At 41.7% G+C, this 72,089-nt stretch overlaps 2 protein-coding genes across 3 annotated transcripts in view; one reads left to right on the top strand and one right to left on the bottom strand.

The window, feature by feature from the left end:
* Positions 1-18,691: 18,691 nt before the first annotated feature.
* setdb2 (SET domain bifurcated histone lysine methyltransferase 2) lies at positions 18,692-42,678 on the bottom strand. 2 transcript variants are annotated; one of them, XM_084064474.1, is made up of 11 exons: positions 42,443-42,678; positions 39,771-39,884; positions 38,690-38,797; positions 36,770-36,942; positions 36,018-36,296; positions 27,319-27,647; positions 25,345-25,514; positions 24,758-24,981; positions 24,092-24,229; positions 20,488-20,576; positions 18,692-19,513 (listed from the first exon to the last, which is right to left on the bottom strand). In XM_084064474.1, the coding sequence occupies exons 1-11, from the start codon at positions 42,462-42,464 to the stop codon at positions 19,375-19,377; spliced, it is 1,785 nt and encodes a 594-aa protein (XP_083920600.1). In that variant the 5' UTR covers positions 42,465-42,678; the 3' UTR covers positions 18,692-19,374. The 2 variants fall into 2 exon arrangements, 1 of the variants encoding a protein (XP_083920600.1); XR_014601297.1 differs by having other exon boundaries at positions 19,463-19,513; positions 20,488-20,571.
* Positions 42,679-57,487: 14,809 nt separating this feature from the next.
* Positions 57,488-72,089, top strand: part of LOC311050675 (multidrug and toxin extrusion protein 1-like) — a gene marked incomplete at its 5' end in the record, with an annotated part of 16,691 nt that continues 2,089 nt past the window's right edge. Inside the window, 12 exons of the mRNA XM_084064761.1 lie at positions 57,488-57,676; positions 59,325-59,426; positions 62,489-62,557; positions 63,086-63,234; positions 65,420-65,423; positions 66,524-66,612; positions 67,160-67,257; positions 68,630-68,811; positions 69,048-69,156; positions 69,916-69,991; positions 71,327-71,396; positions 71,622-71,754. Coding sequence (XP_083920887.1) covers positions 57,488-57,676; positions 59,325-59,426; positions 62,489-62,557; positions 63,086-63,234; positions 65,420-65,423; positions 66,524-66,612; positions 67,160-67,257; positions 68,630-68,811; positions 69,048-69,156; positions 69,916-69,991; positions 71,327-71,396; positions 71,622-71,754 — 1,270 coding nt within the window. The remainder of the gene's footprint in view (positions 57,677-59,324; positions 59,427-62,488; positions 62,558-63,085; positions 63,235-65,419; positions 65,424-66,523; positions 66,613-67,159; positions 67,258-68,629; positions 68,812-69,047; positions 69,157-69,915; positions 69,992-71,326; positions 71,397-71,621; positions 71,755-72,089) is intronic.

Genomic DNA, 72,089 nt, shown 5'->3' with positions numbered 1-72,089 from the left:
CCCAATCCACAATACATGAGCCCAAAGGCCTTCTTTATGACTAAACTGACACCCACTTTCTTAAAAATATAATGGGTCTAAATAGCCTTTTCAGGCTGAGAGAAGCACTTTGCTAACATTTGGCTGTAACTTGTTCCCAGTACTTTCTGAGTGGCTGGTGACTGTGTGTTGTACCTAAAAGTGCCCAAATAGAACCCCAATGCACTATACATGGGCCCAAATGCCTTCCTTATGACAAAACTGACACTCATTTTCTTAAAAAAATCATTGGTCAAAATAGCCTTTTCAGGCTGAGAGAAGCACTTTGGTGACGTTTAACTGTAACTTGTTCCCAGTACATTCTGAGTGGCTGGTGACTGTGTGTTGTACCTAAAAGTGCCCAAACAGAATCCCAATGCAAAATACATGGGCCCTAATGCCTTCCTTATGACAAAACTGACACTCATTTTCTTTAAAAAATCATTGGTCAAAATAGCCTTTTCAGGCTGAGAGAAGCACTTTGGTGACATTTGGCTGTAACTGGTTCCCAGTACTTTCTGAGTGGCTGCTGACTGTGTGTTGTACCTAAAAGTGCCCAAATAGAATCCCAATGCACGATACATGGACCCAAATGCCTTCCTTATGACAAAACTGACACCCATTTTCTTTAAAAAATCCTTGGTCAAAATAGCCTTTTCAGGCCGAGAGAAGCACTTTGGTGACGTTTAACTGTAACTTGTTTCCAGTAAAGTCTAAGTGGCTGGTGACTGTGTGACTTGGCTAAAAGTGGCCAAATAGAAGCCCAATCCACAATACATGAGCCCAAAGGCCTTCCTTATGACTAAACTGACACCCACTTTCTTAAAAATATCCTGGGTATAAATAGCCTTTTCAGGCTGAGAGAAGCACTTTGGTGACATTTGGCTGTAACTGGATCCCAGTACATTCTGAGTGGCTGCTGGCTGTGTGACTTGGCTAAAAGTGGCCAAATAGAAGCCCAATCCACAATACATGAGCCCAAAGGCCTTCCTTATGACTAAACTGACACCCACTTTCTTAAAAATATCCTGGGTATAAATAGCCTTTTCAGGCTGAGAGAAGCACTTTGGTGACATTTGGCTGTAACTGGATCCCAGTACATTCTCAGTGGCTGCTTAGTCCTTGGGCCAAACCCCAAAATCTCACATATCGCTACCACCTGGGATGGCAAATTCTAGTTGGGATTTTTTTATTCCTATACATCCCTAGATATTATTTTTGTATGATAGACCTTCCTGAGGCCCAGTTAAATTGGGGTTATCAGCTGCTAAAGTTACCACCCCCCATTGAAAAATGGCATTTTAGACACATGTGCATATCTTGGTATTGGCTCACGTTCAGGGCATATTACAATGTTTTATATTTTATGTTTGGTATCATTTTTAAGGGGACACTTTGAGCTTTCATTCGAGCCCTTTGGTGACTATGTATGATAAGTACAGTGGTCACTGGAGCTCTTCAAACCTTTAATAACCTTTTTTTTCTCACAATTTCCGCCTAAACCATATATTTTCTTTTAGTTCTGTGGCATCAAGAAACATCAGAGACACAAAACACAACAACTGGAATACTGACATGACCCTAAGGATTCAGGAAATGTATAATTTACCCATAGTATTTCATTATGGGGTGGTCATTTTCAGCCTTATCTTAAACAAGCACTTTTTATGAGAAATAGACCGGTAAATAGGCATATAAGAAAGGGTACCACTAAACCTCCCTAAACATTGATACAAAAGGGTTTTCAATTGATTCTGGTACCTTTAGGCATGCTTGAGAACATCCCAAATATCCAGGAAAATATACTTAGCAGAAAGGCATAATTTTCAAGATGCCATCCAAGATGGTCATGCAGTTCTGGGCAAGAACCATGCAGTGTTTTGCATGCAGCACAAATATGTAATTTCTGCCTATTGTAAAAAGGAGACCACTTCTAGGAGAGGAGACTGCATCTATAGCTGTATGAGACCACTGTACTGTATCTAGAAACCACTGTACTGTATCTAGACCACCACACTGTATCTATTGCTATCTGAGACCACTTTACTGTATCTAGAGACCACTGTATTGTGTGTATATATACCACTGTACTGCATCTATTGCTATATGAGACCACTGTACTGCATCTATAGCTATATGAGACCACTGTATTGTGTGTATATATACCACTGTACTGCATCTATTGCTATATGAGACCACTGTACTGCATCTATAGCTATATGAGACCACTGTATTGCATCTAGACCACTGTGCTGCATCTATATCCCACTGTACTGAATCTATAAACCACTGCACTGCATATATAGACCATTGTACTGCATCTAAAGACCACTGTACTGCATCTATAGACTAGCTACTGTATCTATAGACTGCTGTACTGTATCGATAGACCACTGTAGTGCATCTGTAGACCATGTAGTGCATCTGTAGACCCCTGTCGTGATCTGTAGACCCCTCTAGTGTGTCTGTAGACCCCTCTAGTATGTCTGTAGACTACTGTCGTGATCTGTAGACATCTCTGGACACCGATACTGCATCTGTAGACCCCTCTACTGCATCTGTAGACCACTCTAGTGCATCTGTAGACCACTCTAGTGCATCTGTAGACCCCTCTACTGCATCTGTAGACCACTCTAGTGCATCTGTAGACCACTCTAGTGCATCTGTAGACCACTCTACTGCATCTGTAGACCACTCTAGTGCATCTGTAGACCCCTCTACTGCATCTGTAGACCACTCTAGTGCATCTGTAGACCACTCTAGTGCATCTGTAGACCACTCTAGTGCATCTGTAGACCCCTCTACTGCATCTGTAGACCACTCTACTGCATCTGTAGACCACTCTAGTGCATCTGTAGACCCCTATACTGCATCTGTAGACCCCTATACTGCATCTGTAGACCCCTATACTGCATCTGTATATCACTCTAGTGCATCTGTAGACTCCTCTACTGCATATGTAGACCACTCTACTGCATCTGTAGACCACTCTAGTGCATATGTAGACCCCTATACTGCATCTGTAGACCCCTCTACTGCATCTGTAGACCACTCTACTGCATCTGTAGATCACTCTAGTGCATCTGTAGACCCCTCTACTGCATCTGTAGACCACTCTACTGCATCTGTAGATCACTCTAGTGCATCTGTAGACCCCTATACTGCATCTGTAGACCACTCTACTGCATCTGTAGACCACTCTAGTGCATCTGTAGACCCCTCTACTGCATCTGTAGACCCCTCTACTGCATCTGTAGACCACTCTAGTGCATCTGTAGATCACTCTAGTGCATCTGTAGACCACTCTACTGCATCTGTAGACCACTCTAGTGCATCTGTAGATCACTCTAGTGCATCTGTAGACCCCTATACTGCATCTGTAGACCACTCTACTGCATCTGTAGACCACTCTAGTGCATCTGTAGACCCCTCTACTGCATCTGTAGACCCCTCTACTGCATCTGTAGACCACTCTAGTGCATCTGTAGACCACTCTAGTGCATCTGTAGACCACTCTAGTGCATCTCTAGACCACTGTAGTGCATCTGTAGACCACTCTAGTGCATCTGTAGACCCCTCTACTGCATCTCTAGACCACTCTACTGCATCTGTAGACCACTCTAGTGCATCTGTAGACCCCTATACTGCATCTGTAGACCCCTATACTGCATCTGTAGACCCCTATACTGCATCTGTAGACCCCTATACTGCATCTGTATATCACTCTAGTGCATCTGTAGACCCCTCTACTGCATATGTAGACCACTCTACTGCATCTGTAGACCACTCTAGTGCATATGTAGACCCCTATACTGCATCTGTAGACCCCTCTACTGCATCTGTAGACCACTCTACTGCATCTGTAGATCACTCTAGTGCATCTGTAGACCCCTCTACTGCATCTGTAGACCACTCTACTGCATCTGTAGATCACTCTAGTGCATCTGTAGACCCCTATACTGCATCTGTAGACCACTCTACTTCATCTGTAGACCACTCTAGTGCATCTGTAGACCCCTCTACTGCATCTGTAGACCCCTCTACTGCATCTGTAGACCCCTCTACTGCATCTGTAGACCACTCTACTGCATCTGTAGACCACTCTAGTGCATCTGTAGATCACTCTAGTGCATCTGTAGACCACTCTACTGCATCTGTAGACCACTCTAGTGCATCTGTAGATCACTCTAGTGCATCTGTAGACCCCTATACTGCATCTGTAGACCACTCTACTGCATCTGTAGACCACTCTAGTGCATCTGTAGACCCCTCTACTGCATCTGTAGACCCCTCTACTGCATCTGTAGACCACTCTACTGCATCTGTAGACCACTCTAGTGCATCTGTAGATCACTCTAGTGCATCTGTAGACCACTCTACTGCATCTGTAGACCACTCTAGTGCATCTGTAGATCACTCTAGTGCATCTGTAGACCCCTATACTGCATCTGTAGACCACTCTACTGCATCTGTAGACCACTCTAGTGCATCTGTAGACCCCTCTACTGCATCTGTAGACCCCTCTACTGCATCTGTAGATCACTCTACTGCATCTGTAGACCCCTATACTGCATCTGTATATCACTCTAGTGCATCTGTAGACCCCTCTACTGCATATGTAGACCACTCTACTGCATCTGTAGACCACTCTAGTGCATATGTAGACCCCTATACTGCATCTGTAGACCCATCTACTGCATCTGTAGACCACTCTACTGCATCTGTAGATCACTCTAGTGCATCTGTAGACCCCTCTACTGCATCTGTAGACCACTCTACTGCATCTGTAGATCACTCTAGTGCATCTGTAGACCCCTATACTGCATCTGTAGACCACTCTACTTCATCTGTAGACCACTCTAGTGCATCTGTAGACCCCTCTACTGCATCTGTAGACCCCTCTACTGCATCTGTAGACCACTCTACTGCATCTGTAGACCACTCTAGTGCATCTGTAGATCACTCTAGTGCATCTGTAGACCACTCTACTGCATCTGTAGACCACTCTAGTGCATCTGTAGATCACTCTAGTGCATCTGTAGACCCCTATACTGCATCTGTAGACCACTCTACTGCATCTGTAGACCACTCTAGTGCATCTGTAGACCCCTCTACTGCATCTGTAGACCCCTCTACTGCATCTGTAGACCACTCTACTGCATCTGTAGACCACTCTAGTGCATCTGTAGATCACTCTAGTGCATCTGTAGACCACTCTACTGCATCTGTAGACCACTCTAGTGCATCTGTAGATCACTCTAGTGCATCTGTAGACCCCTATACTGCATCTGTAGACCACTCTACTGCATCTGTAGACCACTCTAGTGCATCTGTAGACCCCTCTACTGCATCTGTAGACCCCTCTACTGCATCTGTAGATCACTCTAGTGCATCTGTAGACCACTCTAGTGCATCTGTAGACCACTCTAGTGCATCTGTAGACCACTCTAGTGCATCTGTAGATCACTGTACTGCATCTACCGAGCCTTTGTGGCGACATAGTCATGTTAAATGTGCTTTATATATACATGTTTAAAGCTGTGTTGAGTTGAGATGCAGTATAGTGGTCTATAGATACAGTACAGTGGTCAATGTATGTGGTCTATAGATGCAGTACAATGGTCTATACATGCAGTACAGTAGTTTATAGATTCAGTACAGTGGGATTGGATGCAGCACAGTGGTTTATAGATTCAGTACAGTGGGATATAGATGCAGCACAGTGGTCTAGATGCAATACAGTGGTCTCATATATGCAGTACAGTGGTCTATAGATTCAGTACAGTGGGATATAGATGCAGCACAGTGGTCTAGATGCAATACAGTGGTCTCATATATGCAGTACAGTGGTCTCATGTAGCAATAGATGCAGTACAGTGGTATATATACAATACAGTGGTCTCTAGATACAGTAAAGTGGTCTCATATAGCAATAGATACAGTGTGGTGGTCTAGATACAGTACAGTGGTTTCTAGATACAGTACAGTGGTCTCATACAGCTATAGATGCAGTCTCCTCTCCTAGAAGTGGTCTCCTTTTTACAATAGGCAGAAATTACATATTTGTACTGCATGCAAAACACTGCATGGTTCTTGCCCAGAACTGCATGAGATAGGCATACATTTGGCATGTCTGTACAGGAGAGGCTTGTAGGTATCCATGTAACCCATTTTCATTCACATATATTGAGGTGACAGCTCAAGGGACCATTTGGAAAATGGTGATGGTCGTTTTTCCCTCGCCAAAATGTTGTCTTAACTTTGAATCATTAGGTATTTAGCCCCCTTCCCGACAAGGTAGCATGACAAGGTTGGTCCCATTGGAAACCTGAGGTTGTCTGGAATCAAATGGTATCTCTATCTTTGGGCTACGTCTAAATTTGAGTGTTCCACAGTCTCCGAAAGACAGTCTCGCCGGCGTTCCAGCCAGCCATCCCGCAGGTCTCATAGGGTTAATAAAACATTGAAAAAAACACACTTGGGACCACTTTTTTTCTTGGGATCATCAAAATCCCAATATTAGAGGTCCTATGGATGCCAAAAATCAAAACTAGAAAAAAAAATAAGCAGTCGCGCGTGGACCCCTCCTAGGGCCTCTACTACTTCAGCTTTGATTCCTGAAAAAACTGCTCCACCACCAAATAGGCCACACCCACTTCATCAACTACTTTAATTGGACACAGGTTTGTTTAATTTATAAAAAAAGGAGCAGTGTGATGTCCAAAAAGTGTGTTATATAACTTTTAATATGTTGTTGGCTATGAATGAAAATCCGCCTATAGAGAAAAATAACAACATGTCAAAAAATATAAAAAGCTGCTCCTATGGAAAGTCTATCATATTTTTATTTACTTATATTGGCCCAAAAAACAATTTAGTATAGGTAAGGTTTTGCCAACTTAGTGGTAGCGATATCTCGTCTGGCCCAAGGACTAGGATATGTGACCAGTGGTGGAAAGTTACTAAGCACATTTACTTAAGTCTAATTTTGAGGTATTTGAGTATTTCCAATTTCCAATATTTTCACTTCTACTCCACTACATCTCGGATCCAAATATTGTACTTTTATCGATCTACAATCTCACAATGCGTCACATTGTGAGCTTGTAGATCGGCTATTTTCAAAATATTTGCATACATTTGAAAACTTGTGAAATGGCATAATGAGTACTTTCTACTTTTGGTACTTTAAGTACATTTTAATACCAATACTTTTATACTTTTACTAAAGTACATTTTTAATTCCGGACTTTTACTTCTAACAGAGTATTTCTACATTTTTGATACTTTAACAAAATGTGAGTACTTTTTCCACCACTAGATATGACACATTCTGAATAGTTTTGTACTAATAATACAACATTATATAATACTTCATAATTATATACGATAATACTTAACATTATCGATGGTGGTTCCAGGCTCATAGAAACTACAACCGCTATCTTCAGGAAACGTAGCACGCTGAAAGACAAAATCAGAGGCAATTTTTTTATATATATATATTGTTTGAAATATGAATTCCAATGATGTCATCTGAACCTTTCTTATTTAGGGCCTGTAAAGGCAAAATAAAAATGACAAAATGGCTAAAATAGATTGGAGAACGGCTATTGTAGACCTTGTACATTGTATTAAATGTGTCAGAAGCTCAGCACAGTAGGTACACGTTACAATCAATGAATAACATCACATGACAGGCCAGCAGTTGGTTTCTGTCCATTTCTAGTTCTGTCCTGCCCACCCCAGATACTTTAAGTGAGCCACAATACATAAGTGCTCTTTTTCCCCCTCTACACCATATATCATCGCTGAAAATGGCCCTTCTACAAGCTTGTAGATCTGCTATTTTCAACAAATGTTTGCCCCAGAATAGGGACGCTAGGGTTCAAGTGGTTAAATGCTCATTTTGATGAACTAAGCTGTGCGTATACACTTTCAGAATGAGTACAGATGTCAGCACTATGTGCACGCGAAGTCGGACACAGCAAACAGCAGAAAGTCATCAAAAAACACTGGCTGTCCAGCTAGACTCAACCTGACCTTGAAGAGAGCCTTTGGAGGAGAAGAGTCACGGTCAGTTTATTCAAAGTAATGTTTATCAATGAAACTATTGAAATTAGTGCAGTAAGTAGGCTATTTATTTATTTATTCAATTTAGTTAAATTCTGACAGTAATCATCGCTGTAGAGTGTTTGTTCAGTAACAGGGGTCTCCCTGTCTCTCCAACTCTTGAGTAAAAAACAAAAGGCATTTTCAGGTTGGGATACCAGTTTTATTCATTAATTAGGAGAGAGAACTCACACAGGATACAGGATAAACGAGTGTCATTGGATGTGATGACACAAAGAAACGAGCAGACACATTTGGAAACTGGAACGCCATAATATTAAAGCTGATAAATGGTTCTCTCTCCCGATTGGATGAAATTGGTATCCTGACCTGAAAATGTAATGTGTGTTTACTAAAGAGATGGAGAGACCGAGAGACCCCTGTTACTGAACAAGCAATTACTATCAGAATATAGATCTTCAACTTCTTTAACCGAAACAGGCTAACATATTGCTGTGCTCCTTGTCTCAGGAGCAAGGACTCACATCTGCCACAGTATCCAACAGTGATCATTCTAAAGAACACCCACAACCACAACGTATATGAGGCTGATGCTCTGAAGCATCGAGACGTCGGACCCAAGGCCATCCAGACTCTAACCAGACTCTTTGAAACTGGACTCTCTCCAAAGTCTGCCTTGGCAGCACTCCAGAAAGATCTGAAAGCAGAGTACGGTGACAAGTATATCTATGCTTCTGCTGACCGAGCCATCTGCCCTGACCTTTGGTTCTGCTACAGGTACGTTCTAAGTTTTGACATGACAATTATGCTTAAGAGCAAGATATGTTGTTTTGGTTAAAACCAAGTTAAAGCTCGATATTCTGATCGAAAATCATTGGGTCTCTGCATTTCTTCAGCTATTTAATAAACAGAAAATACAGTGCATTTTCAGGTGGGTTGCCAATTTTTTAGAGTACCCAATAGTAGCATTCATCGGCTTCAAGTTTATAGTGTTCCAGTGTGAATTTTGTCTTCTGACTTCTTTGTGTCATCACTTCCAATTTCACTTGTTTATCCTGTATCCTGTATAAGTTCTCACTACTGATTGGATAAAATTGGTATCCCTACCTCAAAAATTCCTTCTGTTTACTGAAGAGCTGGAGAGACAGGAGAAACAGGGAGAACCATGTGACTAAGCAGACACTCTATATTAATGATTACTATCAGAATATAGAGCTATTTAACACTTTTTCTCTTTTTGTCTCAACTGTGTATAGCTGATAGCTGAGTTGTATTATTGTTATTATGAGTTTTTAACATGTAGCACTTTGAGATAGATATAAAGTGTGTAACAAATAAAATGTATTATTAATGTATTAAAACAAAAATAGAATCACTTACTGCACCTTTAACCACTTACTGTGGTATAATCTGTGTGTGTGTGTGTGTGTGTGTGTGTGTGTGTGTGTGTGTGTGTGTGTGTGTGTGCGTGCGTGCGTGCGTGCGTGCGTGTGTGCGTGCGTGCGTGCGCGCGCGCGTTTAAGCACATTCTAAAAGGCAATCTTTTGCACAGACTCAGAGACAAGGTCTTAGGGAATACAAGAACTATACACCGCCGCCGACCGGCGTCCAGTCTGCCGGAAAGTCAGAAGAAGAAGACAAAGAAGAAGGTGTGTCCAGACGTCCTACAGTGTGTGACAGCAGATGAGGATCAGACTGACAGTAAGTGATTATAAATCACACACTGACTTCCTCACTTCATACAGTAACAAAGAGAGTCAGGGTGCTGATATTGTGCATGTTGGCTCACTGGAAACACTCAGGGTTCCTTGAGGGGGGTTCCAAATGGCCCCTTAGGGGTGTGTAACTCTAGGGTGCCGTTTACACGACAACGGTCTCTACAGAAAACGGCAAAATAAAGTATCAGATGTGCCGTCCGTTTAGACGGCAACGGTGTTGTCAGGGTGAAACCTCCTTCCAGAGTGGAATTCTTTGAAAACGCTGCACCTAGCGTCTCCATGTCAACGGGCAAGACGGTGTTGGAGACAGTGATAACCAGTGTTGCCAGATTCTGCGAGAGAAATAAGCAACCAAGTCTATGAAAACTCAAAAGAAGCGACTAGGCTACGGCTATTTTAAAATAGCAGATCTACAAGCTCACAATGCCTCGCGATGTGACACACTGGGAGCTTGTAGATCTGCTATTTTCAAAAAAGAAAGAAGAACAAATAATCTTGTGAAAATAAAAAGAGGTCATTCTGGAACATTTTTGAAACATTTTAACAATTTTAACAACACAAATCTTGTAATGGGGGTCCCTGACCCTGACAACGCAACAGCACTTTGTCATTTTCTGTTCTGATCGTTGCCGTGTAATCGTGGCGTAAGAGTGTACAAATGGAACCAAATGAACCCATAAGTGTCCATTTGGTTCCATTTGTACACTCTCAGAGTTATGAGGATCCTTGAAATTATATTGATTGAGAACCACTTTGCCACACTAAATGGAACAGAGCCTTAATTAGTATCATCGGCAGCTGGGGCAAACGCTCTTGCCAAAACATGATTTACTATTCTGTCCCTATCGGTACATAACTCGAACGGTGCTGAGTAGGCTCAAGCGAACTTCGCAACTCAAGTTCGCTTGAGACTGCACGCCTCCGTCGCGGTCCAAAACTTTATCGGCCAAAAAAATACCCCGCATTTGTTTTAGGCAGAGGCACTTCCACGTTGGCCACAGAAGCGGGCGTGCTTATAGCACAAGTGGTATAGGCTTTAGTATGTCACGTGAAGGACGTGAGGAAGAGGGCTAATGTCTTTCCAATATGGCTGCTGTGCACAGAGCCTGTTGTCATCCCATACAAATGACAATGTGAAACTTTGAAGTCCAAAGCAGTCCACTCATTTCAGCATGGTGGGCAAATCAACTTAGAGACTTTCTTGAGAGATTTGTTTCCCACCAATGTTTCACTGCTTGTACCTGTAGGAGTGAGTGACAAATAAACCCCTCTTTATTTATTTGTTGTCAAAGGTAACTTATTGCTGTTGTCTCCATACTCTTCAGACTTAATGCAAGGTCAAAGTTCACACCAGAACCCAAGCCAAGGAGACCCCAGGACCAATCCAGAGGAATGGGAAGCTGCTTACTGTATTTCTGTGCCAAGCGACCATGATTACAGTCAGAATAACCTTTTTTGCATCTACAAATACTTATCACATACATTAACCACTTCAAGTCTTAAACCCTATGTACTTAGTTGACCAGCATCACCCAGGGGTCTAGACACCTATCCACTGAATATAGACGATCTACAAGGTTGCAGAGATCGCACATTTTCACCAAGCCCTGAATCAGGATGCTTGGATTCATGTGGTGACCGTATTTAATAGTGGCCATGTTATTATAGTTCTACACAAATAAACAACATGCACAAATGCACCCTAGCATCCTTATTCTAGGATGCTAGGGTTCTGTCATAACAAACATTTGGCAACAATGTGTCGCAATGTACCGTGTTGTGAGCTTCCAGATCTGCACTTTTTTCTGTTTTTTTTGCCCCAGGATAGATCGATAGAATAATCTCTAAGAAGAACATTGCTAGTTGCAGCCCTAATTCACACTTAAACACAGTTCAGTAGAACCAAGATGGGTGTTGTTGACATTTTAAATAACGACTGCTTTTGTCTCCTTCATCTTCAGACTTGATCCAAGGTCAAAGTTCACAGCAGAACCCAAGCCAAGGAGACCTCAGAACCAATCAAGAGGAATGGGAAGATGAAAGTGCTGCTGACTTTCTGTGTCTTTCTGTGCCAAGCGACCATGAAGAGGGTGAGAATAATGACTTTGTAACGTCTACAAACACTTAACCACATTAACCACTTAAGTCCTATATACTTAACACATCCGCTGCAGGGACGCAGATCTGCGTCCTAATAGATAAAACCGTGGGCTGCCAGAGTAATCTAGGACGCAAATCTGCGTCCTAATGTTTAATTTAATTGAGAGACGATCACGCTGTTTTATTTACATTCCGAGATCATTTTTGCTTCCGAGTCACTTCCGCTATACCCGGAAGCAATTTCAGCGATTTCCGTTTCCGGTTTCCGGTTTTAGCTTGAAAAATGCGCTAATGCGGCTAAAATACGTTTTTTCACACGGTATAAAATACAAAAGGATAGCTCCACTTCTATTTTCTTTGGTCCGGGTGACGATCAGTCACCGTCGTCGTGTATCACATCGTCTTTAGGCCGATCAGAGATTGTCGAAGACGTCACATCCGGTTTATGTTGTTTTGACTGTTTGAGCCTGTATACTTCCATACGATTAATTGTACAAAATGCTGTTTTTGCTATTTGACCTTACTAGTATAAATAAGCACACAAACAATTGTGGAAATCCTAATATTGTGCTAGTGTGCTTAACTTTACAACACAGTTATAGTGCAATGTGTTTGAACAGACACAGAGGACCTGGTGGAGAGCATGATCAGAGACATTAGCAGCCTGAGAAAGAACCCCATCTACAGTCAGGCCATTGCTGCCATGGCCAAGCAGTTTCATCACATCAAATCCAACCCATCAAGACTGTTGTCTGCCATGCACTGCTTCGGTAAGGGTCAGACCTCTTCCAGAAGAACAGCAGCGGTCCGACCAGCAACGACACGACCAGGCCCTCTGATCCCATGTCAGCCAACAGTAACCCCTCGTCCTGTTACTAAACTGGGCTCCAAGAGGCGTCTGTCGTCTGGTCGCCCGCAGACACACAGCAGACCCATCAACAGACAGCAAATGATTGAGCATCACCAATCAGCTTTTACTGTAGAAAAGAATGAATCAATCAAAAGAATGAAAATGATTGAGCACCACAAATCTGCTTTTTCTCTGGAAAGAAATTCACAGTCGCAGAATAATAAATGATGTTATCTACTCTCTTATGCCAGTTGAAAAAAGGTGAGGTTTATTCGTCGAAAAGTGAAGAAGAGGCTACACATTCATAGCCACAATGCAGAATTTATTTATACCAACGTTTCAACCAGGTTTCTTTGTCCACGATTTACTCAGGGAGGTTTTAAAAGCCACTATTGTTTCACATATAGTCTTTTTTAAACAAACCAAACTCAGTCCTTTTAAAAGTGGATCAAAAACTGGACCAACAGAAAACGGGTTGAGTTCTTTTTGTGTTCACATTGGTCTGTGAGGGTGCAGGGCTTGAGAGCTTAGGGCGGATCAGTCCTCTCTTTGCTCACACTAGAGTTCATTTTTAGGCTTGGCAAAAGGCGGGTGATCCGTCTACTCTACGGCAAGCCTATAAGGCTAAAGTACAGTGGCAAAGGGGGAAGTGAACCTGGAGTGCTTTGTGTTCACACACAGGTTTAGACACAGGTCTGAGTACGTTTCACTTATTGAATTCTTAAGGAGTGTTCACCTATGATCATAAAATAGCTGAGTCATGATGATCTGAGTTCACTTCAGGGCTTGAAGTGTGAGATGACTAGAGTTCCAGTATGGTTGTAGTGTAGATTTACACTAATTATCATGTTGACAAAGACATTTCACTTTTCGCCTGTTCACTTTTCACTTTTTGGCAAACTATTCCTGTCTTCATGTATACTGTGTATATATAATGTACGGTATTTGTATATATGGACATATTTTGAAAAGCTGTTAAGTGGATGCAGTGAAAACATGTTTACATAGCTTCTATAATGTGTTAGTTCTCGAAAATAAAATAATGCCAGAGCAAACACTGACAACAGTAATTAGCCTAAGCTTGCTAAAAGTTTGTTGTTTGTCAATTAAAGAAACATTTCTCTCTTAATAAAGTTGATTTAATTCCACCATTGCTCAGCTCTTCCATGGGGCAGGGAATCAACGCCATGAAGAAGAAAGTTAATTCCAGGAAACATTCCTGTGTATGAGAATTCACTTTTAATTCAGAACTTTATCTTAAAAGGTTACAACTAGTGGTGCAACATTTAATCAAACTAATCAATTCAATCGATTATTTATTTATTATTTTATTTTATTCTAATTTTTTATCCCATGATTTTTTAACCCATTTTTTTTCACGCAGTGCCAATGCCTATGTAATCTTGGGCGCTACTCTCCCTCTGCCAGCCTGGGGAGAGCCCAGAGCTGAGCTCATGCCTCCATCAATGCATGAGGAGCTAGCAAGCCGCTTCTTATCACCTGACGGGGGAGTTTCCCCGGTAGGACGTAGCATGTGGAAGGAACACGTTATTCCAACCAGTTCCTTTCCCCTCCATCAGGCACCCCGGCTGACCAGGGGGAGGCAGTATAGAGACCAGGATTACTGCATGTTTTTGTGAGGGTACCTACCCTAGGGGACACAGGGAGAACATGCTAACTCCACAGAGAAAGGCCCTTTCACCAACCCCACCTAGGGTATGGGCTGAATTGATGATTTTAAGACACATTGTGACCTTGTGTACATTTAACGTTACATTTGTGGACCATAGTCCTCTTACTCCTTTGGTCCACTTCGTTTGGAGTTGTGTGCAATACCATTTTGACTGGGCCTGTCCGATGCTGTGCGAGCCAAATGCGCACGCAAAGCCTTCAACTTACTCAAAATATTAAGTCAGGTGTCTTTGAGATTGACAGCTATAGTCGCAAGGCATGTCACCTCTGTAATTTAATTCATGAATCCAGGACCATTATCCATTCTCTTTTGGACTGCTTCAGGACATCTGACAGTAGACTATGCCTCCTACAGTCTACAGTACTTAACAGGTCACACAATGGACCATCGATTTGCACGAGTCGGCAGCTTTTATACAGTACAGACATTCCAGAGCGGGCACGCGTGCAACTCTCCCAGAAAAGATAACCAGAGGGGCGGTAATGGAAAGAAATAGTTAAAAAAAAAAAAGAAGAAAAGAAAGCAATGCATAATTGTACGACTGCTGTAATTTCGAGGCTATAACAAAAGGATGATAATATAATGGTATTTTTTTTGGTTTTTGGTTTTCGTTCACAAATACTTAACTTTTTGTCTGAAAGAGACAGTTTCATCTGTGATAGGTATACGTTGGTCATTTTCTTTTTGGATGGTGAGGTTCGTCCTTTTTGACAACAGAGAAGCCTTCCTATTAGGGCCCTTTCTTAGAGATAGGATTTACCCTCGACCCACCAACGTAATAATGCGTAACGATGTTACGCATTAACGTACGGCTCTGTTTAAAGGCACAGTACGTAACTTAGCGCTGTATTTACATAACAAAACAACAAATATATATATATGTGTTTTTAACCATCATTTCCCTCTACACCAGCAGTGCCAAGGACCCCCAAAATGATATGTTTTGGCCGCGGACCAACCCCCCCCCCCCCATCTCAAAATATGTTGTTCCAGGGACCCCCCAGAAGCAAAGCATGGTTGAGGAGGCAGGAGTTCCTCCTTCCAACATGGAAGCCAGCTTTTCATTTCAGTGTGTTTTTGTCCCTTTGTAACACCCTTTGTGTGTTTTGTTTGGGGGTTTAACACTATTTTGATATACAGTTGTTGGGACTTGATGTGGTCACGTAATGTGAAAATAGCTTCTTTAAATGTCAATGGCTTGAGTAATCCAGAAAAGGCAAAAATGAAAAAGGATATTAAGACACAAGTTTTTTTTTTTACTGGAAACACATATGTCAAAACAAGTTTAAAAAGTTTGGGTTTTCAAATTCTTTTTTCAGTTCATGCAAAAACAGTAGACAGAGAGGGGTTGCTACAATGTTATCCAACTCTTTACATTTTTAATTGATTAAAGCAAGGAGGGATAATGATGGTAGATATATAATAATCAAGGGCAGGATAGATAACGTTCTAGTCACATTTGTCATGTGTATGCCCCTCCAGAGAGCGATAGACATTTTTTCAAATTACTATTTGATATAATTATTACTGAAAGTGAGGGAATACTTGTCTTCGGTGGTGATTTTAACACCATTTTGAATTATTATCAGGACACAACAAGTGCAACAAAAAAAAATCTCGAAAGTCAAAAGACCTCAATATTCTGATTAAGGATGGATAATGGATAATTCCTTTTAACAGGTCGTTCATGAAAGTCCTTGCGGTCTTGTTTCCAATGAGAACCTGTGAGCAATTAGGGGTTAAGAGTCTTGCTCAGGGACAAATTTCATTTCATCGACACATATGCTGTCCTGGCCGGGAATCGTACCTGCGGCAACCAGGGCCTCTGGCTCCCTAGGCGGGATCACTAACCACTCAGCTATGGCCGCCCCCAGGCCATCCATCAGGCTTGTTTGATGTATGGAGGAATTTCCATGCACAAGATAAGGAGTTTACTCATTATTCGGCTACACATCAAGTACACTCCCGATTGGATTTATTTCTAATGAATACCATAGATAGACATAGAGTTAACTAATGCTCAATAGGAACAGCAGATATTTCGGATCACAGTGTGGTTTATTTAAATATTCATTTAAATAACAGGCCAAAAACACACTGTGGAGGCTGAATACTGGAATCTTGAACAATAAAACAATTGTTGAAGAGATTAAGAAAGAAATTGGGGAATGTATAACAGATAATAATAATGGCCAGGTTGCCCCAACCATTCTATGGGATACGGTTAAATGTATAATATGAGGAAAGTTAATCTCTAGAACAGCACATTTACAGAAAATGAGAGTAATATGATCAATTAGAGAAAAAACTGGAAAAAATTGAGAAACAACAACCACAAGATGACAATAAAGGATTAATGATGAATCAAATCAAAGAAGTGCGAAAACAAATAGAAAATATCATGAATGAAGAAATTGAGACTCACAAAACAAACTTTCTACGAATCTGGTCCAAACAAGAATATTAGCAAGGCGTCTGAGAACGCAACAAATTACAAATTAAATAAATAAGATTATGGATCCCTTAACAAACACATTGAAACATTAACCAGAAGAAATCCATAGAACCTTCAAGGATTACTATGAGACATACTCACAGCCTGAGGAAGTAAATGAAGAAAAAATACAACAATTTCTGTTGTCATTGGACCTCCCCTCATTAGGCAGGGTGCAAAATACCTTTCTAACAGCCAGTATCACAGAGGATGAATTAGATTCAGCCATAAGTCGCTTGAAAACGAATAAGAGTCCTGGTAGTGATGGGTTTTCGAATGAATTCTATAAAAAATGTAAGGGAGAGTTGACCTCTGTTTTATTGGAATCATTTAACTGGACACTTAAAAAAGCTATAGCCCCACCGTCTTGGAAGGAGGCTGTGATATCAGTTATCCCAAAGGAAGGTAAAAATAGAGAACAATGTGAGTCATATCGCCCCATTTCAGTCCTGAATGTGGACTACAAACTATTTACATCCATAATCACAAATAGACTGGAACAGTTTTTGCCGGACCTGATACACGAAGACCAGACAGGATTTATTAAAGGATGCCAAACACAGGATAGCATTAGGTGCACCCTCTAGAACACACAAATAAACCCCATATAAATACTGCTTTATTCAGCTTTGATGCAAAGCAGGCGTATGATAGAGTTTCCTGGACCTTTCTGTACAAAGTACTACAGAGAATGGGGTTTAATGAACAATTCATTGATTGCATAAAGACACTGTATACAGACCCAACTGCTAGAATAAAGATAAACAGTCATTTGACGGAGAGTTTCAAGCTGTTCAAACGTACTCGTCAAGGCTGTTGCGCAAGTCCAGGACTCTTCGCGATTTTCATAGAGCCTCTCGCTTTAGACAAAATGAGGAGCTGACAGGGATCTCTATTGCAGGAGAAGAGTACAAACTAGGCCTTTTTGCAGATGATTTAATCACCTACCTCCAGAATCCAAATGTAACACTCCCCAAATTAATGAAGACTATGGAAGAATATGGAGGGATGTCAGGCTATAAATTAAATATATCAAAAACACAGGTTCTTTCACTCAAGTACGTACCAAACAAAGAAATTGGGAATATGTATAATTTAAATTGGAAAGCTACATCAATAAAATATTTGGGAGTACTAATCACTAAGGAAGCTGACAAATTGTATGAAACAAACTATAATATAATAAATTATAAAATAAAGAGGGATGTGGTCAACAATAATATTGGATTTCAGTTCAAGAATTGAAGTGGTTAACACCAGAGGACATAATAGACATAATAGACAGAGGACATAATAGGACATGAGGACCTATTATCCCCTGTTCAAAATATTGACACTGGCGGCTAAAAAAAACATCACAAGAAAATGGCTGAACACAGATCCTGGGGTGGCAGCTGCCAACGTATCTGTAATTCAAGGTTTTTCAACCTCTCTAGCAGTGCTTAAATATGTAAATATTCAATGATTGGTTTTAGGCCCTGCAGTGGGAAAGCAATGGTGATGTGAGAGTGAATTGGAAAATAAGTCGCAATGTAAATAAGCCGCTAACTTTCTTGCGTTTTATCCTTCTGATAATCGTGTGATTATATTTTACATAATGTTTATTATCAATAAAGAGGTCAAAGTCAACATGTGAATAGAAATCATGAGGTCTGGACAAACGGTCTCACCCGAAAACAAACTAAATACAAAAGCGATTCAAAATGACTGCAGACACACAGACGTTTTTGTTTTTAATACATTTTTATTACAAAGTACAACGATGAAAAGTTTCAATAGTAAAAAATATGTAATAATTCAGCATGTCAATGCTAACATAAGGTCAAACAGCTTCTGTTGGGTAACACATTAGATTATGAGATTATCGGCATTAGAATATTTCTAGATTACCTTTAGTGAATAATTGCTTGAATTGCAAAACCAATACATTACATTACTCTGAGTGGTTACAAAAAGCTATCCGAATATTCTAAGTGCTGCCCTTAACTACAGTGGTTCAGAATATGGAATAACGTTTTGTTTAACAAAAAAACATTTTGTTTTAACAAAAAAACTAAAATCACTTATGGCACCTTTATTACAGCAGTGTGAAGTTTCAACACTAACCATAACGTTAACATAACAATGTTAATGTTTCGTTAACTCATTAACCGCTAGAGTAAAACATTGTCTATAGCCGACCTTGCCAGCGGTTCCGAGCGTTTTCACTCAGTAATGTTAACATACAAATGTTACCGTTCTGTTAACGTAACAATGTTAATGTTTCGTTAACGTAATAGCGATAATATTACAATGTTATCGTTATCATTACAACATTCTGTAGTAACTAAACGTAAAGTCAACGTAAAGTCAACGGTGCTAAACATAAAGTCAATGTAACATTGTCAACGTTTAGTTAACGTGTAAAGTTACATTGCTAACCCTAACACTACACAGCTTCTTGTTTTGAAAACAGCTGCCCCCGGCAAATGTCACTCCCGCACTGACATGCCACTTCCTGGTCTGAAGGTGTACTTCCTGTGTCAGAGGAATAGTTCCAGGTCAGCTCTGTCCCTGCCTCCAACGCCCTGCGGAGACAACACACCACATTAAGTGTGTGTGTGCGTGCGTGCGTTTGTATTACTATGCTTGAGTGTCCTCACAGTATAATAGAATTGGACAAAGGTTCAGGTTAGGTATTAGTTAGGTTGGGGATGGAGTTATGCCTTTTTTACGTTGTTGCACGTAAAGTGTTGTGCACCAAAAATAGTTTATCTACAAGCTCACAATGCGTCGACTTCGGCGTTAGGGTTAACTTATGTTGCTCCTCTATTGTACACTTTACTGTACTACCCATCCCACACTGGGGTTATACGCATGAGCAGTGAGCGCTGTGGTTCAGTTCAAAATATGGAGGGAGCGGGTGTTATTGTACCACTGTCTGTTCACTGTGAATAAAAGGAAAAAAAGTTGTGTTTATTAGGTCGAAGTCAACAAGGGTGAGAATGGCATTCCAAAAATGCGTGTCCACAAATGTTCATGTCCTCAAGTATAGCAATGCGTGCGTGTGCATGACTGGGCAACATGGGCAAAGGCTCTGCTGGCTTCGATCACCCGCCCGGCCAGGGATTAAAGCAAAAACGAATCTCACAACAGGTGTGTGTGTGTGTGTGTGTGTGTGTGTGTGTGTGTGTGTGTGTGTGTGTGTGTGTGTGATTTGTGAAACAGTGTCAAAGGAGTCCTCCACACCAACGCTGTTCCCTAAACAATTTGCACAATGTGTAGAATTGTTTATCTATTATAATTCTAAACCTATGTTCTTGCTCTTGCTGTTCTTTGCTTTTATGAAACATCAGAGACATTAGGGTTTTATGGAAGAATATTCTGACGTACATTTTTTATAAAAGTCTGAAAAGGAAACAATATTACACTTGCAAAGCTTTAAAACAAATAACCCTAAACAACACTTGAATAAACAGCTTGTTGAGGTAACTTTTCAAGCATCATCTCACTTCTGCGTGCCCAAAACCTGTCAAACCTGCTGTGCGTGTGTGTCTTTTACCTGCTGGTAAAGAAGCAGATCACAGGGAACCCTGGGTCGTGTGTGTCTGTGAAAACGTTCTGGACGAACAGGTTTGGATCACAGCTGCGCTGCAGAGACACACACACACACACACACACACACACACACACACACACACACACACACACACACACACACACACACACACACACACAGATCGGTCGTGTATAGGTCGAATGTCAACAACTGACAAGTTTCAGCAGATTCAAAGTTAGAGGTTCTAGTTTCTTCAACCCTATAACCCTTCCCACTCACTTAGGGACTGGTCGTTATTTACCCGAAGTTGGTATGGCCCAGAAGAGGGGGAGGGTCATCAAACATTTTTTGAGCCCTAGGGGAAGCCATCATTTTGCCTTTAGGGGGGGTCATACAACTTTTATTTGTTGAATTTTGTATTTTAAAAATGTTATTCTTTTTGGTTTTTCATAGTGTTTTACTCCACTTTCTATATCAAGTTTACGCTGTATGGTGACTCGACTTGGTATCTCCCACTTCTGTTTACTTCCCATCAAACTCTTTAATTGGACGTAGTAGGTACGTTTACATATACCCAACAAGTGGGCGGAAGTTCCATCCACTCCCATTATATGGATTTTCCCCATATAGTGGATGGAGCTTCCGGCCACTTGTGGTGTATGTCGACGTACCTATAGAACCACGGGACAAACAACAGGAGGGGGGAATGAGGGAGAAAAAATAAAAGCCTGTCACGTTATTCATATACATAAAAAATGTGACTGGGTTGGGGAATAAAATAAAATAGGCCTATTTAAAAAATAAAATAGGCCTTTTAAAGGCTTTTTAAAATGCTTTATTGCCATCACGAATCAGCGTCTGCCGACCTGTCCGCTGTTTACTTTACACGCGGGGCGCACAAGCTCTGAACAGTCAGACAGGTTGTTTAGTAGTTTACAGCATGGCTCAGAAATGAATATCAGTGACATTCTGTTATTATGGTGGGCCTGTTTATACCGAAATGACAGCCGTGAGTCACGGCTGTCATTTTGGTACAAACACAACACTGTGTTCTATTTGAATAAGCTGCTGGCTGGGAAGGAGGTAAGGAGAGAGACAATGGGAGTGCGAGAGAGAAAAAAGAATCGGTTAATGGTTAAAATGATGATTTAGTCATGCAAAATAGATCATAGTTGCTCAATCTCTCTTTCGTTTGGGGTGTTTTCGGAACCCCAAGAGGGCACAAGAAAAAAGAAAATCACATCAGGACCACCACCCCCTGGTAACTAAATAACGACCAGTCCTGTACTGTACCAGGTCCAGTACTTCACTAAAACGTCCACACGTCCGAGACTCTTTATAGAGACGTACCTCAGTTCCATTGGGGGGGGGGGTGGTATCCCCCCCACTTCTGGGATGAAGAAAAAAGAAAAAAAACTGCAGAAAAACAGCAACACTGCCATTACTTCCGCACCGGCAATGTGTACCAAAAATAACTAATCTACAAGCTCACATCGCGTTGCAGTGCTATGGGTTGTGAGCTTGCAGATGTACTATCTTTGCTGCGTAGTGGGAGGGGTCCTAAAACAGCTGTCTGAGTTGGAAAGTAAGTGGGCTGCCTGAGTTGTGCCGGTCTTAAATTCAAGTAATAAAATAATTATGAAATACTAAATAACTCATACAACAATTTTAGTTTCTTAAAACACAGATTTAGACACGCATGTCTAAATCTGCCACTTGAATCGTGAGGCCGTTTGTCCTGACTCCTGTCTATGTGTGAGCCTGCCTGGACTGCTTTTAAGATTACCAGCTGCCAGTGGTGTAAAGTAACTAAGTACATTTACTCAAGTACTGTAGCTGCTGCTAGGGGCCTTAATTACAGAATGCATGCAGGTGCGTGTAATTAAGCTGTGGCCTGTTTGTGGGGTTTATCCACACAGATATAGAAACCTAGATACCTCATTGGCCTCTGCAGTTCATTGGAGCGACATGCTTGGTATGGTGGCCACCATATTTCCGGGGGGAACGGGCACTGGCCAATCACAGCTTTTCCAGGACTTGTCAGAATCTAGTTGTCCCGCCCCCACCTGCGTCTGATTGGCCTACTGAACGCCCCCTTCTGTGACGCACACGGAAATTTCCAGCTGCCCCCCAGAAGCGGAAGTGCGTCCGCCATACATACACTTCAGAGCCAAACGAGGCGTCTACCTTTATAGAGCGTCGCAGTTCCCGCCCACTTCCTGGTGCCGGGAGTAAATACTCAATGCATTTTTCCCATTGACTTTTACAAAAATATTTATATAAATTAATTTAAGCCTAGAATCAAGCTATCCAGGATAGCGGTGAATCATGACCATAAAACGTTTGATTCTGTGAAAAAACTTTTTTGAAAACGGCAAAACAAAGGGTATTTATTAAATATAGTATATCATATCATTAAATATAAAATAAAAATAAAATCACAGAAAAAAAGGTTTTATGGTCATGATTCACCGCTATCCTGGATAGCTTGATTCTAGGCTTAAATTGATTGGTATAAACATTTTTGGAAAAGTCAATGGGAAAAATGCATCGAGTATTTATGCTCTATATGTCTATGTTTATCCACCTGTTTCCTAGGCTTTTCACTGTGTTCCACTTCCTGTCTTTTGATCCAATGAAATCCAATGAAACCGGTCAGATGACTAATGATATCCAATGAAATCCGACAGGAAGTGGAAAACACACAGCCAAGAAACAGGTGAATATAAGCCTTCTTTCTTCACGGTGTGGTTGTGTCTGTGGATTTGAAGGCAATACTTGATACTCCCATAACACAAATTTGGACCTAATAAACCGGTTTCTCTCAAGTTAAAAATAATCACCCTATGTCACCTTGCTCTTTACACGTGTGCGGGCTGGGGGAAGGGGTGGAGCCCTTAACTCTATGGTGGAGCCCTGGAGTCTGTCAAAGATAAACAACCCGGTCCCTTGAACTTTTTGTTTATGGCAAATTAAGCGTGGGCTTTTAATCTCTGCAGATAAGGATGTTGTGCTTATTAACGCTTACCAGAAGATTCCCCATCTGTAGTCATGGAGTACTTTGTTGGTACTTTGTTTGCTCGTGGTCTGATAGATGTAATTTGGAAATAACTTAATGAGCTTGCTACAAGAGTGGAGGAGACAACATCAAGACGTAGGTTAATCAATGCTGAATGCTCATTTATTATTCTGATAAAGTTGCCTGTCGAATATAGACATAGTCACAGATCTACAACAAATTAACCGAAATAACCTAATTTAAGTAACAAAAAGCGAAAATAATTAAGTTAAAAAAACGCTTTGCGTGCATGTGTCCCCCTTAGTTGATAAATGCTCTCTGCGTCCTTGGCAGTGCCTCACTCTATTTGACTAGTTGCCTTGTTTAATGACTAGAGTCCATGCTTACTGTATTACTGTCACTGGCTTACCTGTGATCCTAGTTTACTGAGGCACTAGGCTGTCTCTCTACATTTGATGTATGTGTTTACCTTGCTTACTGTAAGTCGATCTGGATGAAGATTGTCTGCTAAATGCTTCAATTGTAAATCGTAAAGTTTCCTCATGACCCAGCCCACTTTCATTTAAGTTTAATCAAAAGTATCCTCACGTTAATGAACCTCCCCACGTTTCCTTCCTTGCTGGCGTCCAGGAAGTACATGTCCTCTGCTCTGATTGGCTTCACCGGTGCCTTAGCAACGGCCGTCTCCTCCCCTGATTGGTCAGCCGATGTGCAGTGCGTTTGAGACTGAAGAGAAAACGTCATGCGTTACACACAGGCTTATTATAATTAATTAACTAAAATTAATCAAACAACTAAAACTAGAAAAACATTTCAGTTAACTAAAATACAATTAAAGAAATCAGGCTTTAAAGGAGTAGCTCACACAAAAAAATGCCTTCTTTTCTATCAATTACAGTACACACCATGAATTCATGTTTTTTTTTCTTTTTTTCGCATTCCTGAGCAAATAATTTGATGAACGGGTCATCGGTCAATAAGGACACTAAGTAGGAGACTCTTTGAGTCTCCTACTTAGTGTCTCTAAAAGAGTTTGAATATTTTTTTTATAATTTTGATTATTTTAACATAAATCTTCTCTTCTGGGGTCCCTGGCACAAAACATTTTCAGATGGGGGGGGGGGGGGGGGTCCACGGCCAAATACATATCATTTTGGGGGTCCTTGGTAGGAAAAAGTTTGAGAACTACTGATTTAGAAGGCATTTGTAGAATCAGCCTCGGGTCTTAATGGGTTAAATCTTATCTTATCAGACCTGTGTCTCTGAGGGTCTCTGGATGACAGGGACGTGGAGCGAGGCCAGGGGGGACGAGGTGGGCGGGGCCTCCTGCACGTCGCTCCGCCTCCTGGCCTCTGTGGCCGCCGCGGGCGCCAGCCACTCGGTGACCACCTCCACCTCGTCGTCCGACGGGAGCTCCGCCCTCGCCTGCTTGAGGGGCGGGGCTTTGTCTGGATCCCGCCCCCTCATTAACGCTAGACCTAGAGGGGGGGGGGAGAGAAAGAGAGAGAAAAAGGGGTGGAGATGGTTTTATGAGGATAGACAGACAGACAGAAAGACAGATATAGACAAATATAGACAGACAGACACAGACAGACAGACAGACAGACAGACAGACAGACAGACAGACAGACAGACATAGACAGACAGTCTGATAGATATAGACAGACAGACAGACAGGCAGATACAGACATACAGACAGACAGGCAGATACAGACATACATACATACATACAGACAGACAGACAGACAGACAGACAGACAGACAGACAGACAGACAGACAGATATAGACAGACAGACAGACAGACATATACAGAAAAACAGTCAGACAGACAGTCAGGTACCTGCATACGTGCAGATGAAGGTACCGCGGTCCAGGTCATCGCGGCAGCGCACCCCCCAGCCCCGGCTGGCGGTCTGGAATACCTGGAGCCGGACCGTCAGTCCTCTCTGGACTAACCGGTTCTGACACCTGGACCTGATGCAGCCACACCACGCCCCACACTCATACACACTGTTATATATACACACATGCGCGCGCGCGCGCACACGCACACACACACACACACACACACACACACACACACCAAATATTACATGATGGTGTTGCATAACTGTATACAGTTATAATAATAACTCATACATACTCATATAACAATAATCAGAACACATAATAATTAATCGTATAATGACTCATAAGGTCAAGTATTATAATACTTTATAATTGCTGTTAACTCACAGTAACATAGTTGTAATACATTGTAATAATGTTAAAATGTAACATAATCACTGTTATAAATGCATTACAGTGTAATTATAAGTCACAAGTAATAGGCTCTATGCACAGCAGCCATATTGGAAAGAAATTGGGCCTCTTCCTTACCTCCTTCACAGGTCTAATGATACTAATGAAGGCTCTGTTCCATTTAGTGTAGCACAGTGGTTCTCAAACGTTTTAATTTCAAGGACCCCCATGAGCGTACAAACGGAACAAAATGGACCATTTGGTTCCATTTGGGGCCATTTGAGGGGGCCATTTGGAACCCCCTCAAGGACCCATGAGGGTCCCTGGACCCCACTTTGAGACCCACTGGTGTAGCAGAGTGTTTCCAGTGAGCCAACATGCACAATATCAGCACCCAGACGCTGTTTGACCAGAATGGAACAGAGCCTTCATTAGTTTCATTGGTAACACCTGTGAAGGAAATGAGGCCCAATTTCTTTCCAATATGGCTGCTGTGCATAGAGGCTATTATATCCATGGATGTGTAGGTAGAAACACCTTGTTCTTGAATGGATTATTGTATTCTTATACTTTACTAATGGGGTTAAAAACACACAATGACAATGTACGTATAGTGACTATAATCCCACTATAATGCATTATTGTTGTTGTTAATATTATTTTGTGTCACAACTATGAGAATTACAACGCACTATGATCCTTCCCAAAAGTGAGTGATCTGTGAGTGATCAGTAATTATACTGTATTATGATGATACTTATACGTCTCCGGATGTAAAAACAGATGATATGTCATTATAAAATGAGTACTTGTGAGTGCTTACAACTGTAATTATACAGGGTATAAGCAGGCTATAAGTCATTATAAAATGCTTCATAATGTGTTTATTGATTATTGTTATTTGAGTCATTATAACTATACTTTAGAGTTAAAGGTAGGGTAAGTGATTTGCTTTGGTTAAAATAAGTGTTAAATAGCTCTATATTCTGACAGTATTCATTGCTATAGAGTGTTTGTTCAGAAAAAGGAGTCTCCTTGTCTCTCCACCTCTTTATTAAACAGAAAATGCATTTTCATTTCCAATTTTATCCAATCAGGATAGAGAACTCAATCAGGATACAGATTAAACAAGTGAAATTGGAAGTGATGACACTAAGAAATGAGGAGGCAAAATTGGAACTGGAACACTATACAAATTAAGCTTAAAAATGGGTACTTTCTCCTGATTGGCTGAGATTTTGACACCTACCGAAAAATGTATTTTCTGTTTATTAAAGAGCTGGAGAGACAGGGAGACATCTGTTACTGAAAAAACACTCTACAGCAATGATCAGAATATAGTATTTTAACCTTTTAACAAAATACTTTTTGTTTTAACCAAAAAATATCACTTACCCTACCTTTAAAGTGTTATAAGCAGATTATAATGCATTATAATGATGTTGTATAAATGTGTTTTTGAACATGTCTATATTGCATTATGAACGTAATTACAATATACAGCTTCATAAATAACAGACAGACAGACTCACATGGATGACAGACAGACAGAAAGACAGACAGACAGACCTACCCTTCAGGAACAGGCTCGGTCAGTCTGTTATAGGAGTAGTGACGCCCTCCTGTGGTCAGAGCCATGCACGAGCAGGTCTTGGGGTCGCTGCATCCGTCGGTGCAGTCGCAGCAGGTGTCGTAAAGCTGTGGCCCGCGGCCCAGGAAGCAGCCGTGCGGCCAGCGGTCCTTGCGGTAGCGGAACTCTTTGGGCCGCGAGCCGTTAGGCGCCGGACACAGCTCCACCGCCGTGGGCTCCAGGCCCTGGCTCAGGTCCTTCTCTGGGGGACGCGCCACGGCCAGGCGAGGGGGGTCCAGTCGAACGGCGAGGTTGAAGCTGAAGAAATCCACCTGGTTAACAGGGATGATGCTGGTAAGAGTACAATTTACAATGTAGGCATTAATATGTACATTGTTGAAACTATAGAAACTATAGGATGCCAGAGTACTACTAAACAGTAATGATACTAGTACAAAACTGAAAAGAAATTGCAGCTGGTAATAGGAATGATACAGGTAGGAGTGCTTCTAGTGCACCAAAGCATAATGTATTGACTCCATCATGCAGGGCTGTCGTTTGCCAATAAGAAAACAATGTAGCCAGGATGAACAAGTGACTACATTGTACAATGTAGATCTACAAGCTTACACCGTGTCATGAAGGTAAGCTTGTAGATCTGCTCTTGGTGTAAGACACTGTCGTTGTGCAGTACTAGAAGTTACGTCTGGAGTTCAACACCTACGTGCCACCGCCGATGTGACTGATATAACCATATATGGAGAACTGTGTGTCTGTCAGTCCTTGTCCCTTTTATGGCCATATATGATATATGGAGATCTCTGTATTTGTCAGTCCATGTCCCTTTTATTCCCATATATGGAGATCCCTGATTTCATCAGTATATGTCATCAGTATATACCATATATAACCAATATATGGGCATGCTGATATAACTATTCATAGGGGTGTGCACAAGCCCCCAGAACCCAGTGGTTTCATTGAAGCCAAATGGACATGCTGGACATTCATGGTACTGCAGCTTAAAACGGCCTGGGGCTTCCACATGAACGAGCGAAAACGGTTTCGACCAATGGGCTTGACTTACGAGCGTGCGCACGAGCTTGCGCACGGGGCTGCGCACTTCTGTGACGCAAAGCGCGTCTCTGGCCTATTTAGGGCAGAGGCCCCACATAGGCCTCGCCCACCACATTTCACAACCCGGAAGAAAGGGTGATTTCGGCCCATGAGCTGTGTGAGCAACTCAATGCAAGTGGATGGGAGGGGATATCGGGTGCCCTCTCTATTATTTTTAACTCTATGGGTGGGCAATATGAAAAAAATATCACATAAAAATGTTTTTTGAGGCAGAATCACGATCTACGATCGTATCACAATTTATTTTTCATGTTGGTTATTACGGGGCCAGAGCTCAGCTCTGGACCTGTTTTGTTATTGGCAGTATTCTGTCACTTCTTCTTTTTCTTCTGCCACTTTTCGCAGTTCTGGCTGAACTGTGCTGTCGCTTTTTACGAAACTCGGCCATATGGTAGATGGTCATGAAAAACGATCAAGAAATAATTCTCACAATCTTTCGTCCAAAGGTGGCGCTATAGCACTCAATTGAAAATGCCAACTTTGAACAGGTACAACTCATGCCCTGTTTGACCTACAGCCATGAAACTTGGATACACATATGCGTCTCCTCATGCTGAACAACTTTCACCCTCTGACTTTTGACCTCTGACCTTTAAATCTCCCACCATTTTGAATTATATGAAAAACAGTCATTGGCTCCTAACTTCTGCATTTTTTCACTTATGGAAAATCCGTTGAAAATTTTTGTAGGCAGTGGACCAAAGTTCAAGTGTTAAACGTTTCGTGCAGATTGCTCAAAAATCCCAGGAGGAGATAGATTTTAACTATTACAGTTTTATGAAAATTATTCATCTGTGCCTAAAACATACATGCAGACTCACATTTCTTTGAAACTTTGCAGAAATGTACAGGGTCATTCCAAATATCACTGAAACCAATCTTACTCCAATTGGCCAAAAGGGGGCGCTATAGCAATTTTTTGAAAAGGCAGACTTTAAACAGGCATAAGTCATGCCTCGTTTGGCCGAAAGTCGTGAAACTTGCTTACACATGTGCCTTGACTCATGAGGAACACACGTATCGATTTGACCATTAAGCTCCGCCCTTAGATTTTCCGCAATTTTGAGCAGTTTGAAAAATACTTGTTTTTGCCAGTTCTGGCTTAAAGGAGACATCCGGTCATTTTAAGTGTTATGTTTGATGTGTGTCAAATCACTTACCAACGTAGAAATGAAAATCGCGTTACTCCACAGATCCCCCTATCGACCCCCACCGTTGGCATAATAGGAGTCGCCCGCATAGCAGCAATTCGCCTATTTTAACAAATGCAAAGTCTGTTTTTTTGCTTCTAGTACTCATTGTTTTTTTGCTTCTAGTACTCATTGTGGAGTCCCATGATAACGTAACAGGCGCTAAAACTCCCGACAAGCTAACGGCTAATAACAGAACGAGCTAATGCTGGTTGCTGGTTTCTCTCCCGACCTGGCAACCTGGGGCTGCCATGCAGAGAGATAAGCAGCCCCAGCGTTAGCTCGTTCTGTTATTAGCCGTTAGCTTGTCGGGAGTTTTAGCGCCTGTTACATTATCATGGGACTCCACAATGAGTACTAGGAGAAAAAAACAGACTTTACATTTGTTAAAATAGGCGAATTGCTGCTATGCTGGCGACTCCTATTATGCCAACGGTGGGGGTCGATAGGGGGATCTGTGGAGTAATGCGATTTTCATTTCTACGTTGGTAAGTGATTTGACACACATCAAACATAACACTTAAAATGACCGGATGTCTCCTTTAACCGTGCATACGCTTTTTACGAAACTCGGCCATATGGTAGATGCTCATGAAAAACTACCAAGAAATAATTCTCACACTCATTCGTCAAAGGGTGGCGCTATAGCACTCAATTGAAAGTGCCAACTTTGAAGAGGTACAACTCATGCCCTGTTTGACCTACAACCATGAAACTTCGATACACACATGCGTCTCTTCATGCCTGACAACTTTCGTGGTCTGACTTTTGACCTCTGACCTTTAGATCGCCCACCATTTTGAATTATATGAAAAACAGTCATTGGCTCCTAACTTCTGCATTTTTTCACTTATGGAAAATCCGTTGGAATTTTTTGTAGGCAGTGGTCCAAAGTTCAAGTGTTAAACGTTTCGTGCAGATTGCTCAAAAATCCCAGGAGGAGATAGATTTTAACTATTACAGTTTTATGAAAATTATTCATCTGTGCCTAAAACATACATGCAGACTCACATTTCTTTGAAACGTTGCAGTAATGTAGAGAGTCATTCCAAATATCACTGAAACCAATCTCACTCCAATTGGCCAAAGGGGGGCGCTATAGCAATTTTTTGAAAATGCAAACTTTAAACAGGCAAAAGTCATGCCTCGTTTGGCCGCAAGTCGTGAAACTTGCTTACACTTGTGCCTTGACTCATGAGGAACACATCTATCGCTTTGACCAGTAAGCTCCACCCTTAGATTGTCCGCAATTTTGAGCAGTTTGAAAAACACTTAAACCCAGGATTTTTCAGCTATTTGCGTGAAACTGTATCATCTGTGTGATCTCCTTTTTCACAGTTACTTGTCTGTTGGGCCAATGGCGTCTCCCTTAAATGAATGCCTCACAATCTCAAGGTCGCCAGTTCAAGCCTCACTTGATGCAGACTTAATTTAAGTTGAATTGCAAACAACATGACTGTATCAATGAATACATGTGCAAATGGTAAAGATAACCTGAAATGCTTATTTGAGAGTACGTTTTTTCAACGTATGACATACTTCATTCTGAAAATAGCTGATTTACAATCTCACAACTTTTCATGGTTTGTGAGCTTGTAGATCGGCTACTTTCACTAGTTTTGGTTCTGAGGAGATGTACAATTTCTTCATTGGTAAATGGTTTGTGAACGAGTGATCTTAGTGTTAGTGAAACAGGGGCTTGGTTCATGAAAGAAGGCAAGAGTTTATGATCTTCAACAGACAATATCAGCCTGGACAAAGCTATAGCACTATAGGTAGTGTTGCAGCCTATTAGTCTGAAGGTTGAGAGTTCGAATCCTGTTAATGGCAGTAGGTTGAGATGTCCAATCAAACCATTATGTTTCCATCTCTCTCTCTCATCAATCTATTGTTTCCATGTCACTCTCTCTCTCTTCAATCTATTCCGTTTCCATGTCTGTCTCTCTCTCTCTCTATTCACTGGCCCCGTATTATCGCTGCTTGCAGCTATATTTAGGATTATTATTATTGTATTATGATTATTAATAAAATATATGATGATTCATTATATGTATATGATTATTAATATTATTATTATAAGATTATATATAGTTAGTCTGCTCATGTGACCTAGTCACTTTGTTTGGGCTTGTTTTCATAGACCTGGTTGCTTATTTCTCACTTACAATCTGCCAACACTGCCGGCTGCACCCGGACGTTTTAGACCCGACGCATGGACTGACAGAAGTTTTTTAGTTCTTACCCAGCTTCTAAATTTTTGATTTTCCTTTTGGTCACGCGGAACCAAGTATATGGAATACGGACATTACCGCGAGTGACTGCAAAGACATAGTAAGTGCCAAATGTCTAATTAGCCATTTTGGCTAACTCTCGCTAACGGCGCTCCCTTCCGGTGTGGTTCGCTACTGAGCCTACAGAGCCTAAATATTGCTGAAAGAAATATAGTGAACAATTAACTCTCACTGCCAGAGTTTTTCAGAAAAGTGTCAAGCCACTGCCAGCGACTTTGAGCGTTTTCAAGTTAACAGAAAAGGTTTCAAATCACTGAGAAACTTCAAATGTATGAATTTCACATGACTAATACATTTTAGGAAGGAAGCCGCGGGCCATATAATATCTGCTACCACGATTAGCCCCCTGGCCGGGCTTTGGTCTGGTATGAACTAATCTGAGTTCCCAGAAGTTTTCGCCAGCTCTCGCATACAAACGGGAGGGGCGAGGAACTTCTGGGCCAAAACCCCTGTATTTGTGGGCGGGATGTAACTTACGCTCAGAATCTGAGCGGACACGCCTCTTACCGGTCTGAGAGCTGTGCAACTCTTCTAAACAGTCCGACGAGAGGCAAACAGCAGTACAAAACAATGGCGGCCGCAATTTCTCAAGGAGAAATTGCTTCCCGTCGCTCCTATTTACATGCAACACCCACTGCATGTGGATCCCGCCCCCTTGTCTTCATTGGCTATTGATTTGAATCAGAACGCAGTGGCTGCGCCCCTGCTGTCCAGGCTCTGAGCCGAAGTCTCCCAGACTAGGTATGAACCAACGAGGCAGAGCATATTTGGGATTTTGCATGTCGTTCAACATCGATGATATATATATACTGTACATCGGTGAATATATTGTCAATCGGTGATTGGATGAGTCCAATCATCGATTGTTTTTATTGGCCGACAATATATATATATACGTATACCAAATTAAATATAAAGCGCAATACAAAGCGTACGCGAAATGTTGATCAATTTGGGCTATTCTAATAATGATTATAAGGCATGCTTATTTCTGACGAGTCTAGGCTACAAAACTCATTTGAAATGTGAGTTCACTCACAAACCGAAACGTGTTGCGAGTTTCTTTAGTTACAGGGGAGGGCAGGTGATTTATCCTAACCTGTTTCGCAACCTACTTCCATCTGGGATCTCGGTAGCCGAACTGCTGCCAGCTGTTTTTCAAGCTGCTTGGCAGGTGATTGGATGGGACCATCTGTCTATCACCTCCTGGGCGTGCTAACTCCAACCAATCATATTGATGTGTCTACATGATGGTAGCTGCACCAGTAGTAGTTCTTTTGTACACTATTCATCCACTATGAATCGTGAAAGAACTACAATGCAATAGGCACTTCTTGATGGCGTCACATCCGGTCTCGCCAAGATCCCGGCCTTAGCTGCCACTGATTGGTTCGACGAGGAGCGTTTCGGTGTGAGCTCTAATCTCTGAGCGATCCCAGATGGAGGCTGTATTGTGAACCTGTGAACTCAATACTGCCCCATCTGGCGGAGTCAGGTTAGATTTATCCCGCAGTGGCACAATTTATTATTTGTCCAAATTTAAAAAAGAGGTTGGCTGTTCTGCTTCAACTTCACTTCATCTCCTACCCTGTGATCTTAGCTTAGTCCTAAAAGAATATCCTATGAAGTGATATGTTTTACAATTCTTCGTCGTCTAAACAAGTTTGGGTCAGTGAGAGAGTGAGATTGGTGCAGGGCAGCAGAAATACAGTCTTGCTGCCTCATCTCGGTTTGTTCATTGACAGCGTGCAGTCACGTTACTATAGTAACCAGACACTGCACGTGTTGCCTATGGTCACAGCCGAATGTATACTTCGTCGTGCGACAAGGTTGTGCGCCGAAAATGGCAGATCTACAAGCTCACAATGCGCCGTGTCCGGGACTTGTTGTGAGCTTGTAGAACTGCTGTTTTTGACACGTGACCCGCTGTGCGGCGAAGTATAACTCGAGCTTAAAGGACTGCGGAGCTGTTCACATATTATTGCTTTTTTAGCGCAAATATATTGTCAAGATTTTTGGCCGCGCCCGCCTCCTTCCATGAAGACAAGTTATTTTTAACACATTTATCACTGGCAGGTATTAACACATTGACTGCCTAGAACGACTTAACTCGTTTTTAGCTTTTCATCACTTGCCTGCCAAGATCTGCTTTTTTTTTTTTTACTTTTTTTTTTTTAAATTTGACCCAAAGACCAAGGAGATATGAATTTTCGAAGATCTTTACTCTCATCCACTTCCTTGTTAACTTAAAACTTTAAAAGTTTGTATCTCGGCTCCTGAGTACTTTTTTTTTTCCAATGAAAAATCTCTGGCAGAAAACTGCAAAAAATCTGAAATAATTCTGGCAGTCAATGTGTTAATGAATTAATCCGCCACTGCCAGCGGTTTTACCTTACTTTGAGTCTTTTTGACGATTCAGCAATTTTTTTTTTCAACCCGGATATAAACAAACGATGTCTCTGTATTAAGACGAGTCTCTCTTCTATCCACCAGAACAAAAACATTGTAAGCGCGATCGTCCGTTCTGTTGTTATCAGCAGTTGAAAATGGCTCGTTTTGGGGCACGGTGGCGCAGTTGGTAGCGCTGCCGCCTCACAGCAAGAAGGTCCTGGGTTCGATTCCCGCCGGGGACGCTGTGGGCGCTGTGGGCGTGTCTTCTCCTCCGCGTCATCAGCGCCCATACCCTAGGTGGGGTTGGCGAAAGGGCCTACTCTGTGTGGAGTTTGCATGTTCTCCCCGTGTCTCCCAGGGTAGTTAATACCCTCACAAAAACATGTAGTAATCCTGGTCACTATACCGCCTCCCCCATGACAGCCGGGGCGCCTGATGGAGGGGAAGGGAACTGGTTGGAATAACGTGTTCCTTCCACGCGCTACGTCCTACCGGGGAAACTCCCCCTGTCAGGTGACAAGAAGATCAGTTGGCTCTCATGCACTGAAGGAAGCTTGAGCTCGGCCCTGGCATCCCCAGGCTGTGGGGGACTGGTGTAGTGCTGGTGTAGGGCTGGTGTAGCGCCCAGGATCACTTAGGAAATTGGCATCGGGTGAAAAAAAGATGGATTACAAAAATCGCGGGATAAAAAAAAATAATAATAAAATGGCTCGTTTTCACCCAAAAGACACAGTCTGGGAGAATAAATCTGAGCTAGATGTGTTTTTATCTCTGTTAACTCATTCTCTGCCAGACTTATTTCTGGCTGTGTTTGGCCACTGCCAGCGATTTAGTGTTTTTTATAACTTTAAAATGTTCGAAAAAAAATGTCTTCCCATTATGATCGCAAGTCCAATCGTTTATAAACACACCGGCGATATGTGCACGTCGCTCAGACAACAGACATTCCGATCGGGGCGGAGTCTCTGTCCACCAGCCCAGCGTAAAAATACCATGTTTCGCCATGTGAACGGAAAGCGCACTTACTTTTTCACCTCGCCACAGGTTTTTTTTTAGCTAAAAAAAAAGTTAGTCGTCATATCTGCCCTGTGAAATTTTTGATTACGAAGCCTAAAAGGCTAATTTTATTCATAACAAGTTCTACTGTCCAATCCCCAAAACACAATTAAATCGTTAATCGCAATTATTTCAATGACAATTAAATCATCAACTTAAATTTTGTAATCGTGGCGGCACCAACCTGCAGTGTTAATTTTGTCGACTAAAAACTATGACGAAAAATGTTCGTCGACTACCTGTTTTCACTGACGAAAACTAAATAAAAACTAAGCTACGATATGATGACTAAAACTAAGAATATATCGACAAATATTGGTCAACAAATAAAAACTGGACTGAAATGTTAAGGAGGTACTATTGGAGAAGAGATCCAGTAGAACTAAGACAAGTCATTTTCTGTTTGGTTGCGCTCGGGTGTTGCGCTCTGAAAATAGAAGATCTACAAGCTCACAACGGGTCGCGCTGCGACGCCTTGTGAGCTTGTAGATCGTCTATTTTCAGCATCCAACCAAGTGTAAAATCAGGCATTGAAACTAAAAGTACAACATTTCAGATGACTAAAATATGATGAAAATTCAAAAGACTATGATATAAAACTAAATCAAAATCTGCTGTCAAAATGAACACTGCCAACCTGCAGTGCGCGGAAACTGTCCGTCACGAGCAGGAAGTGCATCACGTCCTCGTGGTTGCGCAGGCCCGCGCCGCAGGGGGCTTTGTAGACGACGTCTGGCACCACCGCGCCGGCCTCCGGCTCGTCGCCGTCCTCCCCGTCCTCTGGCTCCTCCCCTTCCTGCTCCGAGGCCCCGCCCACAGGCCGCAAGCCGCTCAGCCTCTTGAAGCCGCAGGATTCCGGAAGCCGCAGAGGATTCTCCCCCCACAGAGATACACTGTTACATCTGGACATACAGGCCTGATAGAGGAGAGGAGTAAAAGGCCTGTGTTTAAAATGTTACTTGAGTAAAAGTACAAAAGTATTGGCATCAAAATATAATTGAAAGTACCAAAAGTAAAAGTACTAAAATGTTTGAAAATAGCCGATCTACAAGCTCACAAAGCGTCGCATCACGACACGTTGTAGCCTATGTATAAAATAGGGCTGAAGTGGTTAATGTATGTTTTATAATACAATCATTTATATCTGCAAAGTAACTAGTAACAGAAGTTTTCAAATGATTGTAGTGGACTAAAAGTAAAAGTATTGAAATTTGGAGATACTCCAGTAAAGTAAAAGTACCTCAACATTTTACTTACCGGTAGTTACTTTACAACACTGATTGTCGCTCAAACAATTGCGATTAACAATTTAGCTCAACTTTAAATTCACTGACGGCTAGCCTACATAAACAATGCAGACAGACAGACAGACAGACAGACAGACAGTACCGGGGTGCAGTCATGGGGTTCGTATTGAGGCAGCAGCAGAGTCAGTGGCGGCATGGGTTCTTCTTTGTGGTCAACAGGAGGCGACGGAGGCTCCACCAGGCCATTAGTCAGCAGGACAGGAGAGAGGGGAGAAGAGAAAGAAGACGGTCCTCCTTCTACCCGAGACGCTCCGACTGCAAGGTAACATGTTCCCACTGCTTACTATGGTTACTGTGGTACCAAGAACCACTGCAAGGTAACATGTTCACACTGCTTACTATGATTACTGTGGTACCAAGAACCACTGCAAGGTAACATGTTCACACTGCTTACTATGGTTACTGTGGTACCAAGAACCACTGCAAGGTAACATGTTCACACTGCTTAATATGGTTACTGTGGTACCAAGAACCACTGCAAGGTAACATGTTCACACTGCTTACTATGGTTACTGTGGTACCAAGAACCACTGCAAGGTAACATGTTCCCAATGTTTACTATGGTTACTGTAGTACTGAGAACCAGTGGTGGAAAAAGTACTGAAATGTTTTACTTGAGTAAAAGTATCATTACATTACAGTCATTTAGCAGACGCTTTTATCCAAAGCGACTTATCAATACTGCAATGTAGAAATACTAAAAGTGTTGGTATCAAAATGTACTTAAAGAACCAAAAGTAGAAAGTACTCATTATACACAACGTCCCATTTCAAGTTTTCACATGTATAACAATCTTTTGAAAATTCCGGTGCAGTGCACATTAATGCAACATCAATCAATAAACATTTCATGTAAATATGCCAGATTTAGCTATAAGCTCATTTCCATCCGTAGTCCCACATAGAGAATACACCAAAACAACGACAATGACAAAAACAGAAAGGACATGCCTAACTGCCTAAAAACTCATTTTAAGAATACCATACCTAGTTTAAACCCAACTAAAAACCCACATACCTCCCAAAGTCTAATACCTAAACAATAGAATATCTAAAGCCTCATTTGAAATATCTAAGATTTACAAGGTATCAATGGTCACATGTCATATTTTTAACCATTGTACCCTTGTATTTTAAAAGTACACAAGGTGTGGCTTTCTCCATCCATCCATCTATCCATCTACCGACCTGGGGTGTAAAGATGAACCAATATGAATCAGTAATCGGTTTTAACATTAACCAGCTATAGTCTTTTGAATGCATTTTTGTTTAGTTTTAGTCATATTTTAGTCATCTGAAAAGCTTTAGTTTTAGTCTAGTTTTAGTCAACTGAATGTTATAAGATTTTAGTCGACTAAGTTGATTTTGTCGACACAAATATATTTTGGCAGGCCTTGATGGCGTCGTAATGGCTGAGTTTTACACTTGGTTGCATGCTGAAAATAGCAGATCTACAAGCTCACAACGCGTTGCAGTTGTGAGCTTGTAGATCTGCTATTTTCAGAGTGCAACACCCGAGCGCAACCAAACATGACATTTTCGTTCTACTGGATCTCTTCTCCACTAAGTCCCTCCCTATAACATTTTTGTCTAGTTTTTATTTGTTGACAAAATTGTCAATATATTTAGTATTAGTTTTAGTCATCATAGCTTAGTTTTGATATAGTTTTCGTCAGTGAAAAAAGTTAGTCGACACACATTCCCTTGTCGTTCTCAATTTCACCAGCAGGTGGCTCTAAATAACTGGTTTATAAAGGGCTGCCAATTCAAACTATACATTTGAAGCTGACAATACCAATGTTGGTAAACATGTACACTATACACTGGTTCTCAATGTGTGGTCCGGGGACCCCCTGGGGTCCTTGAGGGCGTTCCAGGGGGTCCCCTAAATGATAGTTAAACCTCACCATTATTACATACAGTAAATACAACTAGAGAATGGCTTTCTCTGTACCTACAGTACACAGACAGACAGACATATCTTAGACAGACAGACAGGTACCTGTACTGATGACAACAGGGTAGATGCTAGCGTTGTTCTGGTCGGGTTCCGTTCGGCTGCTCCCTTCGATCTCCAGTGATGTGATGACATCCAGAGCACGAAGGTATTCTGTTAACACAGTAATCTCATTACATCCTGTTCATCCAACAGTAGTGCATTCGGTCCATAAGTAATGTGATTGCATCATGTAAACCCCCTGGACATGAGGTTAGTAGGTCCCTTTTTTTGACCAATGTTCAATGTTCATATAATTAGACTTAAATGTTCTTTTCATATATTGCAGTTTATTACTTAAAGGGATATTTCACTTTCAAAAAGTAATTGGGTCATTTTATCGTCTAGACAGGCTTTTGGGAGCACCCCGGACTGTTTTGAAGTGGCTTGATTCAGTATTTAGATATTTGATATTCACTTTATCAGACACGCCCCCTTCCTATACAAACTGTATGTTGTAACTTCAAACTGCATTTTAACCATGTTAGATTAATCGGAAACACCCGTTCTTGGTTCTGGTGACTGATATTGTCCTTCTAATACGTGAGGAGACCGTGTTTTTTCAATACATTTTTTCATTTATTTTGAATATTGTTTTGGGAAAATGAAAAAAATTCAATACAATACAAAAATGTAATAAATGAAAAAAGTAATCGAAAAAACACAGCCCCCTCACGTAGTAGGAGAGCAGGATGAGTCACCTGAACCAAGGACGTGTTTTTGATGAATCTAACATGTTAAAAATGGAGTTTGAGGTTATGATGGGTTTGTAAAGGAAGGGGGCGTGTCTGATGAAATGAATATCAAATATGTAAATACTGAATCAAGCAACTTAAAAACTGTCTGGGGGACTCACAAAAGCCTGAGTAAACGATAAAATGACCCAGATTTGTTTTGAAAGTGAAATATCCCTTAATTTTAAGTTGTATATTTTTCATTTATTTGATTGCGTATAAGTTGAATGTTCTCAAATCTAAGATTTTCAAATCCATGTCATCCGTGTGTGTGTGTGTGTGTGTGTGTGTGTGTGTGTGTGTGTGTGTGTGTGTGTGTGTGTGTGTGTGTGTGTGTGTGTGTGTGTGTTTACCCGTGTCAGTAGCGGTGTGGTGGGTGATGCTGTATCTCAGGTGACACAGACATTCGTCCAGCTCGTCAAACACCTGTTCCACGTCCACGCCCGACCAGAAGGCCCTGGCCCTCTCTACACATACACAATGCACACAAAATACACAACGTTACTGCACACTCCACATAAACGCACGCACGCACGCACGCACGCACGCACGCACACACACACACACACACACACACACACACACACACACACACACACACACACACACACACACACACACACACACACACACACACACACACACACACACACACACACACACACACACACACAATTACAGTCTAGCAGACACTTTTATCTAAAGCGACTTACAATAAGTGCATTCAACATAGGTAGGGAACGAAAGTACTAATCACCAGAAGTCTTAAGTGCATTCTCTTCTAAAACAAGAGAATGCACATATATTGCACTTTTACAAGGTAAAAGTGCAATATATGTGCTACCTACTTTATCAAACAGATGAGACAAATAGGAAAATCAAATGAGCAAGAGCTAAAACAAATAAGTATCGAATAAACAAGATCCAATAAAACAAGAGTTTGTACAATTAGTTAACAACAAGTAGGCAAGGCGAAGAGGAAGGGTAGCGTTTCCTGAAGAGGTGGGTTTTCAGCCTGCGGCGAAAGATGGGCAGTGACTCTGCTGTCCTGACATCAGTGGGGAGTTAATTCCACCACTGTGGGGCCAGAACAGAAAAAAGCTGTGACCGTGTAGATCGACCAGAAGGACCACTGAGCGACGAGGCAACCAGTCGCCCCGTGGCGGCAGACCGAAGTGGTCGGGCAGGGGTGTAAGCATCGACCATAGCCCGGAGGTAAGAAGGAGCACACACACATAAAATACTCACCATTACTATTGGGTTGGGATCCGGAACCGGAGTATCCGGATCCAACACTGAGGAACCGGAATCGGTTCCATCACATTTGGAACCGTTTCCGGAACCGGGTTTTATCACGCTGCCGGAGCTGGTATGTGGACTTCACGTCTGCTTCTGCTATACTATTACAATACTCAAGTACTGTACTTAAGTACAATGTATGTTGAGGTAGTTTTACTTTACTGGAGTATTTCCAAATTACAATTACTTTTACTTCTGCTCCTACTCCACTACATCTCAGAGGCAAATATTGTACTTTTACTTCACCACAATTATTTGAAAACTTTAGTTACTAGACTTTGTAGATTTTGATTATTATTACAAAACATACATTAACCACTTCAGCCCTATTTACATTTTGACCATTTGAAAACAGCAGATCTACAAGCTCACAATGTGTCGCATCGCAACGCATTGTGAGCTTGTAGATCGGCTGGGGTCCCCAGATGACAGTAAAGTGACAATTTAAGGACTTTTAAGAACTTAAAAAAAAAAAAAAACATTACTGCATCAAACGTACAGTAATAAACAAACTATACTAGAAATACTGGTCAAACATTGGCCAAATTGTCAAATAGTAATATAAGAAAGAGGCAAAAATTGTGAAAATAGCCGATCTACAATCTCACAATGCCGTGAGCTTGTAGATCTGCTATTTTCACAATATTGATCTGTGGAACAGAGTCAAACTAAATGTAATGCCTCAACTCCTACAATTCCAGGGTGGGGGGTCCTCAGTTCAAATATGATCATTTTGGGGAGTACCAGTGGTGGAAAGTAACTAAGTACATGTACTCAAGTACTGTACTTAAGTACATCTAGGGTATTTGTACTTTACTTGAGTATTTACCAATACTTTTACTTCTACTCCACTACAATTATTTGAAAACTTTAGTTACTAGTTACTTTATAGATTTAGATTATTATTACAAAACTATCTGCTATTTTCAAAAGATGTTCATACATTTCAAAACGTGAAATGGTACATTCTGCATAATGAATAAGTACATTTTGATTTGATGCCAATACTTTTGTACTTTTACTCAAGTACATTTTGAATTCCGGACTTTTAATTGGAACAGAGTATTTCTATATTGCAGTATTGATACTTTTACTTACATTTAAAACATGTAGTGCTTTTTCCACCACTGTACCTAGCCCTGAAACATGACTGTCATACCATGACAGTCATGGCGCTACTTGTTCCTGTTTTTTTAAAGGTTACATTTACAACCATTACATCTACTACATAAACTTTCAGATTTCAAATATAAAGTGCTGACCCCATGGCCATGGATGTAACAAGTTAAAACGCCTGGGTCTAAGTACCCGTATCTTCCGTATTGTTGAATAAAAAGCGTTTTAATCCGATCACCAGGCATTTTCTCCGAATTCTCTCCATATGCTTTCAACTGCGCACCCCTATCGGTTGGGAGGTGTATTGCACCCAGATACATTATAAGAAACAATTAAAGAAAATAGAAAATGGCTGGCGGTCGGATTAAATAGCTTTTTATTGAACAATACGGAAGATACGGGTACTTAGACCCAGGCGTTTTAACTTGTGACATCCATGGCCGTGGGGTCAGCACTTTATATTTGAAATCTGAACCTTTATGTAGATGTACTGGTTGTAAATGTAAAACGTTCAAAAAGCAGGTGCAAGTAGCGCCATGACGCTGGTGACAGACGAGCGTCATGTGAACCATGGCTACACTGGGTAACCCTATTGATGTATTAGTCTTACCAACTTCCAATGGATCCTCCATGTGTGCTACGATGCTAGCAGGCTAGCAGCCACTGTACCATTTACTCTGTAACGCTCAGGAAGTACCCAGCGATACAGCGACGCTTGAGTTGACGTGACAAAACGTTACATGTAACGGATACTGGAGTAGTAACAGTAATACAGTAACGCAGTACTAGTGTTGACGTAAATAAAGCGCGGCACCGTTTTAGTTTTTTTTCCAAACCATTTGTTTATCTTCCTTAAGGAAATGACGTCACGGCTACATCCTGTCTGTCTGTGTTGTGGCCACGTGTAAAGTCGTCCGGGTGAAAATGTTAACTGTAAAAAAAAAATTGCCGATCTACAAGCTTACAGCGTGCCGCGATGCGAGCTTGTAGATCGGCTCCTTTTTTCTTTTTCTTTTTTGCATACGGCTGATTAAGTAGTTTAAATAAAATAGAGTTCAGTTCAGGTGTATTTAAAAACATTGATATAATTATCTATTTTAAAAAGTGATTTGTGTTTTTTTTTTTTTTATGTTTGCTCAAAAGTTAAAGTTTCACATAGATTGCTTTTGACACCGTTAATCACCCGATTATGATCAATAAGATCAAAGCAATAGGTTTTGATGACACGTCAGTGAACTGGATGAGATCCTACCTGGAAGGGAGGGAGCAAGTGGTGGAAGTAAACGGCACCCAGTCCCCCCCCCCTCCCAGTGACTTGTGGTGTTCCCCAAGGAAGTATACTAGGACCCTTACTGTTCCTGATATATGTGAATGACATGTCGTCAGCCTGCGACTGCAACCTGTTCCTGTTCGCAGATGACTCGGCCCTGCTAGTCTCGGACAGGGACAGGCTGCAGGTTGAGAAAACTCTCAGCTCTGAACTCAACAAGATCTGCATCTGGCTCTCCGACAACAAGCTCTCATTACACCTGGGCAAAACGGAATGCATCCTCTTTGGGTCCACTCCTAACCTCAGAAAGGCAGAGAGCTTCACGATCAAAGCGGGTGATGATATCATCAAAAGAAAAAACGAAATTACCTACCTGGGCTCTATCTTGGAGGCTGACCTCTCTGGTGACAAAAATGCTGAAAAAACGATCAAAACGGTCCACAAAAAAACACGCTATTTGCGGAGTATTGATCGTAAAGTCAGTAAGAAGACTCTGAAGACTCTTGCAGTGGCCCTCATACAAGGTCATTACGATTATGCATGTACTTCATGGTATCACAACACCTCCAAGGCCTTAAAAACAAGGCTCCAAACATCCCAAAACAAACTTGTAAGGCTACTTCTTGGCCTCAACTACAAAACCCATCTAACCCCTGATCATTTTGATAGGATTGGATGGCTTAGGGTTGCGGACAGAGTACAGCAACTTGCTATGGGCCTGGTCTTCAAGATATATCACAACATTGGGATCCCCCTGTATTCGTCAAAATACTTCCAAAATGTTAATGATGTCCATGATCACAATACCAGAGGCAGCTCCACAAACCTTGTCCAACCCTTTTTTGGCTCAACAAAGGGAAGTAACTCGTTCTCATGCTATTCATCAAAAATGTGGAACGCCCTACCAAAAGGAGTAAAGGAGTGTAAAACCCTACTCTCTTTCAAAACAGCCCTAAAGATACACCTTCAGGAGGCTGCAATTGGAAAATGGCCCCTGTCTAAGTCCTAACCTAACCTACCCCCCTACCCCCCCCCCCCTCTCTCCTTCTCCTTTTGTACATATTTCTCACTCTTCATACCAGTAACCTGTAAACTGATTGTATGACATTCTATAGTAGTTGTGTATATCTGTCTGTCTCTTATATGTCATCATGATTTGTGTGCATGGGGAACTCATTTGAAACAAGCTCAGTGCTTTTATGAGTCTTCCAGTTTAGTAGACCTTGTATTGTGAATTTGTACTTCCATGTACTGTTGTTCTCATGTCTTACTAAATAAAGTACATCAATCAATCAATCAATCCCCCCACATAAACATGATTTCAATTTGTAGGCCAGGTACAGCCTTGTAATTGGTTTTGATGTTTTACAGTGTGTCGTTTGTGTGTGTGTGTGTGTGTGTGTGTGTGTGTGTGTGTGTGTGTGTGTGTGTGCGCGCGCGCGCTTTGGGGGGGGGGGGGGGGGGGGGGCATGATTGAGCATGATTTGGTCCGCCCGCCGGCCGGCCGGTCCTCCCATTAGCCAATTTGAATATAGGATAAAGTTCCGTTCAGGTGTATTTTATCGTTTTTAATTATCTATCAACAATTATTTGTGTTTTTGATTGAAATTGATTGATTGAAATTTTTATTAGGCAAAAGAATGTAAAACAACACAGTTACATTTATAATGCTTTTGTCTAAAAGGTCCGGCCAAAAAAGTCCTTGCGGGCTTGTTTCCATTGGGGTCCTTGAATTAATTTCATAGACATATATAGTAGCAACCAAACAGTTCAAAAATCAACATAAGAATACAGAGGAAAAAAAAAAAATATATATATATATATATATATATATATATATATATATATATATATATATATATATATATATATATATATATATATATATATACCATTATGTACAAAAAAGGTCATGGGAAAATAATGAAATATATACAAAACAAAACATGATCAAAATAAAATAAAAAGTATGTACAAAAAAGGGGGAGGGGGGGGTCGTCTGTCTACAGGGAAACTGGTACTAGCTCCTCTTTAGGCCTCCAGAAAGATGAGTTTTTAGGGCTGTTTTGAATGAGCCCAGCGAACTGCATTTTTTGAGGGATGGGGTTAGACTATTCCATTCCTTGGTGGCAGTGCTATAGAAGGAGAATTTGCCCATGTTTGTTTTATGGGTGGGTGTTACCAGATTGTTGTTTACGCTCCCTCTAGTTTTGTGACTGTGGGTGTCACTAACTTTTTCGAGGTACTTATACAGATATGCAGGTATAGGGGGCATTTCGGGCAAATCTGCATTTACAATTTTGAAGACCAGTCCCATTTTTAATTGTATAACCCTGTCTTCCACCCTGAGCCAGCCTAGGCTGGCAAAGTTAGTGGGAGAGAGGTGGGTCATGGGCCCCAGTCCGAGAAGTAGTCGAATCAGTTTGTTTTGGGAGGTTTGAAGCTTAGTCTTCAGTGACACTGAGGTGTTGGAGTACCAAGAGGAGCTAGCATAGTCAAAAAGGGGCTGAATCAGGGCCCCAGAGAGGGTCCTGAGTGCCTGAGGGTTGACAAAAGAGGAAACTCTGCCCATAAATCTGGTTCTCTGGTTTACTCCTTTGAACACCTTTGTTGCCATGCTTTCACCTGTCAGGTGTTTGTCAAGAATACATCCCAAATAGGTAATATCTTCTTTGCTAGTGATGATTGTGTCATCGACTTTGACCTTGAAGTCATTTACCTTCATTTTACTGAGGGAATGTTTGGTCCCAAATAGGATGGATTCGGTTTTCCCAAGGTGTAGTGACAGTTTGTTATCGGTAAGCCAGGTACGGATTTTTGAGAGTTCAGAGCTGAGAGCTTCCTCGACTTGCAACTTGTCCTCACCCGAAATCAGGAGTGCCGAGTCATCAGCGAACAGGAACAGTTTGCAGTTACAGGCAGCATTCATGTCGTTAATGTATAGAAGAAACAGTAACGGCCCTAGAATGCTGCCTTGAGGAACCCCGCAGCTCACCGGGAGGGATGAGGACATGGTTCCGTTGATGTCAACCACTTGTTCTCTACCCTCCAAGTAAGATCTCATCCAATTTAGTGATGTGCAATCAAAACCAATCGCCCTCAGCTTATCAAGTAGAATTTCGTGGTTTACAGTGTCAAATGCCTTTTGGAGGTCCAGCATGACCATGCCGCAGTATTTGCCCGAGTCTACCTCACGTTTGATGTGATCGGTCAAGTACAGTAGGCATGTGTCAGTGGAGTGGGATGTTCTGAAGCCCGATTGGAATTCAAACAACAGCTTACGCTCGCTGAGGTAGCTGTTGATTTGTTCTTGGATTGATCGCTCTATAACCTTTGAGATTGAACAAAGGATGGAAACAGGCCTATAGTTGCCAGGATCTAGTTTGCTTCCTTTTTTAAATAGAGGGATTACTCTTGCCAACTTGAATTCTTGTGGGACATGACACTGACTTATGGATAAGTTTGTAATATGGGCTACTAAGGGAGCAATGGAGACCGCTGCGTCTCTGAGGAATCTGGTGGGGATGTTGTCAAGGCCGGTGGCCTTGTTTGGCTGTAGGGTGAGGAGTTTTTTTTGCACATCAACAGTCAAAACAGGTTTGAAAGAGAAAGAATCCTTTTTAGCCCCTAGTTTCTCATAGTGAGCTTGAATGTGGTCGGGGCCATACAGACCTGAATGCTGAGGGAGTTTGCTTACCAACTGGGTTGCAACTGTGGTGAAGAAACTGTTAAAACAGTCCGCTACCAATTGCTTGTCGGTAGTGAGCGAGCCACTTGAAATAATGCAAATGTTTGTAGATTTTGTCTGAATTTTTCCGTTGCAGCCTAATTGTTTTAGTGCCTCCCACAGTTTTTGTGGGTGGCTTTTGTTAGCCTCTATGTTCTCATTTAAGAAATTCTTTTTGGCATTTCTGATCAAATTAGTAACTACGTTTCGTAGTTTTCTGCACTTTTCAAGTAGCTCTTCACTTTTGTTTTTTCTGAACTCGGAGAAGCTTTTGTTCCTGAGTTTGATGGTATTCAAAATATCACCCTTCATCCAAGGTTCTGTGCTAGCTTTGACCCTCACCACCTTTGTGGGTGCGATGTTATCAAGTACACACAAAAAAGCTTTTTTGAAACAGGACCAGGACTCCGCCACAGAGGTGCAATTTAGGACATGGGACCAGTCCATTTTTTCAAGAGCTGTTGTTAGAAGATCACTAGAGTAGTGTTTCATAGACCTGCAGCTGATTGTCCTGTGACAATGAGCTCTAGGTCTGTGAATCTTCCGAGTGCAGAAAATGATATTGTGATCACTTAAACTGCACTCAATAACACCGCTCTTGGAAATTCTGGACTGGTCCGTCGTCAACACTAGGTCTATGATTGATTGAGAAGCAATGCCCACCCTTGTAAAATGCTTTATCAGCTGGGTAAAGCTGTGCAGGTCACAGAACTTTCTGAGGGACTTAAAGGTAGCTGAGTCTTCCTTCAGAACACAAGTGTTAAAGTCACCAATTAGTACCGTCTCAGTGTTTCCTAAACCCACAACATGTTCCTCAATCAAGTCATAAAATGCACAAATGTTTATTTTTTATGTTTGCTTGTAAAGTTAAAGTTTCCCATAGAATTTCTGCAAGCAGAAATATTTCTACAAGCAGAAATTCTATATTCTTTTTTTTATTTGTTTGTTCTTTTATTTAAAATTACTTATTTTCCATCAATTACACACCCCATGAAGCATGATGATTTTTTTGCTTTTGTTGCATTCCATAATTTGATGATCGGCAGAGTCTCCGATAGAAAACTCAATGGAGACTCCGCTGGTCATCAAATTATTGTCTCCGCCAGGCCGAAAGGCATGGCGAGAGAGTATGTTTTACCCTCCGTCCGTCCGTGTGTGTGTGTGTGTGTGTGTGGGTCCTGTCTGTGTGTTACCAGCTAATCTCCGGCACCGTTGGCCCGGTCGCTGCGAAACTGTGCACACCCACTCCCTGGATGCCAATTCAGAACCTCTGCCCCACATTTTTCACATGGGCCTGTTATAGCGCCACCAGGAGGCCGATTTGTGCAAAACCCATTTTTTTCCCATTACACCTACAGCTTTTAACCAAACGTCATGCAAATCGGTACACAGTATCTCTATAGTCATGTGATCAACCCGGATCTGTCCGATTTCCCATATTGCATCCTCATTGGCTAAGGTTGGCTTCCAAAGTTTGCAGGATTGGTCCGTTTTGAACAAACTGCCTCCAATCATGAACGCAGCTTGCCATTTCCATAAAATTGCACACGCACATTCCCACTAGGCCGAGGAAGAAATGCCACTTGAACATTTTCAAATCAGCCTCATGGTGGCGCTATAACTGGCCGATTTGCATTTTTAACTATAACTGCACCGATCTGCGTGAAACTTTGCACGCACACTCCCTAGAGGCCAAGGAAAAACATTGGACTGCATTTTTCACATCTGCTTTTTACAGCGCCACCAGGAGGCCGACTTATGTAAAATACATTTTTGGAGATTATTCCTTCAGATTTTGTCCAAAAAACACGCAAATTGGTACACTGCATCTCCATAGTCATGTGATTCTGATGGATCTGTCCGATATTTCATATTCCATCCTATTTGGCTTACAGTGGCTTCCAAAGTTTGCAGGATTGGTCAGTTTTAAACAAAATACCTCAAAACATGAATGCAGTGTGCAATTTCCGTGAAAGTTTGCATGCAGATTCCCACTAGGCCGAGGAAGAAATGCCCCCCTTTTCACATTCACATTGGCCTTTATAGCGCCACCAGCAGGTCTAATTTAGCAAAACACATTTTTGGAACAAAATGCCTCAAATCATGAATGCAGTGTCCCATTGAAAGGCCTAAGAAGAAATGCCACCCTTTTCACATTGGCCTATTATAGCGCGGCCAGGAGGCCAAAATAACCTACCTGACCTGGCGGAGACCTGTGCTCCGAGGAGCACTTTTTCTAGTTGGCTTTGAAATCTCCACGAATTGAAGGCTTCATGGCAGGGGCGCCGATCGCGTGGGGGCGCCGGGTCCACAGCCCCCACGCTCAACTGATGAAACCCTCAGATAGGGGCCCAATCTAATTTCCATGACTATGGCAAAGCAGCTCTCTGAAGGTGCCCGCATGGCCGCGAGAGAGACGCATTCAACGAGCCGGCCGTTAACACCTATAGAACAATAGGCAGGAATGTAACAACCGCACCCAGCCATCAGCCCTTGTAAATCTGCTCTAGTCTGTAGTCACAATGTGACAATAAACCTTACCTGATTCTTCTTGTTTCTTCTCTAATTCTTTTAGAAATAAACTGTAATGTTTATTTTACCTTCCTTATAAATTACAATGGCCCTTTATAACTAAAATGAAACGAAAAGAGCAGTTTCAAATCTATAAAATAATTACACTGTTTAAGGTGTTTTTTTTTAAGTTTGAGTGCAATCTGTAATGTTTATTTTACTTTCCTTATAAATTACAATGGCCCTTTATAACTAAAATGAAACGAAAATAGCACCTTTCATGACATGAATGCAGCTCAAATCTATAAAATAACTACACTGTTTAAGGTGGTTTTTTAAAGTTTGAGTGCAATTACTGGAATGTTTATTTTACTTTCCTTATAAATTACAATGGCCCTTTATAACTAAAATGAAACGAAAATAGCACCTTTCATGACATGAATGCAGCTCAAATCTATAAAATAATTACACTGTTTAAGGTGTTTTTTTTTAAGTTTGAGTGCAATTACTGGAATGTTTATTTTACTTTCCTTATAAATTACAATGGCCCTTTATAACTAAAATGAAACGAAAATAGCACCTTTCATGACATGAATGCAGCTCAAATCTATAAAATAATTACACTGTTTAAGGTGTTTTTTTAAAGTTTGAGTGCAATTACTGGAATGTTTATTTTACTTTCCTTATAAATTACAATGGCCCTTTATAACTAAAATGAAACGAAAATAGCACCTTTCATGACATGAATGCAGCTCAAATCTATAAAAATAATTACACTGTTTAAGGTGTTTTTTTAAAGTTTGAGTGCAATTACTGGAATGTTTGTTTTACTTTCGTATAGTATAGTAAGTAGGCCTACAGCAATTTAGGGGTCTCTTTGGCTTGAAAAAGGTTGAAAACCACTGGCATATATAACTTGGCTGGCTGATAGATCCCATTTTACTGCCATTATTTCTTAAATGATTTTAAAAATTATTATGCATTATTATGCAAAATTACATTATGCATAATGTCGGTGCAATGCCATTAATTAAATAGGACTATAGGCTACTTTGTTGATAGGTGTTGAAATGTTGAAACATGCTGAAAAGTGAGTAGGGTGTCATAAAAGCCCCTGTAAAATCGTACCACTGTACCATTGCCAAACTGTAAATAAAGTACTCAATGAAAAAAAAAGACTTTTTTTCCCGGTCGCGGCGGGGGGGTGGGGGGGGGGGCGGGGCTGGTCTAGGTTCAGCCCCCAGGCTCGCGCACAAACAACGGCACCCCTGCTTCATGGGGTGTGTAATTGATACAAAATAAGTAATTTCTTTGAGTGAAATATTCCTTTAAGGAAGATGTCACCAAGGTCGGTGTCACTCCAGTATTGCTCCAAGTTGGTCCTATGTTGAACAGCGTAGTACTGTGTTATGAAAATACGTCCTATCCAGGTCCATACAAACTCACGGCTGATTGGATAGAACCGTGGTTCTCAAACTATGTCATGTCAAGGACCCCCCAATTAATATCAATTTGGCCGCGGACTCCAATCTGAAAACATTGTCTGCCAGGGACCCCCATACAAAGTTTGTGTTGTTAAAATGTTTTTAAAAGATTAAAAATAATTGACACCTTCTCAAGATTATCTTTTGAGGATAGCAGATCTACAAGCCCACGCATTGTGAGCTTGTGGATCGGCTTTTTTCAAATAGCCGATAATACATTGTTACATTTTGAAGTTGCTGGGGCTACAGTAACTGGATCCCCCTCAAGGACCCCTGGGGGTCCCCGAACCCCACTGTGAGAACCACTGGACTTCAGTTCCCAATGATTGATTAATGATTGTCTTGTGTCAACCATTGACCAATCATTTCCCTTGTCAAATCCACAGTGCATTTGTTGCATTTCAGAGTTCTGATGTGCTGTTAAATGGAGATCAACCTGCATTTGATAATACACATCTATCCCCTTGTAATATGACTGATGACTTTGAAGTTAGTGACGGCTGAAGGTAAGTTATGTTTGTTTTTGACAACAATCATATTATTTATGTAGGAATAGGTCAAACTGGCACCTATATACAAATGAGTTTTGTCTTTTTCTTGTTTTTAAGCAGTGTCTATTATGACTGTGGTGCTGTGGTGCTGTGGAGGAAGAAGTACTACTCATATTTGTTACTTCTACAACATTTGAAAAAAAAGCACAACATTTACAGTCACTCATTTAATTAGCATCAAACTACACTTAAAAGTACTATTTTCTTCAAAATGTTAGTACTTTTAATTGCATCGTGATTTGTGACATGCCGCGAGCTTGTAGATCATCTATTTTTTAATAGATAAAGTATAAAATAGAGCTTAATTGGTTAATGTGTTTATGTTGGTTGATTTTACTCAAGTAAAAGCACAAAAGTCAAGTAAAATTTCAGAGCTGCCAACTCTTTTGAGAGTGAGAGTCACGCAATTTAACCTTTTCTCACACCTCACGCCACACTTGCCATTTCTCACGCTTTTTTCCCCCTCTCAGAGAGAGAAAAAAAAAAAGAACGGCAACCGGGTGGAAAACGGAACGCTCGTCCTTAAACACACTGCCCCATTTTTTTTCGTGGACCATGGCCGCCGTATTAGACCGCAGTGAGGGTGTTTCAGAACGACAGTTGAACCGTCGTCCTTAAACATCCTCGCATTGACGACACGCAGCCCCAAGACACACTCACCCCCAATTTTTTCGCCGACCGAGCCCGCCGGATATACGCGGGGCGAGAGTGTTTTGGGACGAGGGTTTTTGTATTCCCTCACCGCCACTGGCATGTGATTTAATTCACTGGATTGTTTACAAGTCGAATTTGGGGAAATAAAATAATCAGGAGCTCATAAACATAATGAGAGGATACAAAAGCTATCTGTGCAAAAGCTCTGCAAAGTGTGCAGATTTAAGCAAGTATTTTAAAACAGTGAAAGCTACCGAGGAAAAAGAAACAAAGTGTTTAGATGACTCAAACTATAGCGCGATCACGGGAGTTATCATCAAATCCAAAGATTCGTTGTGAATAATTATAAACAAACAACCTCCTTGCTTCCAAGTTGGGGCGGGGGGGGGTTTGACCAAAACCGAAGGCATTGAAGAGGAGGACACAGAGAATGTTTCGGCCATCAGAGATCAAAGGATTTAGTAGCTCCATAAAGAACCTCTCACTCCGCCATACAGCTCCGAGGTGAGGTTCTATGTCGTTCTCATCCAGGATCGGGCGAACGTCCGCCAAGGCTCCGCTGTTTACCCTTTTGTATACATCGTATCCCAAAACTAATGGTAGATTCCAAACCACACGGATGTTTAAGGTTTGGTCCGGAGCATAATATTTTAGGTCGGGAGCGAAACTACCCGTTTAAATCGCTTATTTAGTCAGCCTGTGGCCATGTTTCCCATTCAACCCGGAAAACCCCCCTACGTCCACTGCCAGTACTGCTCCCGGTTTGGCTACAATGGGAAACATGGCCACAGTTTTGGGATAGAACCTCATCTCGGAGCTAATAGCGGAGTGAGAGGTTCTTTATGGAGCTAAGGATTTAGTTGCCATTCTGATAATGTCAGGAGCAACCAGACAACACTATGATCAGGTAGGGCAGTGGTTCTCAAACTTTTTCATGTCAAGGACCCCCAAATTGACACTTATTAGCCCGCGGACCCCCATTTGAAAAGATATACCAGGGACCCCCCCATAAGAGACGATTTTTACGGCTCTAGCAGTGATTCTCAACCATTTTAATTTCAACGACCCCCAGTTTGACATGCATTAGGCTACGGACCCCCATTTAACGGCATTTATATCTCTGGGACCCCAATTCATATTGTAAAATCATGGTTAATTTAACTCTGAGAGTGGACACTCTCAGAGTTACAGACCCATAAGGGTCCATTTGGTTCCTATTGATCATTTAGCTGGGGACCCCCTGGAACCCCCTCAAGTACCCCTGGGGGTCCCCGGACCCCACTTTGAGAACCAATGAGGTAGGGGGTCCGTCCAAGTGTTTCTGCAGGCTGCAGTCTGCACAGAACCCTATCCATCAGATCCAAAGTAGACTCGTTTTGTTTGCAGTGGTGTGTTCTAGATTTTTTGGGAGGTAGGTTATACTATAACTATTCCCCCCCTAGTTCCTCCCACACACACGTATAATTAATGAATGTTAAAAAAAAAAGCGTGCACTCCGCGCGCGTTTCTGCCCCGCACAAACTCGGCCAGGCAGGCCCACTCAGGCCCAGTTTCACAGCAATACTGCGTACACTTACAATATGCTTTGTATTGATTTTCTACTGTTTCTAATGTTAATCACCCTGTAACTCAACCACTTCGGAGCTGCTTTTTTTATTATTACAATAGAAGTGCAAGTACTGTTATAAACAAATGCTGGTTAGGCTTATCAGATATAGCAGTGTTAACAGCGAGCATTCATGTATCTATTACAGAATAGTAGTAACTTGGCATTGAATATTTGTATATTTGTTAATAGTGTTTATGTCCTCTGAAACAAATGTAAGGGATTTATAGTGAGAACTTGCTTAAGCTGCTTTATAAATAAAGCACTTTGAAACTGAAGATGATGGCCAATGTTAATAATTGATAACCAAATATATATGTATTTCAAAATTGACTTGAGTAAGTACAATGGTATTGGTCTCAAAATTTACTTAAAGGGCTAGTTCACCCCCAAAATGTTTTTTTTTCTATCCATTAGTCACCCCATTGAAGACTTGAATTATTAGGTTTCGAGAGCCTATCAGGCTTCGAACCCTATTACATCTGTAAGAGTTCATGATCTTCCGCCGGTTTTGCCAGTTCTGGCCTAACCGCGTGGTCACTTCTTATGAAATTCGGCAATATGGTAGAGGGCTATGCCAAACGGCGAAAACCCGAAACTCACAACCATTGGCCAAAGGGTGGCGCTGTAGCACTCAATTGAAAATGCCAACTTTGAACAGGTACAGCTCATGCCCTGTTCGACCTACAGCCATGAAACTTCAATACACACATGCGTCTCCTCATGCCTAACAACTTTCACTGTTTGACTTTTGACCTCTGACCTTTAGATCTCCCACCATTTCGAATTCTATGAAAAGCAGTAAAAAGCAGTAAAAAGCCTACTCCTCCTGGGATTTATGAGCAATCTGTACGAAACTGTATACACATGAACTTTGGACCAATGCCGACAGACGTAACCAAGCGGATTTTCCATAAGTGAAAACGTTAAGCTTTTATAAGCCAATGAAAATTGCAGCTTTTTTTAAATTATTCATCTGCCCCTAACACATACATGCAGACTCACATTTGTTTGACACTTTGCAATATTGTAGAGGGTCCTTCCAAGTATCACTGAAACCAATCTTACTCCAATTGGTCAAAGGGGGGCGCTATAGCAATTTTTTGAAAATGCAAACTTTAAACAGGCAAAAGTCATGCCTCGTTTGGCCGACAGCCGTTAAACCTGCTTACACATGTGCCTTGACTCATGAGGAACACATGTATCACTTTGACCAGTAAGCTCTGCCCTTAGATTGTCTGCAATTTTGAGCAGTTTGAAAAACATTTAAATCCAGGATTTCTGAGCAATTTGCATGAAACTGTGTCAAATACATGTTTGAGGCCCTTTTTCACAGGTTCAGGTGTGTTGGTTCAATAGCTTGATCGCTTAATCATCTGCCTTGAAACCATAGGGTAGCCGGTTCGAATCCCACCTCAGGTAGACTTAATTATAATTGCATTGCACACAACATGACTATATCAATGAATACATGTGCAATTGTTAAAGATGACGAGAAATGCATACTTGAAAGTAGTTATTTTCAATGTATGACGTACTTCATTCGCGCTTTTGTTTTGTTTTGTTGGATTCTCCCTTTTCACTGTCTAAGGCTGTGTATTGGATAGCTCCACCAGTAGAGTGTGAGTCTCATGTGCCGAAGGTCCCTGGTTCGAATCCCACTTATTACAGTTCACATTTAAATTGCATTGTACAAAACATGACCCTGTTAATTCAGACAAGTGCAATGTTTAGACAATAACACGAAATGCTTTTGAGAGTAGTTTTTTTTTATGTATGACATACTTTCTTGTGAAAATAGCCGATCTACAATCTCACACCTTTTTAGATAGCAACGCGTTGTGAGCTTGTAGATCGACTATTTTCCACTAGTTTCCATTCCGAAATATATTGAGCAGTTTGAAAAACATTTAAACCAAGCAATTTGCGTGAAAGTGTGTCATGTGTGTGAACTCCCTTTTCACTAGTACAGGTCTGTTGGCCCAATGGCTTAATCATCTGCCTTGAAACCACAGGGTTCCTGGTTCGAATCCCACGTCATGTAGAATTCATTATAATTGCATTGCACACAACATGACTGTATCAATGAATGCATGTGCAATTGTTAACCAGTAAACTCCGCCCTTAGATTGTCTGCAATTTTGAGCAGTTTGAAAAACATTTAAATCCAGTATTTCTGAGCAATTTGCGTGAAAGTGTGTCATGTGTGTGAACTCCCTTTTCATCAGTTCGGGTCTGTTGGCCCAATGGCTTAATCATCTGCCTTGATACCAGAGCGTCGCCGGTTCAAATCTCACCTCATGCAGACCTCAACTCAATTGCATTACACACAACATGACTGTATCAATGAATAAACATGCAATTGTTAAATGAAACGCTTATTGAGAGTAGTTGTTTTCAATGTATGATGTACTTCATTCCCTCTTTTGTTTTGTTTTGTTTTGTTGGATTCTCCCTTCTCACTGACCAAGGCTGTGGATTGAATAGCTTGATCAATACAGTGTTAGTCTCATGTGCCAAAGGTCCACGGCTCAAACCCCACTTGTCACAGTTTACATTTAAATTGCATTATGCAAAACATGACCCTGTTAATTCAGACATGTGCACTTTGCTCTCTCTCTCTCTCTCTCTCTCTCTCTCTCTCTCTCTCTCTCTCTCTCTCTCTCTCTCTCTCTCTCTCTCTCTCTCACTCTGTCACAGTCTGTCTGTCTGCCTGTCTGCCACTCTGTCACTGTCTGTCTGTCTGCCAGTCTGCCACTCTGTCACTGTCTGTCTGTCTGTCTGTCTGTCTGCCAGTCTGCCACTCTGTCACTCTGTCACTCTGTCACTCTGTCACTCTGTCACAGTCTGTCTGTCTGCCTGTCTGCCACTCTGTCACTGTCTGTCTGTCTGCCAGTCTGCCACTCTGTCACTGTCTGTCTGTCTGTCTGTCTGCCAGTCTGCCACTCTGTCACAGTCTGTCTGTCTGTCTGCCAGTCTGCCACTCTGTCACTGTCTGTCTGTCTGCCAGTCTGCCAGTCTGCCACAGTCTGTCTGTCTGCCAGTCTGCCACTCTGTCACTGTCTGTCTGTCTGCCAGTCTGCCACTCTGCCACTCTGTCACAGTCTGTCTGTTTGTCTGTCTGCCACTCTGTCACAGTCTGCCAGTCTGCCAGTCTGTCACAGTCTGCCAGTCTGCCACTCTGTCACTGTCTGTCTGTCTGTCTGCCAGTCTGCCAGTCTGCCACAGTCTGTCTGTCTGCCAGTCTGCCAGTCTGCCACAGTCTGTCACAGTCTGCCAGTCTGCCAGTCTGCCACTCTGTCACAGTCTGCCAGTCTGCCACTCTGTCAAAGTCTGCCAGTCTGCCAGTCTGCCAGTCTGCCAGTCTGCCACTCTGTCAAAGTCTGCCAGTCTGCCACTCTTGTCACAGTCTGCCAGTCTGCCATTATTCTCGAAACCGCTAATTGCTGCTTGCAGCTATATATTTTTTTGTTTTTGTCACATTCAAATCAAATTCAAATGATTGGCTTAGGAATGCGACGAAAACTCAAAAATAGCCATGAATTCAAGTCTCCATGGGCACTGGCGTATGGTGAATTCTAACGTTGACCGGGCCAGAATCTTAACCCCCCCCCCCCTATACCTTGGCTATTTTCAAATAAAAAGGCCCACCTATGTACAGTATCTTTCAAGCCGGCGAGATTCAGCCAATGGAGACGGTCGGGGCGCGGTTTGGATTCCCGGGGGTGGGGTTTGCCAACCAGTCCCGTACCTTCCCATCAGGCCTCACTGACAACCTCTGAAGGGGCTCATTCATTGATAGTGAATTGAGCTATTCTGTCAACTAGTGCAAGATACCATTCCCATTCCACTATGGACGACTCCACAACCAAAACTGCCAATGGAGTAAATGGACAGACCAAAATTGAACAAACAGATGTTATTACTCATAAGAATGATTCCCATGTATGCTGTGGTCCATGCCTTAAATGCACCAATGCCTGGATACCCGTGGACTACAAGAATGAGATGATTCAACTTTTAAAGCTAGCTGGACCAGCGGTAAGAATTACTTTGAATGCATCATGTACTGTAAGATAATATAGTATGCTCGCTAGAGTAATTAGGGTTGAAACACTAATTAAGATTGTATTTTATTATTAGTAATACACTTATAATCCGACTCAATATTATCTATCGCCGTAGCGAAACCCAAATTGACCTGCTCACCTAGCTGCTCTGTTATGTATGTAGTCTCGCGTAGCCAGACAACTATTCCACAATCTCTGAATGCTATATAGAGTCTGGAACTACAACTCCCAAAATCCGAGAGAGGAAACTGGCACTTCCGTTCATGAAAACATATTTTAAAATATCTTTGCACTTTACTTTTTAATTTCCATTTATGATAAGCAGCAAGCTATGTATACTTAGATGATTTGTATTTATATTAGGATAAATTTGCGCGACTGTAAAGACGAAACGGAAATGGAAAGGAGGCTCCACATCCGGTTTATATCATGATCAGAGCTTCCGAGTCCCAGACTGTATGCCGGAAACATTTGAAAATTGTGGGAGGCAACCGTCTGGTAACGCGAGACTACTATGTATGTAGCTATATCAAATGTGTCATACTGTATAAGCACATTGAAAGCAATTAATACTCTCAACTTACTCTGTAGCCTATTAATGTACCCTCCGCCTTTGTCAGGTAGGTTGACAGCCAATTAAGATCCTAATAAACAACAAACAATAGTGCCACTTCAGTACAACCATGTCCTGAATTTGTGGGGAATCATGTACTGTACATACAACAGTATCTCAGCAATGTGGATTTGTTAGATAAAGCAGACCATCAATTGCCAAGATGTATTTGCGGGGTCTGTCTGGCTGGCTGATAACTCGGACAGTTTTCATTCGATTTGTATCAAACTTGGCAGATGACTGTAACACAAAGCATGTGACTTACTGGTGGGTGTAATATCTCTGGGTGATTTTCTAGTTGCGTATATGAGGCCTGTATTAAACATTTTAAAGAGTCCTAAGCCATGGAGAATCCATTGAGGAAAAACGTCCTATTGCCTAGTGTTTCTCAATGTTGTTATTATCTCAAACATGGTATAGTGTGCATTATTAACGTACAGTAGGCCTGTCTGTGTCCCTTAAACAACATTCACAAGCCTCTCCCTGCCAACAGCAGAAACTATGTGGTATAATGTACTATGTTACATTGATGTTACAAGATCTTTTGCCAAGTTTTAAACCTCAGACTATATCCGCAGCAACATGGACTGAATAGACAAGAGAACATGGTCAAAAATAACCACAAAGGTCATTTTAGCTAATCATCTACAGTATATTCTGTCATAACTGTGGCATAAACTTTGTACTGGGTGGAAGAGGACATGTGGTGTCTGACTGAGATATTCATGTTTAAAGCCAGCTATTAAAAGCCTTGTTATCATAGTTGTTTTTTCGGTTTTAACAGCAGAGCCCTACACCAGCCATAAACCTTCTCTGTGGTGCACAGAACTGCATTGATTGATGATGCAATATCTACAGCATTTGGACGATATAAGCTTTTTAAGAAATTATATTTTCTGTGTATAATCAACCATGCTACCATGCATTGAAGAAAAATTTAAATGAGATGATAAGATAAGGAAGGATAACACAGTTTAGAAATATTGAGTTTCCTTTTGTATTTCAGGTCGTCTCACAGGTGATGATGTTTCTGGTGGGTTTTGTCAGCATGGTATTTTGTGGACACCTGGGCAAGACCGAACTTGCAGGAGTGGCAATGGCAATCGCTGTAAGAAAACTCAGTATACAGTCTAATAACATCTGTTCCCGTAGAGACCTCTCATTGTGGAATGTTTGGAGGGTGGTGACCACTGTTTACAAGATACACCGATCAGCACCATATTTCTGAGTTATCTGTAGGGGGAAAATACACAAATTGATTTATTGTCTCCGCCAGGCCGAAAGGCATGGCGAGAGAGTATGTTTTGCACCCTGTCCGTCCGTCCGGCCGTCTGAACGGCTAATCTCCTGCACCGTTGGCTTGATCGCAGCGAAACTGTGCACACACACTCCCTGGATGCCAATTTTTTTTTCTGCCCCACATTTTTCACATGGGCCTGTTATAGCGCCACCAGGATGCTGCTTTTTGTAAAACAAATGTTTTGACAGAACACCTACAGATGTTGTCCAAACTTCACGCAAATTGGTACACAGTTTCTCTATAGTAATTAAATGAAGCGGGTCTTTAAGATTTTTCATATTCCATCCTGATTGGCTAAGAATGGCTTCCAAAGTTTTCAGGAGTGCTCGGTTTTGAACAAAATGCCTCAAATCATGAACACAGCATGCAATTTCTGTGAAATTGTGCATGCACATTTTCACTCGGCCGAGGAAGAAATGCCACTTGACATTTTTCAAATCAGCCTCATGGTGGCGCTATAACAGGCCGATTTGTGTTTTTACCTATAACTGCGCCGATCTGTGTAAAACTTTGTATGCACACTCCCTAGAGGCCAAGGAAAAACCTTTGCCCTGCATTTTTCACATCTGCCTTTTATAGCACCACCAGGAGGCCGACTTATGTAAAACACATTTTTGGATTATTACTCCTTCAGATTTTATTCAAAGTTCACACAAATTGGTACACATGATCTCTATAGTCATGTGATCAAGACGGATCTGTTTGATTTTTCATGTTCCATCTTGATTGGCTAAGATTGACATCTTTGCAAGCAGGAGTGGCCCGTTTTGAACTAAATGCCGCAAATCATGAACGCAGTGCCTGATTGCGGTGAAACTTTGCACGAACATTCATAGTACATCAAGGACCAAATCCCACCCTTTCAACATTTCCCTATTATAGTGCCACCAGGAGGCCAATTTTAGCTAAACAATGTTTTTTTTATATTTATCCTACAAATGTTGTCCAAACATCACGCAAATCGGTACATATTATCTCTTTAGTCAGGTGATCAAGACTGATCCGTTCGATCCGTCTGATTTTTCACAATCCAGCCTGATTGGCGAATTCCGAACATTGTTGGCCCAAACTAACCTGCCTGACCTGGCGGAGACCTATGCTCCGAGGAGCACTTTTCTAGTTAATAGATGTTTTTATTGACAAAAAGGCATGTCCTTTGAGTGTGTGTTTCGGGGTGGAAACTTACCATATTTTGAACCTACTGTATAGGTGATAAAGCTAATCTTTCCTTTTGTTGTCAGCCCTCCTACATGGTAATAATAATAATAATAATAATACATCAGACTTATATAGCGCTTTTCTGGTACCCAAAGTCGCTTTACAAAACAGCTTAAAAACAATTTTATTAGGAGCAAAAGAAAACAAAAGAAAAGAAAACATTAAAAGGCTAAAACAAAAGGCTAAGGCTTGTCATAGAGGACGAAAGTGAGGTTTGGTTAGGTCTGGGCAGGGAAGGCGAGTCTAAAGAGGTGGGTTTTGAGGGAGGCTTTGAAAACGGCAAGAGTGGGGGCAGCTTTGATGTGGGATGGGAGTGGATTCCAAAGGGTGGGGGCCGCAACTGAAAATGCCCTGTCACCCCAGGTGCGTTTTTTTATTTTTTTGGGGAAGTCCAGGAGGTTTGCGTCGCCAGACCTGAGGGAGCGGGAGGGTGCGTGGCGTTGGAGGAGGGCAGAGAGGTAGCAGGGGGCCAGGTTATTGAGGGCTTTGTAGGTGGTGATGAGTATTTTGAAGTCTATTCTGTGTTTTACTGGGAGCCAATGAAGGTCATGGAGTACTGGGGTGATGTGGTCTCTGGATCTGGTTCTGGTGAGGAGGCGGGCAGCAGAGTTTTGGACATATTGGAGTTTTTTGATATTTTTTGCAGTGGCACCGTAGAGGAGACTATTGCAGTAGTCGAGTCTGGAAGTGATGAATGCGTGGATGAGTGTTTCTGCAGCAGTTTGGGATAGAGTGGGACGGAGGCGGGCGATATTTCTGAGGTGGTAGAAGGCTGTTTTTGTGATGTGATTGACGTGGGATTGGAATGAGAGGGTGAGATCCAGGATGACACCAAGGTTTCGGACTTTGGTGGAGGGGGTGACAGTGCAGCCGTCGATATTGAGGGAGAAGTTATGAGTGGGGCGGGTGAGGGCATCTGGTCCGATGATGAGAATTTCTGATTTATTGCAGTTGAGTTTAAGGAAGTTTTTTTGCATCCAGGACTTTATGTCAGTCAAACAGGAGGTGAGGGTGGAGATGGTGGTGGCAGTGATGGTTTTGGAGGGGAGATAGAGCTGTGTGTCGTCCGCGTAGCAGTGGAAACTGAGGCCGTGGTGGCGGAGGATTTGTCCGAGGGGGAGGATGTACAGGATAAACAGGAGGGGGCCAAGCACTGAGCCCTGAGGGACACCGTGGGTAACAGAGGTTGTGGTGGATTTGGAGTTATTGATAGAAATGAAATGGTGTCTGTCGGAGAGGTAGGATGTGAACCAGGAGAGGACGGTAACGGTGATTCCAAGGGTGGTTTTGAGGCGTGAGAGGAGTATGGAGTGGTTGATGGTGTCAAAGGCAGCACTGAGGTCAAGGAGGATGAGGATGTTGAGAGAACCAGAGTCGCAGGAGAGCAGGAGGTCGTTGGTGACAGGTCCTTCTCCAAGCATTGCATTATTTTGAACCTACTGTATAGGTGATAAAGCTAATCTTTCCTTTTGTTGTCAGCCCTCCTACATGGTGACAGGTCCTTCTCCAAGCATTGCATTACTCTAAGAAAGTGGCAAAGCTTTCTTAGAGTAATCTTTCATTGTTGGGCTTTTGAAGAAATATAATTGAAATTCATTAATTGTGCCTGGACCGGATTTAGATTTCTACCCAAATGTTTGATTTCAATCTAGGTGATTAACGTCACTGGTTTATCCATTGGCTCTGGTTTGGCATTGGCCTTTGATACTCTAATATCTCAGGTAATAAAATATACTTCTTGTATTTGTTTTCACACTCACTTTAATATCACACTCATTAACCGATTTTCAACCTGCTATCCCTGTTTTGAGAATGCAAAACATGTTAAACCTTTTCACATATAGAAGAGCTACAAGCTCACAACGTGTTGCGACATGCAACTATTACTGTAGTCATACAGCAAAGTATAGGAATTAAGTGGTTAAAATGTGTGTATAACATTAAACACTTTTTTTTCTTCAGTAGACAATATGTAGATACAAGCAAGACACAAATAGCTATTCTGTATAATCATTATTACTCCATCCATATTTCCATCTGTGAGTTTTTGTGTATTATTATGTGTTTGTTGGATCAATAAAACTTCCTCTCTCGAGGTGAGATGACAAAGTTATTTGAGGAATCGACTTGCTTCCGCTTAGCTAATGGAAGCATGCCCACAGTAATTCACGTTATCTTGCGTGATTTGAAAAAGTTCTACAAATCCATTGACACATGTCATGACTGACTGTACCGTTTCTTCCATGCAGACGTATGGGAGTGGTAACCTGAAGCGTGTAGGAGTGATTCTCCAAAGAGGGGTCCTCATTCTGCTGCTAGCCTGTTTCCCCTGCTGGGCGCTCCTCCTTAACACCCAGCCCATACTGTTGGCTGTCAGACAGAGCTCTGAGGTTGCCCGGTCAGCCACGCGCACACGCACACACACACACACACACACACACACACACACACACACACACACACCAGCAGTGGTTCCCAAACTGTGGGGGGGTTCCCAAATTATTTTGGAGGGGGGTTGATTAGCTTAAAGGGATTGTAGGCAAGTTCAGAGATGAAAAAAAGAAAAAAACTGTTGTCAAACACCGCCCTTCCAGCAGTTCGTTTCCCCGACCACCAGGGGGTGACGCAGGGGGGACTTCTGAACGGGCCATGATGAAAATAGGTTGCTTTATTCGGATACAATGCGTGCCACTGCCCGCCCCTGCCGGTTCTCTGAATTTTTATTTTTAAATAGGCTCTGTCATGATAAATTGACCACATATATGAAGTTAAACAACTAAATTCTATCCAAACGCTATCTTAAAAGTAAATTCTGTGCCTCAAAAAAGAAGTTTGAGGCACAGAAGAGTTTGAAAAAGTTCACACGGACACGGACGCGCACATGCGTGCGTTAATTTACGTCCCGGATACCCGGATGTCAAAACATAAATAGTAGGGAAAATACGGATTTCAGAAAGAGGACTGTGTTTCAATGCTGGAAAACACCCCAGCATCATTATATAGTGGCTGTTAGAGGGGGAAAAATGCAATATATATATATATATATATATATATATATATATATATATATATATATATATATATATATATATATATATATATATATATATATATATAGGTAGCATGTTAGTAGACAGGTCATTTATCTAGGTCCATTGTTTACTGGGTATCCTATAGTTCAATGTACAGATTATCATTTTTATAGTATATTGTTTAGACTGATGCGAGGTTGTTGGTTTACCTGTGGTCCAGGTTTACTGAGGCACTACACTGTCTCCCTGCATTTGATGTTTTACCTTCCTTATTGTCTCCGCCAGGCCGATAGGCATGGCGAGAGAGTATGTTTTACCCTCCGTCCGTCCGTCCGTGTGTCCGTCCGTCCGTGTGTCCGTCCGTCCGTCCGTCCGTCCTTCTGTCTGCGACCAGCTAATCTCCGTCACCGTTGGCCCGATCGCTGTGAAACTGCACACACACACTCCCTGGATGCCACAGCAGAACCTCTGCCCCACATTTTTCAGATCAGCCAGTCATAGTGCCACCATGAGGCCGACTTTTGCAAAACACATTTTTTAATGTTACTCCTACAGATTTTCTCCAAATAACACACAAATCGGTACACAGTATCTCTATAGCCATGTGATCAACACGGATCTGTCCGATTTTCCATATTCCATCCTGATTGGCTAAGATTGGCTTCCAAAGTTAGCAGGATTGGTTCATTTTGAACAAAATGCCTCAAATCATGAACGCAACATGCACTTTCCGTGCAATTTTCCACGTACATTCCCACTTGGCCCAGGAAGAATTGTCACTTGAAAACTTTAAAATCAGCCTCATGGTGGCGCTATAACAGGCCGATTCACGTTTTTAGCTATAACTGCACCGATCTGCGTGCAACTTTGCATGCACACTCCTTAGAGGCCAAGGAAAAGCCTTTGCCGTGCATTTTTCACATATGCCTTTTAGAGCGCCACCAGGAGGCTGAGATTTGAAAAACACATTTTTTGCTGTTCAAAAATCACGCAAATCGGTACACAGTCTCTCTATAGTCATGTGATCAAGATGGATGTGTCCGATACTTCATATTCTATCCTACCTGGCTAACATTGGCTTCTAAAGTTTGCAGGATAGGTCCGTTTTTAACTAAATTCCTCAAATCATGAACACAGTGTGCGATTTCTGTGAAATTTTGCACGCACATTCCCACTAGGCCGAGGAAGAAATGCCACCCTTTTCACATTGGCCTGTTATAGCGCCACCAGCTGGTCTAATTTAGCAAACCACATTTTTGGAACAAAATGCCTCAAATCATGAATGCAGTGTCCGATTGCCGTGCAAGGCCTAAGAAGAAATGGCACCCTTTTCACATTGGCCTATTATAGCGCCACCAGGAGGCCATAATAACCTAGCTGACCTGGCGGAGACTTGTGCTCCGAGGAGCACTTTTTCTAGTTGTAAGTCGCTCTGGTTAAGAGCGTCTGCTAAATGCCTAAATTATAAATTGACATATTAGTGATAGTAATTAATGTTAATTTAGGATTCATTATATCTGTATTCACACAGATGTCTGCTTTCTTAAACAGAAAAGTCTGTGTTGACTTGGAATGGATGTTATTGTCTCCGCCAGGCCGAAAGGCATGGCAAGAGAGTATGTTTTGCCCCCTGTCCGTCCGTCCGTCCTTCTGTCTGCGACCAGCTAATCTCTGCCACCGTTGGGCCGGTCGCTGTGAAACTGCGCACACACACTCCCTGGATGCCACAGCAGAACCTCTGGCCCACATTTTTCAGATCAGCCTGTCATAGCGCCACCATGAGGCCGACTTTTGCAAAACACTCCTACAGATTTTGTCCAAACAACACACGAATCGGTACACAGTATCTCTATAGTCATGTGATCAACACGGATATGTCCGATTTTCCATATTCCATCCTACACAAAAATGCCTCAAATCATGCACGCAGCATGCGATTTCCGTGAAATTTTCCACGTAGATTCTGACTAGACCCAGGAAGAAATGGAACAACATTTTTGGAACAAAATTTCTCAAATCATGAATGCATGCAGTGTCCGGTTGCTGTGAAAGGCCTAAGAAGAAATTACACCCTTTTCACATTGGCCTATTATAGCGCCACCAGGAGGTCATAATAACCTACCTGACCTGGCAGAGACTTGTGCTTCGAGGAGCACTTTTTCTAGTTATTATTCAAATAGGAAGAGGATAAAGTAGTATTGGGAACCAATGGTTCTCGAGCCATGTGGCGCAGAGGTCAGGAGCATTTCTCCTGTTTCTGTAACGTTAAGCAGCAAGTACACCCCCTGGATATGACACTAGTATGTCACAGGGACTTACCCCAATCCAACCCTTGATGCTGAGTACTTAGCATGGATGCATTGGGTACCATGTTTACAGTCTTTGCTATGACTCGGCTGGAGATTGAACCTGATTGAGATTGACCTGACAATCTCAGGGCGGACAGTCTAACAACAAGGCCACTGAGCTGGTAAAACAAGTATAAAATAAATAATAAGAGCAAGGTAAAATAATAAAACGGAGTGAAACAAATGAAAGTAAAGCATCTTTCTTGTCCATCTTCACTTGAACTATCAATAAAGGCAGAAAAGTTCTTAAAAAACAAAAGAACAAACAGCTAAGTGATCTTAAAAGCAGGGTGTTTGTTATTTGCAGGGCATCATATGGCCTCAGGTGATAACTGGAGCTGTGGGGAACGCACTTATCAACTATATCTTGCTCTATCCTCTGGACATGGGTGTCGCGTAAGTTTCTCCTCCTCTATGGCTATGTCCGAATGCATTCACTCATTCATGACTCTATGTAGAGTACTACAGTAAAAAACAAACAAAACGAAAACAATTCTCTGGCCACTGTTATTTATGTCATTGCTGTCGCACGATGAAAACATGCCATTCTGCCGTTCATAATTTTTGTAGAGTGAAAAAAGTGTTAAAAGGGTCATGTGACAAAATATAAATTAGCCTTTACAGCCTTGTTTGATGTTGCTATTAGTCTTAACAGTATCGCCATTGACAGCATTATTTAAAAAGGGTTAAGTCAATCAATCATACATTGCATCATACCCGGCTTCAGCAAATGGCAAATGACCTACCCTGATATAGTAGGTGGCACTAGGTGCACAGTACAATCCTCAAGCCCTGCGTTCAAACCCCCAGAAGGACACAAATCCTATGGATTACAGCTTTTATATTAAAAGGAGGATTTTACTGTGTGGGGGGTCGCTGTAATGCCACAGAGTTTATCACTAACTGCACTAAACCTTTTTGTTCTTCTTCATCCCTGTTGAAGTGGATCTGCTGCAGCTAATACTATCACACAGTATGCCTTGGCTGTGTTCCTGTACATTTACATTTGCTGGAGGAGGCTACACAAGGCCACATGGGAAGGTGAGATGTGTCTCCCATTGGAATAATGTTTCATTCAATCCGAGTCATTAGACCACAATACAGTTTTGAGTGTTGTAATGTTACTGATCATGACATTTATTTAGCATGACACATGCATGACATCACGCGCATGCTAACAGTATTGATATACACACACATGCACGTATGCATACTGTAAAACAGTAATGCAGCTTAAAGGGAAATGCAGTTTATTTGACTGTTACAGTATCCAGGGTCCTTTTCTGTTTAGAATGTGGACTGCCTTCTGTTTCAGTGTAAAGTTACACAATATAACTAGAAAAAGTGCTCCTCGGAGCACAGGTCTCCGCCAGGTCAGGTAGGTTATTTTGGCCTCCTGGTGGCGCTATAATAGGCCAAAGTGAAAAGGGTGCCATTTCTTCCTAGGCCGTGCACGGCAATCAGACGCTGCGTTCATGATTTGCGGCATTTTGTTCAAAACGGGCTACTCTTGCAAACTTTAGATGTCAATGTTAGCCAGGATGTTCAGGATGTAATATGAAAAATCAAACAGATCCATCTTGATCACATGACTATAGAGATAATGTGTACCGATTTGCATGAAATTTGGATAAAATGTGAAGGCTTAATCTAAAAAAATGTGTTTTACATAAGTCGGCCTCCTGGTGGCGCTATAAAAGGCTAATGTGAAAAATGCAGAACAGATGTTTTTCCTCGGCCTCTAGGGAGTATGCGCGCAAAGTTTCACGCAGATCGGTGCAGTTATAGTTAAAAACGCAAATCGGCCTTTTATAGTGCCATCATGAGGCTGATTTGAACATTTTCAAGTGAAATTTCTTCCTCTGCCTAGAGGGAATGTGCGTGTGAAATTTCACGGAAATAGCAAGCTGCGTTCATGACTTGAGGCATTTAGTTCAAAACGGACAAATCCTGCAAACTTCAGCCAATCAGGATGGAATATGGAAAATAAGACAGATCCGTGTTGATCACATGACTATAGAGATATTGTGTACCGATTTGCGTGATATTTGGATAAAATCTGTACTGTCAAAAAATATGTTTTGCACAAATCGGCCTCCTGGTGGCGCTATATAACAGGCCCATGTGAAAAAATTGGGCCAGAGGTTCTGAATTGGCATCCAGGGAGTGTGTGTGCACAGTTTCGCTGCGATCAAGCCAACGGTGCGGGAGATTAGCTGTTCACAGACGGACACACACACACACACACACACACACACACACACACACACACACACGGACGGACGGACGGACGGACGGACGGACGGACGGACACGGGGTAAAACATACTCTCTCGCCATGCCTTCGGCCTGGCGGAGACAATAACGTTTGTTAACTTAAATAAGAGTGTGACCCATGACCGTCTGATCCCTAGGGTGGTCAACTGAATGTCTTCAGGAGTGGGGACCATTCATCCAGCTAGCCATCCCCAGCATGTTCATGCTGTGCCTGGAGTTGTGGTTGTATCAGATTGGAGGCTTCCTGGCCGGTGTCATAAGTGAAACTGAGCTGGCGGCTCAGTCTATTGTTTGGCAACTGGCATCTGTCGCTTACATGGTAAAATTAGAAAACACATGTTTTCTAGTATACGTTGGCCTACAGCATTGTACATGATACATGTATTTGGAAACACATAAGGAAATATAGTTTCACAAATATATTTTATATGTGTTTTAAATATACAGTATGTGCATCTGTGTGAAAGAGAATGGAATAATTATGTTGTTACAGTACATTATGTTTTTAGTTTTATTATTAACATAAAACATGTTTTACCTCATCCTTTCCCACAGTTCCCAATTGGATTCTCTGTAGCAGCCAGTGTGCGTGTTGGGAATGCTCTTGGTGCTGGTAACATGGAGCAGGCCAAGCTGTCGGCCAAGGTCTCCTTCATCTGCACAAGTACGGACCACTGCATCAATGAAATGCACTTATGCACGACTGCAATAAATCTACTAATGCAGACATTCAATGAGGATACCACTTCACACAGAACAGGAGTTCTGTGTGAAGTGGTATCCATGAAAAAGACAACTTTAAACATGGAGCCCAGGCTATTTTCTGCATGTCATTATAGGCGAACATTTTCAACAATTTTCAAAATTAGCTCAAATAGAAGATCTACAAGCTCAAAACGTTGTGAGCTCATAGTATAAAAATTGTGATTAAAGTTTAATTTATACTTTATCGTAAAACAGTGTCATTCACCAAAAATCCAATATTTTCTGTAAATATTGTTTGATTGACTTCTTTATTGACAAAAATGCATAATGCATATTGCATAAACATGCATTTGTACATATTTTTCTAAATGAAGTACAAAGTTCAGTAGCATATTTCCATTGTGGTCCTTTGAGTTTTTGTGTTTAGCATCTTGTTTTTGTTTTACTATTTTCAACTGAAAATACATAACTTTTTGAAAGGGTCATTTGACAAAGTATAAATTAGCCTTTAGTCTTTGGCTTGTTAATATGTAATACTAAGTGCTGATGTATAAACTGAACTTTAAATGTCTTAATTTTGTTTATTACATCCAAATCCTATTGACAAAGGATGTCCTCTAATTCCTTTCGAAGTGTCAGTTGTATCGTATTCAAGTATTCTGCCATGCTTTGGCCAATATTACTAATGCACTGTATGTATTTCTTTTCCCCAATTCAGTTATAGTCTCATGTTGTGTCGGGACCGTTCTTGGAGTCACTAAAGACGTTGTAGGATATATTTTCACCACAGAGCAGTGAGTAATTTCTTACGTTTGTGTCTCTTTACCACTTAACCCATATATACTGTACTGAACTGTACTACTACTAGCAAATAGCCGCAGGGAACCTAATAGCCACTGAGGGTCTGACCCCATTTTGCGTATTAAACACCGGTCCAAATAAACGTCTGGTACCAAGTAAACGGCAGGGCGATTATTAGCAGTTTCTTAGCCTAATTTATACTCTGTTGCATGCCGGTGTCACACACACACACACACACACACACACACACACACACACACACACACACACACACACACACACACACACACACACACACACACACACACACACACACACACACACACACACACACACACACACACACACACACACATACTTGCTTGCTTACTTACTTGCTTATGGCTGTCCATCGATTTCGATGATGGCGTTGCTCCAAGAATGGGTTATTGAGGGGGATTGCGGTTGTGCCATTGCATGTGACTGTGCAGGCCAATGTGTGACCCGCATGGTTTGCCACATGTGGGGTAGATGAAGTCCACACATGAGAGGGCGGCCCCTACAGCACGCTGGTGTCGCTGCACACGTTGCTGCAGAAAAAACAGATAGACCACAAGTAGATAGATGATGCTGAGATAAACTGTAAATTAAATATGCCTAAACTGCAGTCCCATTTCACAAGTTTGATATGTATACAAATCTTTTGAAAATAGCAGATCTACTCACAACGCACGCATTGTGAGCTTGTAGATCTGCTATTTTCAAAAGATTTATGCAAGTAAATTAAATAAAATAACATTCGATTGTGGGTTAATAGGCCTACATATTAAGTATGTAGGCACACCATTAGTTTAAACATCCACAGTACACCACTGTCTATCTTCATATTATAGCCTACATTGATATAGAAAAAGGAAGTCATAGATTTTAAAATTAAAACGACGGTATTGTGCTGTCACAGTTACCACCAGCGCTTAAAGCGTATTCATTTTCATCATTATTTTATTTATGGGCCGAGTACAATCCCACTTGTTATAGCCAAACTCCGTGGAACAATCGGTTAGTCTGGCATCGATTGATATAGGACAGCTCCGACCTTACGTGCTTTCTAAGGTACTGCGTAGCCTGTGTGGAGAGAGGATCTTACGTACGGATTTGGGAAACCGCACGTAAGACCCTTCGTAAGGACCGCACGTATCTACGCAGCATCTCTTTGGGAAACCCGGCCATTGACAACGTTTCTGGACAGAATTGATGCCCCTGTTTCAGTGTATCTTCTCTCACATTTTTTAAAACTAAGTGTATATATTTTAAGATGGACAATGTTAATGGCTTTGCTTTTCTTTCAGAGATGTTGTTACGAGGGTTGCTGATGTCATGATAATGTATGGTTTTATCCATCTGTCTGATGCCACTTCGGTGAGGGATAAACCAATTTTATAATGTCTTATTTTAGTTCTAGCCTGCTTTGCATGGTCATGTACATGGTTCAGTTTGGGGGGAATCCATTGACCTTATTTTGGGCAAATTTCTAAAATATGGACAAAGATCTTGTCAAAGATTATATTCCTTTCCCGAGATCCACATGATTAGACATGTATACATAGATTGGCATTCGGATTCATGTGTATTAAATCTTCACAGGCTGTGACTGGAGGGGTTGTTAGAGGAGCAGGGAAACAGATTGTCGGTGCACTAGCTAACCTCATCGGTTTCTACTTCATCGGCTTCCCCATTGGAGTGGTCTTAATGTTCCATGTCAAAATGGGCATTGTAGGTGAGTAGAGATGAACGGTGTATAATGGCAGAGGTCCAATAAGTCACTGGTTCTCAAGGTGGGGTCTGGGGACCCCCAGGGAGTCCTTGGGAGGGGTCCACATTAAAATGAGGAAAAGTTAAACACTTAATCCCCTATTTTATTTTCCGGCTATCTGAAAATGGCTGACCTACAAGCTTGAGCTGTTAAATTTTAACAATGTTGACAAATCTAGACAAATCTTCTCTTACAAACTATGTTCAAATGGGGGTCCATGGGCAAATACGTATCAATATGTGGGTCCTTGACATGAATACAGTATGTTTGAGAACCCATGCAGTAAGTAAAGGCAAATC

This window comes from Gymnoscopelus microlampas, assembly GCF_963454915.1.
Source record: "Gymnoscopelus microlampas genome assembly, chromosome: 8".
NCBI classification, from domain to species: domain Eukaryota; kingdom Metazoa; phylum Chordata; class Actinopteri; order Myctophiformes; family Myctophidae; genus Gymnoscopelus; species Gymnoscopelus microlampas.
Note: the sequence above shows the minus strand (reverse complement) of the source record. Positions and strands in the feature narration are given on the sequence as shown.

Bases quoted from the DNA above. Each gene is read 5' to 3' on its own strand.
- setdb2 (XM_084064474.1), bottom strand. From the start codon at position 42,464: ATGGAGGATCCATTGGAAGTTG. The intron at 25,515-27,318 runs GTAGGTCTGTCT...TATATATAACAG, and splicing joins ACCGAGCCTGTTCCTGAAGG to TGTGTATGAGTGTGGGGCGT. The intron at 20,577-24,091 runs GTGAGGATACTT...GTGTCTCTGCAG, and splicing joins ACGTGGGGAGGTTCATTAAC to CGCAGCTGTGATCCAAACCT.